At 43.2% G+C, this 72,089-nt stretch overlaps 1 protein-coding gene across 1 annotated transcript; it reads right to left on the bottom strand.

Moving 5' to 3' along the window:
* Positions 1 to 29,725: 29,725 nt before the first annotated feature.
* On the bottom strand, positions 29,726 to 45,773 carry LOC116407652 (guanylate-binding protein 4-like). The gene is made up of 6 exons (XM_031893386.1): positions 45,500 to 45,773; positions 32,016 to 32,296; positions 31,700 to 31,912; positions 31,482 to 31,584; positions 30,550 to 30,743; positions 29,726 to 30,013 (listed from the first exon to the last, which is right to left on the bottom strand). The coding sequence occupies exons 1-6, from the start codon at positions 45,771 to 45,773 to the stop codon at positions 29,726 to 29,728; spliced, it is 1,353 nt and encodes a 450-aa protein (XP_031749246.1).
* Positions 45,774 to 72,089: the final 26,316 nt, after the last annotated feature.

Below are 72,089 nucleotides of genomic sequence, written 5' to 3'. Positions count from 1 at the left end.
GGTAAGTGAATAATCCCCACCCCAGAGAGAACCCTCAATAATATAAAGAAGATGGAGGAGGTGTTGGTAAGTGAATATCGCCCACCCCAGAGAGAACTCTCAATAATATAAAGAAGATGGAGGAGGTGTTGGTAAGTGAATATCCCCCACCCCAGAGGGGACCCTCAATAATATAATGAAGATGGAGGAGGTGTTGGTAAGTGAAAATCCCCCACCCCAGAGAGGACCCTCAATAATATAAAGAAGATGGAGGAAGTGTTCGTAAGTGAATTTCCCCCACCCCAGAGAGAACTCTCAATAATATAAAGAAGATGGAGGAGGTGTTGGTAAGTGAATTTCCCTCACCCCAGAGGGGACCCTCAATAATATAAAGAAGATGGAGGAGGTGTTGGTAAGTGAATTTCCCTCACCCCAGAGGGGACCCTCAATATTATAAAGAAGATGGAGGAGGTGTTGGTAAGTGAATATCCCTCACCCCAGAGAGAACCCTCAATAATATAAAGAAGATGGAGGAAGTGTTCGTAAGTGAATATCCCCCACCCCAGAGAGGTCCCTCAATAATATAAAGAAGATGGAGGAAGTGTTCGTAAGTGAATTTCCCCCACCCCAGAGAGAACTCTCAATAATATAAAGAATATAGAAATGGAAAAAGCTAGCACCGTCCTCACTAACTATGCACTTTCAACTTGTAGCTGTCTACACTCCTATCTGGAGATTGTATGAAATGGAGGAAGAACACTGAGGTAACGTGCAACTGAAGTAAAATTGTACAAAAAAAAAGGGGAAGAAATACAAGGAGACACCCAAACAGGTGGTCCCTGTCTAGACTTCAGAATTGCTGCACCGTTAACCCCAAAAAAGAAAGAGAAAAAAGGTGAAAATTATAATAGGCAATTCACTTGATCAAGTGTCATGGGACATTAAAACTTAACCTTTATTGGTAAAAATTAAAAAAGTAAAGTATATCTAGAAATAATCCCCATTAAAAATCGCCTGGGGTGATATTCAATTAAAGTACAAACTATGAGCTATTACAAGGCTGCTCAGAGTTAACCTGCCTCATTCAATTCACTAAATGTATCAGCTTAAAAAATAACTATTGTATCAAACACTCTTCACAATTCAAAAGCCCCGTAGAGGCAGCCAAGGAGAGATTGCAAAAACACCTGCAACAATTGTTGCAAAATTGTTGCCAAATAAGGAGAGCTCGAGTCCCGTTTCCTTATGAGCTATGTTAACTGCTGGAACGGGGTAGGGGATTCAGACCTCGTGGTAGCTGTGTTAAAGTACAGAACTCTTTCAGCTACAGGCTGCAAATTCGGCCGTTTTCTGTGCCCCCCACCCCACCATGAAATGAGTGCAGGTAGCTCAAAATTGCAGCTTAACCTCCAGTTTTTTTATAACATTGAGGCACCCCTGCTTACTAAAATGCACATCAGTCGTGCAGACAAATCAGCCCACCCTTCCAAACCCAGAGCCCCGCATCAACACCCGCTCCACCCCCCTTCAAGCCCGACGCGCGTTTCGCCCCTTCACGAGGAGCTATGTCCTTGGAAAGTGAATATCCCCCACCCCAGAGAGGACCCTCCATAATATAAAGAAGATGGAGGTGGTGTTGGTAAGTGATATCCCCCACCCCATAGAGAACCCTCAATAATATAAAGAAGATGGAGGAGGTGTTGGTAAAAGAATAATCCCCACCCCACAGAGAACTCTAAATAATATAAGGAAGATGGAGGAGGTGTTGGTAAGTGAAGATCCCCCACCCCAGAGAGGACCCTCCATAATATAAAAAAGATGGAGGAGGTGTTGGTAAAAGAATAATCCCCACCCCACAGAGAACTCTAAATAATATAAGGAAGATGGAGGAGGTGTTGGTAAGTGAATATCCCACACCCCAGAGAGGACCCTCAATAATATAAAGAAGATGGAGGAAGTGTTCGTAAGTGAATTTCCCCCACCCCAGAGAGAACTCTCAATAATATAAAGAAGATGGAGGAGGTGTTGGTAAGTGAATATCCCCCACCCCAGAGAGAACCCTCAATAAAATAAAGAAGATGGAGGAGGTGTTGGTAAGTGAATATCGCCCACCCCAGAGAGGACCCTCCATAATATAAAGAAGATGGAGGAGGTGTTGGTAAGTGAATATCGCCCACCCCAGAGAGGACCCTCAATAATATAAAGAAGATGGAGGAGGTGTTGGTAAGTGAATATCGCCCACCCCAGAGAGGACCCTCAATAATATAAAGAAGATGGAGGAGGTGTTGGTAAGTGAATATCGCCCACCCCAGAGGGGACCCTCCATAATATAAAGAAGATGGAGGAGGTGTTGGTAAGTGAATATCGCCCACCCCAGAGAGGACCCTCAATAATATAAAGAAGATGGAGGAGGTGTTGGTAGGTGAATATCCCCCACCCCAGAGAGGACCCTCAGTAATATAAAAAAGATGGAGGAGGTGTTGGTAAGTGAATATCCCCCACCACAGAGGGGACCCTCAATAATATAAAGAAGATGGAGGAGATGTTGGTAAGTGAAAATTCCCCACCCCAGAGAGAACCTTCAATAATATAAAGAAGATGGAGGAGGTATTGGTAAGTGAATATCCCCCACCCCAGAGGGGACCCTTAATAATATAAAGAAGATGGAGGGGGTGTTGGTAAGTGAATATCCCCCACCCCAGAGAGAACCCTCAATCATATAAAGAAGATGGAGGAGGTATTGGTAAGTGAATATCCCCCATCCCAGAGGGGACCCTCAATAATATAAAGAAGATGGAGGAGGTGTTGGTAAGTGAATATCCCCCACCACAGAGAGAACCCTCAATCATATAAAGAAGATGGAGGAGGTATTGGTAATTGAATATCCCCCACCCCAGGGGACCCTCAATAATATAAAGAAGATGGAGGAGGTGTTGGTAAGTGAATATCCCCCACCACAGAGGGGACCCTGAATAATTTAAAGAAGATGGAGGAGGTGTTGGTAAGTGAATATCCCCCACCCCAGAGGGGACCCTCAATAATATAAAGAAGATGGAGGAGGTGTTGGTAAGTGAATATCCCCCACCCCAGAGAGGACCCTCAATAATATAAAGAAGATGGAGGAGGTGTTGGTAAGTGAATATTCCCCACCCCAGAGAGAACCCTCAATAATATAAAGAAGATGGAGGTGGTGTTGGTAAGTGAATATCCCCCACCCCAGAGAGGACCCTCCATAATATAAAGAAGATGGAGGAGGTATTGGTAAAAGAAAAATCCCCACCCCACAGAGAACTCTAAATAATATAAGGAAGATGGAGGAGGTTTTGGTAAGTGAATATCCCCCACCCCAGAGAGGACCCTCAATAATATAAAGAAGATGGAGGAGGTGTTGGTAAGTGAATATCGCCCACCCCAGAGAGGACCCTCAATAATTTAAAGAAGATGGAGGAGGTGTTGGTAAGTGAATATCGCCCACCCAAGAGAGGACCCTCAATAATATAAAGAAGATGGAGGAGGTGGTGGTAAGTGAATATCCCCCACCCCAGAGAGAATCCTCAATAATATAAAGAAGATGGAGGAGGTGTTGGTAAGTGAATATCCCCCACCCTAGAGAGGACCCTCAGTAATATAAAAAAGATGGAGGAGGTGTTTGTAAGTGAATATCCCCCACCCCAGAGGGGACCCTCAATAATATAAAGAAGATGGAGGAGGTGTTGGTAAGTGAATATTCCCCACCCCAGAGCGGACCCTCCATAATATAAAGAAGATGGAGGAGGTGTTTGTAACTGAATATCCCCCACACCAGAGAGGACCCTCAATAATATAAAGAAGATGGAGGAGGTGTTGGTAAGTGAATATCCCCCACCCCAGAGAGAATCCTCCATAATATAAAGAAGATGGAGGAGGTGTTGGTAAGTGAATATCCCCCACCCCAGAGAGTTCCCTCAATAATATAAAGAAGATGGAGGAGGTGTTGGTAAGTGAATATCCCCCAGCAAAGAGGGGACCCTCAATAATATAAAGAAGATGGAGGATGTGTTGGTAAGTGAATTTCCCCCATCCCAGAGAGAACCCTCAATATATAAAAGAAGATGGAGGAGGTGTGGTAAGCTGAATAATCCCCCACCCCGAAAGAGAAGGTCTAATTTAATAAAAAGGAAGAATGGAGGAGGTGTTGGTAGTTAATAATCCCCACCCCAGAGAGAACCCTAAAATATAAAGAAGATGGAGGAGGTGTTTGGGTAAGTGAATATCCCCCACCCCAAGAGAGAACCCTCATTAATATAAAGAGATGGAAGGAGGGTTGGTAAGTGAATAATCCCCACCCCAGAGAGAACCCTCAATATTATAAAAGAAGATGGGAGGAGGTGGTTGGAAGGGAATATTCCCACCACCCCCAGAGAGAACCCTCAATAATTAAAGAAGATGGAGGATGTGTGGGTAAGTGGAATTTCCCCCCATCCCAGAGAGAACCCTCAATAATATAAAGAAGAGTGGAGGAGGTGTTGGTAAGTGAATAATCCCCACCCCAGAGTGAATGCTCAATAATATAAAGAAGATGGAGAGGTATGGTAATGAATAATCCCCACCCCAGAGAGAACCCTCAATAATATAAAGAAGATGGAGGAGGTGTTGGTAAGTGAATAATCCCCACCCCAGAGTGAATGTCAATAATATAAAGAAGATGGAGGAGGTGTTGGTAAGTGAATATCCCCACCCCAGAGGGGACCCTCAATAATATAAAGAAGATGGAGGAGTGTTGGTAAGTGAATATCCCCCCACCCAGAGAAAATTCTAAATAATATAAAGAAGATGGAGGAGGTGTTGGTAAGTGAATAATCCCCACCCCAGAGTGAACGCTCAATAAATATAAAGAAGAGGGAGGAGGTGTGGTAAGTGAATAATCCCCACCCCAGAGAGAACCCTCAATAATATAAAGAAGATGGAGGAGGTGTTGGTAAGTGAATAATCCCCACCCCAGAGAGAACCCTCAATAATATAAAGAAGATGGAGGAGGTGTTGGTAAGTGAATATCCCCCACCCCAGAGAGAACTCTCAATAATATAAAGAAGATGGAGGAGGTGTTGGTAAGTGAATATCCCCCACCCCAGAGGGACCCTCAATAATATAAAGAAGATGGAGGAGGTGTTGGGTAAGTGAAAATCCCCCACCCCAGAGAGGACCCTAAATAATATAAGAAGATGGAGGAAGTGTTCGTAAGTGAATTTCCCCCACCCAGAGAGAACTCTCAATAATATAAAGGAAGATGGAGGAGGTGTTGGTAAGTGAATTTCCCTCACCCCAGAGGGGACCCTTCAATAATATAAAGAAGATGGAGGAGGTGTTGGTAAGTGAATATCCCCCACCCCAGAGAGGAACTCTCAATAATATTAAAGAAGATGGAGGAGGTGTTGGTAAGTGAATATCCCCCACCCCAGAGGGGACCCTCAATAATATAAAGAAGATGGAGGAGGTGTTGGTAAGTGAAAATCCCCCACCCCAGAGAGGACCCTCAATAATATAAAGAAGATGGAGGAAGTGTTCGTAAGTGAATTTCCCCCACCCCAGAGAGAACTCTCAATAATATAAAGAAGATGGAGGAGGTGTTGGTAAGTGAATTTCCCTCACCCCAGAGGGGACCCTCAATAATATAAAGAAGATGGAGGAGGTGTTGGTAAGTGAATATCCCCCACCCCAGAGAGAACCCTCAATAATATAAAGAAGATGGAGGAAGTGTTCGTAAGTGAATTTCCCCCACCCCAGAGAGAACTCTCAATAATATAAAGAATATAGAAATGGAAAAAGCTAGCACCGTCCTCACTAACTATGCACTTTCAACTTGTAGCTGTCTACACTCCTATCTGGAGATTGTATGAAATGGAGGAAGAACACTGAGGTAACGTGCAACTGAAGTAAAATTGTACAAAAAAAAAGGGGAAGAAATACAAGGAGACACCCCAAACAGGTGGTCCCTGTCTAGACTTCAGAATTGCTGCACCGTTAACCCCCAAAAAGAAAGAGAAAAAAGGTGAAAATTATAATAGGCAATTCACTTGATCAAGTGTCATGGGACATTAAAACTTAACCTTATTGGTAAAATTAAAAAAGTAAAGTATATCTAGAAATAATCCCATTAAAAATCGCCTGGGGTGATATTCAATTAAGTACAAACTATGAGGTATTACAAGGCTGCTCCAGAGTTAACCTGCCTCATCAATTCACTAAATGTATCAGCTTAAAAAATAACTATTGTATCAAACACTCTCCACAATTCAAAAGCCCCGTAGAGGCAGCCAAGGAGAGATTGCAAAAACACCTGCAACAATTGTTGCCAAATAAGGAGAGCTCGAGTCCCGTTTCCTTATGAGCTATGTTAACTGCTGGAACGGGGTAGGGGATTCAGACCTCGTGGTAGCTGTGTTAAAGTACAGAACTCTTTCAGCTACAGGCTGCAAATTCGGCCATTTTCTGTGCCCCCCACCCCACCATGAAATTAGTGCAGGTAGCTCAAAATTGCAGCTTAACCTCCTTTTTTTTTATAACATTGAGGCACCCCTGCTTACTAAAATGCACATCAGTCGTGCAGACAAATCAGCCCACCCTTCCAAACCCAGAGCCCCGCATCAAAACCCGCTCAACCCCCCTTCAAGCCCGACGCGCGTTTCGCCCCTTCACGAGGAGTTTTGTCCTTGGTAAGTGAATATCCCCCACCCCAGAGAGGACCCTCCATAATATAAAGAAGATGGAGGAGGTGTTGGTAAGTGAATATCGCCCACCCCAGAGAGGACCCTCAATAATATAAAGAAGATGGAGGAGGTGTTGGTAAGTGAATATCGCCCACCCCAGAGAGGACCCTCAATAATATAAAGAAGATGGAGGAGGTGTTGGTAAGTGAATATCGCCCACCCCAGAGAGGACCCTCAATAATATAAAGAAGATGGAGGAGGTGTTGGTAAGTGAATATCGCCCACCCCAGAGGGACCCTCAATAATATAAAGAAGATGGAGGAGGTGTTGGGTAAGGTTAAATCCCCCACCCCAGAGAGGACCCTCAATAATATAAAGAAGATGGAGGAGGTGTTGGTAAAAGAATAATCCCCACCCCACAGAGAACTCTAAATAATATAAGGAATATGGAGGAGGTGTTGGTAAGTGAATATCCCCCACCCCAGAGAGGACCCTCAATAATATAAAGAAGATGGAGGAGGTGTTGGTAAGTGAATATCCCCCACCCCAGAGAGAATCCTCAATAATATAAAGAAGATGCAGGAGGTGTTGGTAAGTGAATATCCCCCACCCCAGAGAAGACCCTCAGTAATATAAAAAAGATGGAGGAGGTGTTGATAAGTAAATATCTCCCACCACAGAGGGGACCCTCAATAATATAAAGAAGATGGAGGAGATGTTGGTAAGTGAATATTCCCCACCCCAGAGAGAACCCTCAATAATATAAAGAAGATGGAGGAGGTGTTGGTAAGTGAATATCCCCCACCCCAGAGAGAACTCTCAATAATATAAAGAAGATGGAGGAGGTGTTGGTAAGTGAATATCCCCCACCCCAGAGGGGACCCTCAATAATATAAAGAAGATGGAGGAGATGTTGGTAAGTGAATTTCCCCCACCCCAGAGAGAACTCTCAATAATATAAAGAAGATGGAGGAGGTGTTGGTAAGTGAATTTCCCTCACCCCAGAGGGGACCCTCAATAATATAAAGAAGATGGAGGAGGTGTTGGTAAGTGAATTTCCCTCACCCCAGAGGGGACCCTCAATAATATAAAGAAGATGGAGGAGGTGTTGGTAAGTGAATATCCCCACCCCAGAGAGAACTCTCAATAATATAAAGAAGATGGAGGAGGTGTTGGTAAGTGAATATCCCCCACCCCAGAGAGAACTCTCAATAATATAAAGAAGATGGAGGAGGTGTTGGTAAGTGAATATCCCCCACCCCAGAGGGGACCCTCAATAATATAAAGAAGATGGAGGAGGTGTTGGTAAGTGAATTTCCCCCACCCCAGAGAGAACTCTCAATAATATAAAGAAGATGGAGGAGGTGTTGGTAAGTGAATTTCCCTCACCCCAGAGGGGACCCTCAATAATATAAAGAAGATGGAGGAGGTGTTGGTAAGTGAATTTCCCTCACCCCAGAGGGGACCCTCAATAATATAAAGAAGATGGAGGAGGTGTTGGTAAGTGAATATCCCTCACCCCAGAGAGAACCCTCAATAATATAAAGAAGATGGAGGAAGTGTTCGTAAGTTAATTTCCCCCACCCCAGAGAGGACCCTCAATAATATAAAGAAGATGGAGGAAGTGTTCGTAAGTGAATTTCCCCCACCACAGAGAGAACTCTCAATAATATAAAGAATATAGAAATGGAAAAAGCTAGCACCGTCCTCACTAACTATGCACTTTCAACTTGTAGCTGTCTACACTCCTATCTGGAGATTGTATGAAATGGAGGAAGAACACTGAGGTAACGTGCAACTGAAGTAAAATTGTACAAAAAAAAAGGGGATGAAATACAAGGAGACACCCAAACAGGTGGTCCCTGTCTAGACTTCAGAATTGCTGCACCGTTAACCCCAAAAAAGAAAGAGAAAAAAGGTGAAAATTATAATAGGCAATTCACTTGATCAAGTGTCATGGGACATTAAAACTTAACCTTTATTGGTAAAAATTAAAAAAGTAAAGTATATCTAGAAATAATCCCCATTAAAAATCGCTTGGGGTGATATTCAATTAAAGTACAAACTATGAGGTATTACAAGGCTGCTCAGAGTTAACCTGCCTCATTCAATTCACTAAATGTATCAGCTTAAAAAATAACTATTGTATCAAACACTCTCCACAATTCAAAAGCCCCGTAGAGGCAGCCAAGGAGAGATTGCAAAAACACCTGCAAGAATTGTTGCCAAATAAGGAGAGCTCGAGTCCCGTTTCCTTATGAGCTATGTTAACTGCTGGAACGGGGTAGGGGATTCAGACCTCGTGGTAGCTGTGTTAAAGTACAGAACTCTTTCAGCTACAGGCTGCAAATTTGGCCGTTTTCTGTGCCCCCCACCCCACCATGAAATGAGTGCAGGTAGCTCAAAATTGCAGCTTAACCTCCTGTTTTTTTATAACATTGAGGCACCCCTGCTTACTAAAATGCACATCAGTCGTGCAGACAAATCAGCCCACCCTTCCAAACCCAGAGCCCCGCATCAAAACCCGCTCAACCCCCCTTCAAGCCCGACGCGCGTTTCGCCCCTTCACGAGGAGTTTTGTCCTTGGTAAGTGAATATCCCCCACCCCAGAGAGGACCCTCCATAATATAAAGAAGATGGAGGAGGTGTTGGTAAGTGAATATCCCCCACCCCAGAGAGAACCCTCAATAATATAAAGAAGATGGAGGAGGTATTGGTAAGTGAATATCCCCCACCCCAGAGGGGACCCTCAATAATATAAAAAAGATGGGGGGGTGTTGGTAAGTGAATATCCCCCACCCCAGAGAGAACCCTCAATCATATAAAGAAGATGGAGGAGGTATTAGTAAGTGAATATCCCCCATCCCAGAGGGGACCCTCAATAATATAAAGAAGATGGAGGAGGTGTTGGTAAGTGAATATCCCCCACCCCAGAGAGAACCCTCAATCATATAAAGAAGATGGAGGAGGTATTGGTAAGTGAATATCCCCCACCACAGAGGGGACCCTCAATAATATAAAGAAGATGGAGGTGGTGTTGGTAAGTGAATATCCCCCACCCCATAGAGAACCCTCAATAATATAAAGAAGATGGAGGAGGTGTTGGTAAGTGAATATCCCCCACCACAGAGAGAACCCTCAATAATATAAAGAAGATGGAGGTGGTGTTGGTAAGTGAATATCCCCCACCCCAGAGAGGACCCTCCATAATATAAAGAAGATGGAGGAGGTGTTGGTAAAAGAATAATCCCCACCCCACAGAGAACTCTAAATAATATAAGGAAGATGGAGGATGTGTTGGTAAGTGAAAATCCCCCACCTCAGAGGGGACCCTCAATAATATAAAAAAGATGGAGGAGGTGTTGGTAAGTGAATATCCCCCACCCCAGAGAGAACCCTCAATCATATAAAGAAGATGGAGGAGGTATTAGTAAGTGAATATCCCCCGTCCCAGAGGGGACCCTCAATAATATAAAGAAGATGGAGGAGGTGTTGGTAAGTGAATATCCCCCACCCCAGAGAGAACCCTCAATCATATAAAGAAGATGGAGGAGGTATTGGTAAGTGAATATCCCCCACCACAGAGGGGACCCTCAATAATATAAAGAAGATGGAGGTGGTGTTGGTAAGTGAATATCCCCCACCCCATAGAGAACCCTCAATAATATAAAGAAGATGGAGGAGGTGTTGGTAAGTGAATATCCCCCACCACAGAGAGAACCCTCAATAATATAAAGAAGATGGAGGTGGTGTTGGTAAGTGAATATCCCCCACCCCAGAGAGGACCCTCCATAATATAAAGAAGATGGAGGAGGTGTTGGTAAAAGAATAATCCCCACCCCACAGAGAACTCTAAATAATATAAGGAAGATGGAGGATGTGTTGGTAAGTGAAAATCCCCCACCCCAGAGAGGACCCTCCATAATATAAAAAAGATGGAGGAGGTGTTGGTAAAAGAATAATCCCCACCCCACAGAGAACTCTAAATAATATAAGGAAGATGGAGGAGGTGTTGGTAAGTGAATATCCCCCACCCCAGAGAGGACCCTCAATAATATAAAGAAGATAGAGGAAGTGCTCGTAAGTGAATTTCCCCCACCCCAGAGAGAACTCTCAAAAATATAAAGAAGATGGAGGAGGTGTTGGTAAGTGAATATCCCCCACCCCAGAGAGAACCCTCAATCATATAAAGAAGATGGAGGAGGTATTGGTAAGTGAATATCCCCCACCACAGAGGGGACCCTCAATAATATAAAGAAGATGGAGGTGGTGTTGGTAAGTGAATATCCCCCACCCCATAGAGAACCCTCAATAATATAAAGAAGATGGAGGAGGTGTTGGTAAGTGAATATCCCCCACCCCAGAGAGAACCCTCAATAATATAAAGAAGATGGAGGTGGTGTTGGTAAGTGAATATCCCCCACCCCAGAGAGGACCCTCCATAATATAAAGAAGATGGAGGAGGTGTTGGTAAAAGAATAATCCCCACCCCACAAAGAACTCTAAATAATATAAGGAAGATGGAGGAGGTGTTGGTAAGTGAAAATCCCCCACCCCAGAGAGGACCCTCCATAATATAAAAAAGATGGAGGAGGTGTTGGTAAAAGAATAATCCCCACCCCACAGAGAACTCTAAATAATATAAGGAAGATGGAGGAGGTGTTGGTAAGTGAATATCCCCCACCCCAGAGAGGACCCTCAATAATATAAAGAAGATGGAGGAAGTGTTCGTAAGTGAATTTCCCCCACCCCAGAGAGAACTCTCAATAATATAAAGAAGATGGAGGAGGTATTGGTAAGTGAATATCCCCCACCACAGAGAGAACCCTCAATCATATAAAGAAGATGGAGTAGGTATTGGTAATTGAAAATCCCCCACCCCAGAGGGGACCCTCAATAATATAAAGAAGATGGAGGAGGTGTTGGTAAGTGAATATCCCCCACCACAGAGGGGACCCTCAATAATATAAAGAAGATGGAGGAGGTGTTGGTAAGTGAATATCCCCCACCCCAGAGTGGACCCTCAATAATATAAAGAAGATGGAGGAGGTGTTGGTAAGTGAATATCCCCCACCCCAGAGAGGACCCTCAATAATATAAAGAAGATGGAGGAGGTGTTGGTAAGTGAATATTCCCCACCCCAGAGAGAACCCTCAATAATATAAAGAAGATGGAGGTGGTGTTGGTAAGTGAATATCCCCCACCCCAGAGAGGACCCTGCAGAATATAAAGAAGATGGAGGAGGTGTTTGTAAAAGAATAATCCCCACCCCACAGAGAACTCTAAATAATATAAGGAAGATGGAGGAGGTGCTGGTAAGTGAATATCCCCCACCCCAGAGAGGACCCTCCATAATATAAAGAAGATGGAGGAGGTATTGGTAAAAGAAAAATCCCCACCCCACAGAGAACTCTAAATAATATAAGGAAGATGGAGGAGGTGTTGGTAAGTGAATATCCCCCACCCCAGAGAGGACCCCCAATAATATAAAGAAGATGGAGGAAGTGTTCGTAAGTGAATATCCCCCACCCCAGAGAGAACTCTCAATAATATAAAGAAGATGGAGGAGGTGTTGGTAAGTGAATATCGCCCACCCCAGAGAGAATCCTCAATAATATAAAGAAGATGGAGGAGGTGTTGGTAAGTGAATATCCCCCACCAGAGAGGGGACCCTCAATAATATAAAGAAGATGGAGGAGATATTGGTAAGTGAATATCCCCCACCCCAGAGGGGACCCTCAATAATAAAAAGAAGATGGAGGGGGTATTGGTAAGTGAATATCCCCCACCCCAGAGAGAACCCTCAATCATATAAAGAAGATGGAGGAGGTGTTGGTAAGTGAATATTCCCCACCCCAGAGAGAACCCTCAATAATATAAAGAAGATGGAGGTGGTGTTGGTAAGTGAATATCCCCCACCCCAGAGAGGACCCTGCAGAATATAAAGAAGATGGAGGAGGTGTTGGTAAAAGAATAATCCCCACCCACAGAGAACTCTAAAATAATATAAGGAAGATGGAGGAGGTGCTGGTAGGTGAATATCCCCCACCCCAGAGAGGACCCTCCATAATATAAAGAAGATGGAGGAGGTATTGGTAAAAGAAAAAATCCCCACCCCACAGAGAACTCTAAATAATATAAGGAAGATGGAGGAGGTGTTGGTAAGTGAATATCCCCCACCCCAGAGAGGACCCCAATAATATAAAGAAGATGGAGGAAGTGTTCGTAAGTGAATATCCCCCACCCCAGAGAGAACTCTCAATAATATAAAGAAGATGGAGGAGGTGTTGGTAAGTGAATATCGCCCACCCCAGAGAGGACCCTCAATAATATAAAGAAGATGGAGGAGGTGTTGGTAAGTGAATATCGCCCACCCCAGAGAGGACCCTGAATAATATAAAGAAGATGGAGGAGGTGTTGGTAAGTGAATATCCCCCACCCCAGAGAAGACCCTCCATAATATAAAGAAGATGGAGGAGGTGTTGGTAAAAGAATAATCCCCACCCCACAGAGAACTCTAAATAATATAAGGAAGATGGAGGAGGTGTTGGTAAGTGAATATCCCCCACCCCAGAGAGGACCCTCAATAATATAAAGAAGATGGAGGAGTTGTTGGAAAGTGAATATCCCCCACCCCAGAGAGAATCCTCAATAATATAAAGAAGATGGAGGAGGTGTTGGTAAGTGAATATCCCCCACCCCAGAGAGGACCCTCAGTAATATAAAAAAGATGGAGGAGGTGTTGGTAAGTGAATATCCCCCACCAGAGAGGGGACCCTCAATAATATAAAGAAGATGGAGGAGGTATTGGTAAGTGAATATCCCCCACCCCAGAGGGGACCCTCAATAATATAAAGAAGATGGAGGGTGTATTGGTAAGTGAATATCCCCCACCCCAGAGAGAACCCTCAATCATATAAAGAAGATGGAGGAGGTGTTGGTAAGTGAATATCGCCCACCCCAGAGAGGACCCTCCATAATATAAAGAAGATGGAGGAGGTGTTGGTAAAAGAATAATCCCCACCCCACAGAGAACTCTAAATATATAAGGAAGATGGAGGAGGTGTTGGTAAGTGAATATCCCCCACCCCAGAGAGGACCCTCAATAATATAAAGAAGATGGAGGAGTTGTTGGTAAGTGAATATCCCCCACCCCAGAGAGAATCCTCAATAATATAAAGAAGATGGAGGAGGTGTTGGTAAGTGAATATCCCCCACCCCAGAGAGGACCCTCAGTAATATAAAAAAGATGGAGGAGGTGTTGGTAAGTGAATATCCCCCACCAGAGAGGGGACCCTCAATAATATAAAGAAGATGGAGGAGGTATTGGTAAGTGAATATCCCCCACCCCAGAGGGGACCCTCAATAATATAAAGAAGATGGAGGGGGTATTGGTAAGTGAATATCCCCCACCCCAGAGAGAACCCTCAATCATATAAAGAAGATGGAGGAGGTGTTGGTAAGTGAATATCGCCCACCCCAGAGAGGACCCTCAATAATATAAAGAAGATGGAGGAGGTGTTGGTAAGTGAATATCGCCCACCCCAGAGAGGACCCTCAATTATATAAAGAAGATGGAGGAGGTGTTGGTAAGTGAATATCCCCCACCCCAGAGAGGACCCTCAATAATATAAAGAAGATGGAGGAGGTGTTGGTAAAAGAATAATCCCCACCCCACAGAGAACTCTAAATAATATAAGGAAGATGGAGGAGGTGTTGGTTAATGAATATCCCCCACCCCAGAGAGAATCCTCAATAATATAAAGAAGATGGAGGAGGTGTTGGTAAGTGAATATCCCCCACCAGAGAGGGGACCCTCAATAATATAAAGAAGATGGAGGGGGTATTGGTAAGTGAATATCCCCCACCCCAGAGAGAACCCTCAATCATATAAAGAAGATGGAGGAGGTGTTGGTAAGTGAATATCGCCCACCCCAGAGAGGACCCTCAATAATATAAAGAAGATGGAGGAGGTGTTGGTAAGTGAATATCGCCCACCCCAGAGACGACCCTCAATTATATAAAGAAGATGGAGGAGGTGTTGGTAAGTGAATATCCCCCACCCCAGAGAGGACCCTCAATAATATAAAGAAGATGGAGGAGGTGTTGGTAAAAGAATAATCCCCACCCCACAGAGAACTCTAAATAATATAAGGAAGATGGAGGAGGTGTTGGTAAGTGAATATCCCCCACCCCAGAGAGAATCCTCAATAATATAAAGAAGATGGAGGAGGTGTTGGTAAGTGAATATCCCCCACCCCAGAGAGGACCCTCAGTAATATAAAAAAGATAGAGGAGGTGTTGGTAAGTGAATATCTTTCACCACAGAGGGGACCTTCAATAATATAAAGAAGATGGAGGAGGTGTTGGTAAGTGAATATCCCCCACCCCAGAGGGGACCCTCAATAATATAAAGAAGATGGAGGGGGTGTTGGTAAGTGAATATCCCCCACCCCAGAGGGGACCCTCAATAATATAAAGACGATTGAGGGGGTGTTGGTAAGTGAATATCCCCCACCCCAGAGAGAACCCTCAATCATATAAAGAAGATGGAGAAGGTATTGGTAAGTGAATATCCCCCACCCCAGAGAGAACCCTCAATAATATAAAGAAGATGGAGGGGGTGTTGGTAAGTGAATATCGCCCACCCCAGAGAGGACCCTCAATAATATAAAGAAGATGGAGGAGGTGTTGGTAAGTGAATATCCCCCACCCCAGAGAGGACCCTCCATAATATAAAGAAGATGGAGGAGGTGTTGGTAAAAGAATAATCCCCACCCCACAGAGAACTCTAAATAATATAAGGAAGATGGAGGAGGTGTTGGTAAGTGAATATCCCCCACCCCAGAGAGGACCCTCAATAATATAAAGAAGATGGAGGAGGTGTTGGTAAGTGAATATCCCCCACCCCAGAGAGAATCCTCAATAATATAAAGAAGATGGAGGAGGTGTTGGTAAGTGAATATCCCCCACCCCAGAGAGGACCCTCAGTAATATAAAAAGATGGAGGAGGTGTTGGTAAGTGAATATCCCCCACCAGACAGGGGACCCTCAATAATATAAAGAAGATGGAGGAGGTATTGGTAAGTGAATATCCCCCACCCCAGAGGTGACCCTCAATAATATAAAGAAGATGGAGGGGGTATTGGTTAGTGAATATCCCCCACCCCAGAGAGAACCCTCAATCATATAAAGAAGATGGAGGAGGTGTTGGTAAGTGAATATCGCCCACCCCAGAGAGGACCCTCAATAATATAAAGAAGATGGAGGAGGTGTTGGTAAGTGAATATCGCCCACCCCAGAGAGGACCCTCAATTATATAAGAAGATGGAGGAGGTGTTGGTAAGTGAATATCCCCCACCCCAGAGAGGACCCTCAATAATATAAAGAAGATGGAGGAGGTGTTGGTAAAGAATAATCCCCACCCCACAGAGAACTCTAAATAATATAAGGAAGATGGAGGAGGTGTTGGTAAGTGAATATCCCCCACCCCAGAGAGAATCCTCAATAATATAAAGAAGATGGAGGAGGTGTTGGTAAGTGAATATCCCCCACCCCAGAGAGGACCCTCAGTAATATAAAAAAGATAGAGGAGGTGTTGGTAAGTGAATATCTTTCACCACAGAGGGGACCTTCAATAATATAAAGAAGATGGAGGAGGTGTTGGTAAGTTAATATCCCCCACCCCAGAGGGGACCCTCAATAATATAAAGAAGATGGAGGGGGTGTTGGTAAAAGAATAATCCCCACCCCACAGAGAACTCTAAATAATATAAGGAAGATGGAGGAGGTGTTGGTAAGTGAATATCCCCACCCCAGAGAGAATCCTCAATAATATAAAGAAGATGGAGGAGGTGTTGGTAAGTGAATATCCCCCACCCCAGAGAGGACCCTCAGTAATATAAAAAAGATAGAGGAGGTGTTGGTAAGTGAATATCCCCCACCCCAGAGAGAACCCTCAATCATATAAAGAAGATGGAGAAGGTATTGGTAAGTGAATATCCCCCACCCCAGAGAGAACCCTCAATAATATAAAGAAGATGGAGGGGGTGTTGGTAAGTGAATATCGCCCACCCCAGAGAGGACCCTCAATAATATAAAGAAGATGGAGGAGGTGTTGGTAAGTGAATATCCCCCACCCCAGAGAGGACCCTCCATAATATAAAGAAGATGGAGGAGGTGTTGGTAAAAGAATAATCCCCACCCCACAGAGAACTCTAAATAATATAAGGAAGATGGAGGAGGTGTTGGTAAGTGAATATCCCCCACCCCAGAGAGGACCCTCAATAATATAAAGAAGATGGAGGAGGTGTTGGTAAGTGAATATCCCCCACCCCAGAGAGAATCCTCAATAATATAAAGAAGATGGAGGAGGTGTTGGTAAGTGAATATCCCCCACCCCAGAGAGGACCCTCAGTAATATAAAAAGATGGAGGAGGTGTTGGTAAGTGAATATCCCCCACCAGACAGGGGACCCTCAATAATATAAAGAAGATGGAGGAGGTATTGGTAAGTGAATATCCCCCACCCCAGAGGGGACCCTCAATAATATAAAGAAGATGGAGGGGGTATTGGTAAGTGAATATCCCCCACCCCAGAGAGAACCCTCAATCATATAAAGAAGATGGAGGAGGTGTTGGTAAGTGAATATCGCCCACCCCAGAGAGGACCCTCAATAATATAAAGAAGATGGAGGAGGTGTTGGTAAGTGAATATCGCCCACCCCAGAGAGGACCCTCAATTATATAAAGAAGATGGAGGAGGTGTTGGTAAGTGAATATCCCCCACCCCAGAGAGGACCCTCAATAATATAAAGAAGATGGAGGAGGTGTTGGTAAAAGAATAATCCCCACCCCACAGAGAACTCTAAATAATATAAGGAAGATGGAGGAGGTGTTGGTAAGTGAATATCCCCCACCCCAGAGAGAATCCTCAATAATATAAAGAAGATGGAGGAGGTGTTGGTAAGTGAATATCCCCCACCAGAGAGGGGACCCTCAATAATATAAAGAAGATGGAGGAGGTGTTGGTAAAAGAATAATCCCCACCCCACAGAGAACTCTAAATAATATAAAGAAGATTGAGGAGGTGTTGGTAAAAGAATAATCCCCACCCCACAGAGAACTCTAAATAATATAAAGAAGATGGAGGAGGTGTTTGTAAGTGAATATCCCCCACCCCAGAGGGGACCCTCAATAATATAAAGAAGATGGAGGGGGTGTTGGTAAGTGAATATCCCCCACCCCAGAGGGGACCCTCAATAATATAAAGACGATTGAGGGGGTGTTGGTAAGTGAATATCCCCCACCCCAGAGAGAACCCTCAATCATATAAAGAAGATGGAGGAGGTATTGGTAAGTGAATATCCCCCACCCCAGAGAGAACCCTCAATAATATAAAGAAGATGGAGGGGGTGTTGGTAAGTGAATATCCCCCACCCCAGAGGGGACCCTCAATAATATAAAGAAGATGGAGGAGGTATTGGTAAGTGAATATCCCCCACCCCAGAGGGGACCCTCAATAATATAAAGAAGATGGAGGAGGTGTTGGTAAGTGAATATCCCCCATCCCAGAGGGGACCCTCAATAATATAAAGAAGATGGAGGAGGTATTGGTAAGTGAATATCCCCCATCCCAGATGGGACCCTCAATAATATAAAGAAGATGGAGGAGGTATTGGTAAGTGAATATCCCCCATCCCAGAGGGGACCGTCAATAATATAAAGAAGATGGAGGAGGTATTGGTAAGTGAATATCCCCCACCCCAGAGGGGACCCTCAATAATATAAAGAAGATGGAGGAGGTGTTGGTAAGTGAATATCCCCCACCCCAGAGGGGACCCTCAATAATATAAAGAAGATGGAGGAGGTGTTGGTAAGTGAATATCCCCCACCCCAGAGGGGACCCTCAATAATATAAAGAAGATGGAGGAGGTGTTGGTAAATGAATATCCCCCACCCCAGAGAGGACCCTTAATAATATAAAGAAGATGGAGGAGGTGTTGGTAAGTGAATATCCCCCACCACAGAGGGGACCCTCAATAATATAAAGAAGATGGAGGAGGTGTTGGTAAGTGAATATTCCCCACCCCAGAGAGAACCCTCAATAATATAAAGAAGATGGAGGAGGTGTTGGTAAGTGAATATCCCCCACCCCAGAGGGGACCCTCAATAATATAAAGAAGATGGAGGGGGTGTTGGTAAGTGAATATCCCCCACCCCAGAGAGAACCCTCAATCATATAAAGAAGATGGAGGAGGTGTTGGTAAGTGAATATCCCCCACCCCAGAGAGGACCCTCAATAATATAAAGAAGATGGAGGAGGTGTTGGTAAGTGAATATTCCCCACCCCAGAGAGAACCCTCAATAATATAAAGAAGATGGAGGGGGTGTTGGTAAGTGAATATTCCCCACCCCAGAGAGAACCCTCAATAATATAAAGAAGATGGAGGAGGTGTTGGTAAGTGAATATCCCCCACCCCAGAGGGGACCCTCAATAATATAAAGAAGATGGAGGGGGTGTTGGTAAGTGAATATCCCCCACCCCAGAGAGAACCCTCAATCATATAAAGAAGATGGAGGAGGTGTTGGTAAGTGAATATCCCCCACCCCAGAGAGGACCCTCAATAATATAAAGAAGATGGAGGAGGTGTTGGTAAGTGAATATCCCCCACCCCAGAGAGGACCCTCAATAATATAAAGAAGATGGAGGAGGTGTTGGTAAGTGAATATTCCCCACCCCAGAGAGAACCCTCAATAATATAAAGAAGGTGGAGGAGGTGTTGGTAAGTGAATATCCCCCACCCCAGAGAGGACCCTCCATAATATAAAGAAGATGGAGGAGGTGTTGGTAAAAGAATAATCCCCACCCCACAGAGAACTCTAAATAATATATGGAAGATGGAGGAGGTGTTGGTAAATGAATATCCCCCACCCTAGAGGGGACCCAGCTCTCTGGCAATGACATATGGATGGAAAGCTTAGCATGCCGGTCATAAAGGACCTACCCCTGATATAGTTGCTTACTAGACAGAGAGGTCACATGCTCCCTATATATTTATTTAAAAGGTGTGGCCTTGCTAATTGTCAGGTGGTTCAGAGAGACATCGGGGGGGGGGGGGCTCACAATGTGCTGATTTCTTGTTCCTCTTGAAAATACTGAGTTTTAGTTACAATGCAGTTTCTAATAGGAAACTAAACACCACTTAAATGAAAGTGAAACACAAGGGAGGCCGTAGGAGCGGCTGTGAGGGGTTAAAAAAAGAGATGAAAGGTTAGAAGAGAAATGCAATAAAGGGTTGTGTCTACCAAGCTGGAGAGAGCAAGGGATTGTGGGTAGAGCATGTGGGGGTGGCAGTGGAGTTTCTGGGCGCTTCTCTGCTTACAGAAATAAAGTTGCCCCAAGTACCTGTAGGGACCCATAGGGTTAAGCTCCCTATGGCTTTACTTCCCTACTTTTCCTTATCTGTACTGTTATAGGGCAGAGCCCTCTATACTCAGGTTACAGTTGTATAGCTATCCCTTACAGGTTTAGCCCATTTAACCACTCCCCTTGGCAGACTATATAGTGCCTTGCACAAGGAAGTGTTTTCCTCTTTGGCTGCCAGGCTGCTACCTGAAGCAGAGCTCCATCGAGCCTGGGTACAGATCCGGCCCAGTAGCCACCTATCCATCCAATTTAAGTCGGGGACAGGGCCCCGTGAATGAGGAGAAGACAGTATAGCAGCATATTTCATAGCACCCTCTAGGAGTGGTGAGTTCAGACAGAATTATATAGAAAGAGCAGCCATTTGCTCCATCAAGGATAATAGCAAAGGAGTAGTCTTCCTACTAGGCCTTTATTGCCTTATTGTAGGGACACAGAAGTGCTAGGGAAATAGGTTAGCAAATATGCCTTGCCCTAACCTCCAAAAGAGCATGGGACTATGCCGGTGAGCTTTCCTACCTATCACTCTGTTGTTGTTCTACCTGCCCAACCTCTTGATGAGAAGGGATACACAGGGGAGCATCATATTCTGCTATTAATCCGTTTTACATCAATTGTATAACTGCATACTGAGTAACATCTATTAAGTGAGTATTGAAACCCCTGCATACCATTGTCTTGGACAAATAAAGTATTATCTAGTTAATCCATAAGAATCCTCTGGCGTCCATTTCTACCTATTGCACCACACTACTTCAGCTAGTTGTAGTTCAACAACACCCTCAGCTCCATTAATACCTCCCATATAGCGGAGGCCCACTCCTGTGCATTAAGGTCACATGTAACACATGCTCTACAGCACGCTACTAGCCTGGGTTGGCCATATTATAGCCAAATAGGTGTTACATACCATTTGCCCAGATCATGTACAGTAAAACAATGAGCAGAGGTCATTATTATGCTTTATTGATATTAGCGCCAACATATATCAGTCCCTGCCCCAGTGAGCTTACAATCTAAGGTCCCTATCACATTCCCATCAGTCCCTGCCCCAGTGAGCTTACAATCTAAGGTCCCTATCACATTCCCATCAGTCCCTGCCCCAGTGAGCTTACAATCTAAGGTCCCTATCACATTCCCATCAGTCCCTGCCCCAGTGAGCTTACAATCTAAGGTCCCTATCACATTCCCATCAGTCCCTGCCCCAGTGAGCTTACAATCTAAGGTCCCTATCACATTCCATCAGTCCCTGCCCCAGTGAGCTTACAATCTAAGGTCCCTATCACATTCCCATCAGTCCCTGCCCCAGTGAGCTTACAATCTAAGGTCCCTATCACATTCCCATCAGTCCCTGCCCCAGTGAGCTTACAATCTAAGGTCCCTATCACATTCCCATCAGTCCCTGCCCCAGTGAGCTTACAATCTAAGGTCCCTATCACATTCCCATCAGTCCCTGCCCCAGTGAGCTTACAATCTAAGGTCCCTATCCCATTCCCATCAGTCCCTGCCCCAGTGAGCTTATAATCTAAGGTCCCTCCCATTCCCATCAGTCCCTGCCCCAGTGAGCTTACAATCTAAGGTCCCTATCACATTCCCATCAGTCCCTGCCCAGTGAGATTACAATTTAAGGTCCCTATCACATTCCCATCAGCCCCTGCCCCAGTGAGCTTACAATCTAAGGTCCCTATCACATTCCCATCAGTCCCTGCCCCAGTGAGCTTACAATCTAAGGTCCCTATCACATTCCCATCAGTCCCTGCCCCAGTGATCTTACAATCTAAGGTCCCTATCACATTCCCATCAGTCCCTGCCCCAGTGAGCTTACAATCTAAGGTCCCTATCACATTCCCATCAGTCCCTGCCCAGTGAGCTTACAATCTAAGGTCCCTATCACATTCCCATCAGTCCCTGCCCCAGTGAGCTTACAATCTAAGGTCCTATCACATTCCCATCAGTCCCTGCCCCAGTGAGCTTACAATCTAAGGTCCCTATCCCATTCCCATCAGTCCCTGCCCCAGTGAGCTTACAATCTTAGGTCCCTATCCCATTCCCTCAGCCCCTGCCCCAGTGAGCTTACAATCTAAGGTCCCTATCACATTCCCATCAGTCCTGCCCCAGTGAGCTTACAATCTAAGGTCCCTATCACATTCCCATCAGTCCCTGCCCCAGTGAGCTTACAATCTAAGGTCCCTATCACATTCCCATCAGTCCCTGCCCAGTGAGCTTACAATCTAAGGTCCCTATCACATTCCCATCAGTCCCTGCCCCAGTGAGCTTACAATCTAAGGTCCCTATCACATTCCCATCAGTCCCTGCCCCAGTGAGCTTACAATCTAAGGTCCCTATCACATTCCCATCAGTCCCTGCCCTAGTGAGCTTACAATCTAAGGTCCCTATCACATTCCCATCAGTCCCTGCCCCAGTGAGCTTACAATCTAAGGTCTCTATCACATTCCCATCAGTCCCTGCCCCAGTGGAGCTTACAATCTAAGGTCCCTATCACATTCCCATCAGTCCCTGCCCCAGTGAGCTTACAATCTAAGGTCCCTATCATATTTCCATCAGTCCCTGCCCCAGTGAGCTTACAATCTAAGGTCCCTATCACATTCCCATCAGCCCCTGCCCCAGTGAGTTTACAATCTAAGGCCCCTATCCGATTCCCATCAGTCCCTGCCCCAGTGAGCCTACAATCTAAGCTCCCTATCCCATTCCCATCAGCCCCCTGCCCCAGTGAGCTTACAATCTAAGGTCCCTATCACATTCCCATCAGTCCCTGCCCCAGTGAGCTTACAATCTAAGGTCCCTATCACATTCCTATCAGTCCCTTCCCAAGTGAGCTTACAATCTAAGGTCCCTATCCCATTCCCTTCAGTCCCTGCCCCAGTGAGCTTACACTCTAAGGTCCCTATCACATTCCAATCAGTCCCTGACCCAGTGAGCTTACAATCTAAGGTCCCTATCACATTCCAATCAGCCCCTGCCCCAGTGAGCTTACAATCTAAGGTCCCTATCACATTCCCATCAGTCCCTGCCCCAGTGAGCTTACAATCTAAGGTCCCTATCACATTCCCATCAGTCCCTGCCCCAGTGAGCTTACAATCTAAGGTCCCTATCACATTCCCATCAGTCCCTGCCCCAGTGAGCTTACAATCTAAGGTCCCTATCACATTCCCATCAGTCCCTTCCCCAGTGAGCTTACAATCTAAGGTCCCTATCACATTCCCATCAGTCCCTGCCCTAGTGAGCTTACAATCTAAGGTCTCTATCACATTCCCATCAGTCCCTGCCCCAGTGAGCTTACAATCTAAGGTCCCTATCACATTCCCATCAGTCCCTGCCCCAGTGAGCTTACAATCTAAGGTCCCTTTCACATTCCCATCAGTCCCTGCCCTAGTGAGCTTACAATCTAAGGTCCCTATCACATTCCCATCAGTCCCTGCCCCAGTGAGCTTACAATCTAAGGTCTCTATCACATTCCCATCAGTCCCTGCCCCAGTGGAGCTTACAATCTAAGGTCCCTATCACATTCCCATCAGTCCCTGCCCCAGTGAGCTTACAATCTAAGGTCCCTATCACATTCCAATCAGCCCCTGCCCCAGTGAGCTTACAATCTAAGGTCCCTATCACATTCCCATCAGTCCCTGCCCCAGTGGAGCTTACAATCTAAGGTCCCTATCACATTCCCATCAGTCCCTGCCCCAGTGAGCTTACACTCTAAGGTCCCTATCACATTCCAATCAGTCCCTTCCCCAGTGAGCTTACAATCTAAGGTCCCTATCACATTTCCATCAGTCCCTGCCCCAGTGAGCTTACACTCTAAGGTCCCTATCACATTTTGATCAGTCCCTGCCCCAGTGAGCTTACAATCTAAGGTCCCTATCCCATTCCCATCAGTCCCTGCCCCAGTGAGCTTACAATCTAAGGTCCCTATCCCATTCCCATCAGCCCCTGCCCCAGTGAGCTTACACTCAAAGGTCCCTATCACATTCCCATCAGTCCCTGCCCCAGTGAGCTTACAATCTAAGGTCCCTATCCCATTCCCATCAGTCCCTGCCCCAGTGAACTTACAATCTAAGGTCCCTATCCCAATCCCATCAGCCCCTGCCCCAGTGAGCTTACACTCTAAGGTCCCTATCACATTCCCATCAGTCCCTGCCCCAGTGAGCTTACAATCTAAGGTCTAAGCATCAGAGGAAGAAGTAGTAATCTCCGCTGCATGCTGGCTAATGCGCGTAGCTTGTCGGGTAAATTAGGGGAGCTGCAGGCTATTGCATGTATTGAAAATTATGATTTAATTGGTATCACTGAGACCTGGTGGGATGAAAAATGCGACTGGGCTGTGAATTTAAATGGGTATATGCTTTTTAGGAGGGACAGAGGGATTAAAAAGGGTGGAGGGGTTTGTCTTTATGTAAAGTCAGATATAAAGCCATGTAATAAAGACATTACCAATGAAAACGTTGAATCTCTTTGGGTAGAAATTTCAGTAGGGCTGAAGGTCACAAAGAAAATGATCATTGGTGTATGCTATAAACCACCCCGTATAGATGAGGGTTATGAGTCCCAGCTACTTTTGCAAATGGAGGAGGCTTCAAAATTGGGTCAAGTTGTTATTATGGGGTACTTTAATTATCCGGACATTGACTGGAGTAATGGGGTGGCTAAGTCAGAAAAAGCTAGTAGGTTTGTAAATATGCTAAATGACAACTTTTTATTTCAGGTGGTTCAAGAACCTACTCGGAATGATTCTATTTTGGACCTGGTAATATCTAATAACACTGAACTTATCTCTAACATTTGTGTGGGTGAGCATTTGGGGAACAGTGATCACAACATGGTCTCCTTTGAGATAATGCTGCAGAGACAGCGCTATAAGGGAGTAACTAAAACACTCAATTTTAGACGTGCAGACTTTGCCAGTATAAGGGCATCTCTGCAATGTGTCAACTGGGAAAGGCTTTTCATGGGGTTAGACACAGAAGGGAAATGGAACATATTTAAAACATTGCTTTGCAGGTATACACAACAGTATATCCCCCTTGTAAGCAAGGAGAGGCATCGCAAAGCAAAACCTTTATGGCTGAATAAAAGAGTTAGGGTCGAGGTTGGTAATAAAAAACGTGCTTTTAAAGCATTCAAGTTAGCTGGGACAGCGGAAACTTTCATCAGGTACAAGGGGGCAAATAAAGCAGCAAAAAAGCTATCAGGCAAGCTAAAATAGAGATGGAAAGGGATATTGCAGCTAGGAGTAAAAAGAATCCAAAATTATTTTTTAATTATGTGAATAGTAAAAAAATGAAGCAAGAAGGGGTGGGAACTTTATTATCACGGGGGGTAAGTTGGTTGATGAGAACGGGGAAAAAGCAGAAATTTTGAACTCTTATTTTTCATCTGTCTATACATCTGAGGAGCCAGATAATGAAGGCTTCCCTTTTAATATGCCCAGTGCTAGTAATTTAGCTACTGACGCATGGGTCACTCAGGAGGAAATTCAAAAGAGACTTGAACAGGTAAAGGTAAACAAAGGTCCAGGACCTGATGGGATTCATCCCAGGGTATTAAATGAGCTGAGCGCTGTGATTGCCAAGCCTCTTCACATAATTTTTCAGGATTCGTTGAGGTTTGGCATGGTGCCGAGAGACTGGCGGATTGCTAATGTGGTGCCATTATTTAAAAAGGGATCTCGTTCTCAGCCTGAAAACTATAGGCCTGTTAGTCTGACATCAGTAGTAGGAAAGCTTCTGGAAGGGGTAATAAGGGATAGGATAGTTGAATACATTGCAGTTCACAATACTATTAGTTTGTGCCAGCATGGTTTTATGCGTAACAGATCTTGCCAGACTAATTTAGTTGCCTTTTATGAGGAGGTGAGTAGGAACCTTGATGCTGGAATGGCAGTTGATGTCATCTACTTAGATTTTGCTAAAGCGTTTGATACAGTACCTCACAGAAGGTTAATGATCAAATTGAGGAATATTGGCCTAGAACATAATATTTGTAATTGGATAGAGAACTGGCTGAAGGATAGAGTACAAAGAGTGGTGGTAAATGGAACATTTTCTAATTGGGCCAGTGTGGTTAGTGGAGTACCGCAGGGGTCAGTCCTTGGGCCTTTGCTTTTTAACTTGTTTATTAATGACCTGGAGGTGGGCATAGAGAGTACTGTGTCTATTTTTGCTGATGACACTAAATTGTGCAAAACTATAAGTTCCATGCAGGATGCTGCCGCTTTGCAGAGCGATTTGACAAAATTAGATAACTGGGCCGCAAACTGGAAAATGAGGTTCAATGTTGACAAGTGCAAAGTTATGCACTTTGGTAGAAATAATATAAACGCAAACTATCTACTGAATGGTAGTGTGTTGGGGGTATCCTTAATGGAGAAGGATCTAGGGGTTTTTGTTGATAACAAGTTGTCTAATGCCAGGCAGTGTCATTCTGTGGCTACTACAGCAAATAAAGTGCTGTCTTGTATAAAAAAGGGCATTGACTTAAGGGATGAGAACATATTTTTGCCTCTTTATAGGTCCCTGGTAAGGCCTCACCTTGAGTATGCAGTGCAGTTTTGAGCTCCAGTCCTTAAGAAGGATATTAATGAGCTGGAGAGAGTGCAGAGACTGCAACTAAACTGGTAAAGGGGATGGAAGATTTAAGCTATGAGGTTAGACTGTCGAGGTTGGGGTTGTTTTCTCTGGAAAAGAGGCGCTTGTGAAGGGACATGATTACTCTGTACAAGTACATTAGAGGGGATTATAGGCAGTTGGGGGATGTTCTTTTTTCCCATAAAAACAATCAGCGCACCAGAGGTCACCCCTTTAGATTAGAGGAACAGAGCTTCCATTTGAAGCAGCGTAGGTGGTTTTTCACGGTAAGGGCAGTGAGGCTGTGGAATGCCCTTCCTAGTGATGTGGTAATGGCAGACTCTGTTAATGCCTTTAAGAGGGGCCTGGATGAGTTCTTGAACAAGCAGAATATCCAAGGCTATTGTGATACTAATACCTACAGTTAGTATTACTGGTTGTATATATATAGTTTATGTATGTGAGTGTATAGATTGGTTAGTATAGGTTGTGTGCTGGGTTTACTCGGATGGGTTGAACTTGATGGACATTGGTCTTTTTTCAACCCTATGTAACTATGTAACTATGTAACTATCACATTCCCATCAGTCCCTGCTCCAGTGAGGTTACAATCTAATGTTCCTGTCACACATAGCTTCATCCTCTTCCTCCACACTCATCCTAGATCATAATTCCTTCTCCCCTGGCTAATATAAACTCAGGGCAGGTACAGTTCCACGTACTGAGAACAGTTCTAAAGCCCTTAGGGACTATTTAAAGGAGAACTAATACCTGCAAAAAAAAAAAAACATGGCTCTGAAAGCTGTATTTTATAAACTGGGCTTTCTCCACCAGCCCAGATCTTCTGCTTTCATATTAAAGTAATGATCCGGGCCTTCAAAGTTGTCCACAGCAGTTCCCCATCTTCTGATGCTGGGAGGCCATATTTTGAGTGTCAGGGACTCTGCACATGCTCAGTGTGCTCTGGGTGACTCTAAGCTTAGTGGTCACCATAAACAATTGACAATAAGGTTGTATGCATCCTAGGATGATAATTACTTATTATGTACAAATTGGTATCCTACCATGTTGTGTTAAATCTGAATGTAATACCAATTAGTCTTCTGCTGTGGATTTGATATTACTGTATATACAGTATGTTGCATATTGTGAGTGGGTCCCTAAGCTCAGGTAAGTGACAGCAGCCCAGAGCTACTGGGGCATCTTCAGAGCCAAAGTTCTTGGTCTGTGGTGGCATTGGGCTGCAGAGAAACCCAAAGCATAAGGTATATCAATGCAAGGCTATTTTTTTGTTGAGGTTTAGTTTGCCTTTAGATATCAACTAAAGAAATAAAGAAAGCTTCCGTTTAGCTGCCTGTGCTCTCCCAGACTGTATTGCACAACTTCTAAGAAATCATTGCTGTTAAAACCAAAACTGAATGTGCAGAACACTAAGAACCGCAAGCTTTTTCACCCCCCCCGGGTCCCTTGATTGTGTGGGTGGCCCAGCTTATGCTTCCGTTTTGTGGGTGCATACACAGCAGTGCAGGTACAGCAGGGATGGACCACTAACGTCAGCTCCATGGGGGAATGCAAGTACAGTCCCGCCCATCTGTTCCACATCCTGCTGCTTCCTTTCCCAGGCTGTGCAGGGGGGCCGGCGGCACTGTAGGATAGGAACCAATCAGCAGCTAGGCTGACCTGATAGGGAACCAAAGCCTGTCTGTGCTTGTGTGACTGCAGGGCTGTGATTGGCTCTCCCCCTCCTACTGTGCTTCTGGCAGGGACACGCCCACCCCTCATTTGAAACACAGACAGGGACCTGAGAGGATCTATAGGGAGCTCCAATAAAGAGGCCATTGTTACAGATAGGATTAATGTTTAGCCCAAAGGGAAACCAGCACCGTATATTATTCATAACTGCCTACAGGGTTAGAGGTTGTTTTGTTTATCTTATATGTCTCCTTTCATGTCCCAGCTGAAAGCATTGTGAGGGTTGTAGTTTAACAACAACATCAGCTTGGTCATCCCAATTTTATGGGAAGAATGATGGAATCAAAGGATATATTAAGCATCGGATGTTTGGCAAAAAATGTATAAAATTTCCAGATGAGAAGAGACATGACCCAGACCATGTTTGTTACAGAAATACAACACTGGTGGCAGGTCTTGCACTGCTACACTCTAATTTACTAATCAGAACACTATTGTAGCAACATAGACTCCCCCCAAGTCCCAATCCCAATCAAGAGTGTTGCGGCGTGGCCCTGGAAAGTTAAGCAACAACCATTAAGTTCCTTTCCCTTGTTGTCACATTATGTCTCTTAACTCAGGGGAAAAAAAATCCAAAATTTGCCACCAGGTGGTGATGGTTTATGGAATTGTGTTTTGCTGGCAAGTCTTTGCACTCTGGCACCATCTAGAGGCAAATGGTGTCTGGACATGTTGAGACAAAATGTGAACACTTGCTGGCTGCATCTGTATATAGACTAGGAACATATTTCATTCAAGCCAATATTTTCCACTTGAATTTTTTTCATATATACTATTCGACAACAAGTAAATTTGCACAGATTTTCACTTTATTTATTGCAGACAGGGACAAAAGTGCTACTATATTAATATCAAGAAGTAAGTAAGCAAAGTTTCTAATTTTCACTTACTTTTCAATGACCTGTTTAGGGTTTTTTGAACAAAATAAAGAGCATTTTTCTCGGTGAAATAAGCTGAAACCAAGGGAAAGTAAAGTAAAGCGGGGTAAAAAGCACTTAGGGTGAAAACACACGGAGCTACTCAGTAGCAGCTACTCGTCATGGCTACTAAATGCTAAAAAATACCCTGCCATAGACAATACTGAGAATTGCCTCTGCTAGAACACACGTAGAGACAATTAGACAGTAAATGATCAGCATTGTCTGTTTTAGTTGCTGTGACAAGTAGCTGCTACTAGTAGCTCTGTGTGTCTTCACCCTAAGCTGACTACACTTGGCTATTATTGGCTGCTTACAAAGCTTAGTCTCCATGACCAATAGATAGGTAGGGAATAATGATTGGTTCAGCCAGTTTCAGCCAACTTTACTTGGTGGTCTTGTTTGGTTTGGGCGGGCCCTTCTCTTTGTTATTCTTCTTTTCTTCTTTCTCCTTGTTTTGGAAACTAGAAATCGCCTTTTTCACCATCTCTGCACCAAAGTTGAAAAGGGAAGGTGTAACATCTACTACTACACTTTTCAAGCTCTCCCATATGGGCGTATACCACGCAGTCTCCTGATCCACTTGCTCCTTCTCCTTCTCAAGATCACTGATCTGTGCCGCGTAGAGTTTGGCTTGCCGGGCACATCCTTGGCGTGTCAGGAGTTCTTCTTCCTATGTACACAAGAGATTCATTGATCATTTCTCTGCCCGGATTGCCACCATCTTCCTTATCTCAAAGGCCTTTTTGTTGTGTTATAAGAAGAAGCCATAAAGGGGGTAATCATTGCAAATTCATTATCTATGACCTTATTAGGGAAAGTTTGTTTTTGTGAGATATAGTAAGACTACACCATATCTAAATACTGGGGCAATATTTATGTGGAAATGTGGAAATATGGAAATACCCTCACTGCTCTATAAATAAGTCAACTGTACCCTCAACATTGTCCATTACATTTGCCCCTTGGAAAGTCCCCATAAGTTGATGGGGGCTGAGGAACACATTAGTGGGGCTGTCCATCCACAAGATGAGGATTCTCTGGCACCCTACAACACAAACTACTGATTTCCTTCGACTTTTCCCAACAGCCCCTTGGTAAGTAGAGGTAGTGCTGCAACATTTTGCTTCGAAGCCGAGAAAGTAGCCAGCAGAAGTAGAATAGCCGGTGGTGCTAATAAGGTAAAGGTAACTTGGTCACGGCACTTACCCTCCTCTTCTCAGACACTAGCCGTTCAATTTGCTCCCTCATCATCATTTTTTCAGCTTTAAGTTTCTCCAACAGTCGCTGGAAGTTCATCTCAAAGGATTTCATTTGGTTGTCGACCTTCTGCTCTTCCTGAGATGCCTTCACTTGAGATACTTTTTGCTCCATCATTAAGCTTTCAGCCTTTGCCTTTTCAGCTGTCGATTGGTAAAAAAATGCTGTTAAAATGGGGTTCAACCTCCCACCAACCTCCCAAGCAAAGAAAACAACTGCCTGTTCTTGCTCTACAGTAGGGACAATCCTAGATACAGTGCAAACCTCCCTAAAATCAGACCTCTTTAGGCCATGCCCCTGATCCTGGCCAGTCCCTTCTAATTAATTCAGACACATCATGATGTTCCCTAAATATTAACCACTTCCAGGGTCTTCTCCTTCTCCCAGTCCTGAAACTGACTGTCCTATCTGCCCTAGATATACTCTCTGGATGAGAGCCAGTACAGCATCAATTACCCTTTGTTTGAATAATTTGTTGGACTCCTGATTGGAGACAATTTAATAATGGAAAACCATGTGTGCTAATTATCTGTTTAGCTGGAGTCACATGGTGGGACATGGTAAGCCATCTTGGCCAAATGTCTAGACATCAGTATGAAAGCTTAGCAGGGGTCAATAGACGCAATGAACTTCTTCCCTATACAAATATATGAATAAAGAACATGAAGCCAGGTTTACACAGATCAGCTGGGGTTCTTATTGGAGGATTGTTTCACATATTAATGCAGCCACTGGTTTTTGAGAGCGGGGGAAGGTTTATTGCTTTAAGAATACAACCCTGAATTTGCTGGACTACAGCTCCCAGCATGCCTTAACCTTGATGCTATTTTAAAGTAACTATTGAGTGCAGTAGTAATTATATCTCCTTTAGAGACAGATACCTTCTTTAATCCTCTCATTTTCATCAAGGGCCTTGTCACTTTTCAAAATCGTGTCTCCAGTCACCTCGTTATTCTTCAGAAACCGCTGAAGAACCTCATCGCCCTGCAAGAAAAAAAAATGAAAGAGGGGCAAAAGTAGCGTTAGCAGAAAGATTTGGGATCTCAGGGGATTGATCGAGATTTGACTATCAATCCAACCCCCTCTCCATAAGTGTTACCTTAATGCCTTTCTTTGTATCCTCGTTGTATTTTCCAACAATCTTATCCATCTCCTGCTTAAATAGTTGATAGCCGCTGGGAACAACGTACGACCCAGCAGTGAGAGCTTTGTCTAGGTCTTCTGATAACTTTGCAAGCAGATCATCACAATGAGCAACAGAAGCATCTTCATTTTTCTTCAGAAATTCATTCTTTTTCTTCTGTATCCTCCCCTGTTGAATAAAAGTATTATTATTATCAGCCAATATCCTATTTGATATCCAGGTTTCATTGGCCAAACCATTGGCAGCCATTGCTTATTTTGCTCTGTGTTACCATTAGCTCTTTCTGGAAGTGATGGTCTTTGTCTTTGAAAGATCTTGTTATGAAGATATCAACTGCCTTTTCCTCACATTCTTTGTTAAGATCCATGAACTGGTCCATCGTCTCTGTAGGAAACACCACTCTCTTGGCCATCTCAGTTTCATAGTATTCCGAGGCCTTCTCAACTGCAGCCTTGTTTTCATTCTCAGAAAGGTAAAGGACTGCATTCTCCATACAAGGGACTTGCCCATTGTTAATAGCTTCAGTATATTTTTCGGCCAGATTTCCAAACACTAAAAATAAGCATAGATTGGCTAAAAATCCACAAAACATACAGCAACACGATTTCCCAAATTGTTCATTAGTCATTTGGGTAAGGAATTTTTGGGGGTGATTTTTAAAAAGTGCCATACCCCGGCTTGCCCAAAGTGAAGGAAATTATTTAACAATTGAGACCCAGTGAGTATCATGGGAAGAAACATCTGCTTACAACTGGGACATGTGGCTGAGGTTGATCTTTTACAGATATTTGGAAAAGAAACAACCTTATCCTAGCCAAGATGACTTTGTTTCAAAGACACAGGTCTATGAAGATTCTCATTCATCCAGGTCATGATATACAGTATCTAGTAGAATTAAGTCTAGAACAACTGGACTTTTCTGGGTTTTCTTGAAAACATTTCACCACTCATCCGAGTGGCTTCTTCAGTTCAAATGAGTGGTAGGACATTTAAACCCTTGAGGGTAGTCCATGACTGTACTAACCATGAAACATTCTCAAGAAAACTCAGAAAAGTCCAGTTATTTTAGACTTAATTCTACTAGATACTGTACAGGTATAGGACCCATTATCCAGAATGCTCGGGACCAAGGGTATTCCGGATAAGGGGTCTTTCCGTAATTTGGATCTCAATACCTTAAGTCTACTAAAAAATCAATAAAACATTAATTAAACCCAATAGGATTATTTTGCATCCAATAAGGATTAATTATATCTTAGTTGGAATCAGTTACAAGGTTCTGTTTTATTTCTACATAGAAAAAGGAAATCAGTTTTAAAATTCTGAAATATTTGATTAAAATGGAGTCTATGGGAGACGGGCATTCCGTAATTCAGAGCTTTCTGGATAACGGGTTTCCGGATAAGGGGTCCGATACCTGTATATCATGACCTGGATGAATGAGGGCCTTCATAGACTGACTGATACATAATGTATAAGACTTAATTCTACTAGATACTGTGTATCATGACCTGGATGAATGAGGACCTTCATAGACTGATTGATACATAATGTATAAGACTTAATTCTACTAGATACTGTGTATCATGACCTGGATGAATGAGGGCCTTCATAGACTGACTGATACATAATGTATAAGACTTAATTCTACTAGATACTGTGTATCATGACCTGGATGAATGAGGGCCTTCATAGACTGATTGATACATAATGTATAAGACTTAATTCAACTAGATACTGTGTATCATGACCTGGATGAATGAGAATCTTCATAGACATGATACTGTGTATTCATGAAGATTGATAAATAGAACCTTCATTCTGAACTGAAGAAGCCACTCGGATGAGTGGTGAAATGTTTTGAAGAAAAAACTCAGAAAAGTCCAGTTATTTTAGACTTAATTCTACTAGATACTGTTCAAAGACACACCTTACCCAACAGTGTAAGAAATTGCTCATCTTGGGTGCCTTTATTTGTATTATATAAATAAGTGTTTCTGTCTCTATACATATTTATGTGTTATACACTGAGTATTTGGGAGTTGTATTGATTACTAAAAAAAACAGTTGTGCAAGTCACATCTCCATATCAAAGGGTTTTTCTGTGGATGGTGGGACAGTACGTCTGTACAGGAGCCATAAAAAACAACTCATTACTGTATGCGAGAAGCCTTCTCAACAGTTACTAAACAAAGGCTAGGTGTGGTTCTTATCAACCCCATCTGATCAGTTGGTATGTGGGGGCAGTGGCTGAAAGGTGCATAAATGTGGACTGGACAGAGCAACTGGGGGGGAGAAACCTGGGAAAAGAACCTGGGAGGATCACCTGGGAACTGCATCAGAAGTGACCGGGCAGGATGTGAGACAGACCAGAGAGGCCATGGCTAAAGGGAAGGAACAAGACTACCATGTTCTTTGTATATTGGTAGCTATAATAATGTAGATTTTGTCATTAATCTGTAAATGTAAATAATGTATATAAATTGTTTGGTTAATTAATCTTTTAATTGTAACAATCCATTGATTTGCTACTCAATATATTCATTTTAATATACACTTATGGGTATAGGTTATTTGTCTGCTTCTCAAAAGAACCAGAACCCTAGTAAGAGGGGTGATTAATAATATTATTATATTATTATTATATCTAGTTCAAATCTTACAGATGGTGAGCCAGGTAGGAGAGCAATGCATGGCATTTAATTCATATTTATAAGTGTATAGTATTGTGTAGCAAACCAATCGTGTGTTTTGTGTTGTTTTAATCTTTGTTTTAAGTTTAAAAAAAAATGGATATCTTAGCTAAAAAGATTGCCACGGTCACATGCTCAGGGGAGATTGCTAAGTGTATGCAGGGATCTCCAGATCCATGGGCTAAGGCTCAGGTTTATGTGACCAGGGCAATTCAGGAAAAATGTATGTCGAAGTCAAAAGGGAAAAGTGCATTGGTTTTTGCTGCCTGCTGGATAGCAGAACAGTATAAAACTCTAGCGGTGCAGAAAGAGAATCTGGAGGGAAAGATTCTTTATTTGAATGATACAATTGATTCTCTAAAATTTTCTGTTGAAAATGCTGCTGTTATTTCCATTAGCAACCAGCAAACAATGGCAGAAAACCAGAAGGAGATTGAGTAGCTCAAACAGAGGCTGAGAGATGCAGAGGGCACCATTAAAGGTTTGGTTGCAACCTCAACCAGCAATGTAGGAGCTGATCATTCAAAATATATATCGGAGATTAAAGGGTTAAAAACTCAGTTAGGAGCAAGAAGTCCTGTATCAGTGGTTAATGGGCAAAATAATACTAAAAAGGGTAGAGATCTGTCTGTTAATGAAAGCAGTAGGAAATGTGAAACTGCAAGTGAAGGTAATGTGGCTAGTTTAGAATGCACTAGTCATGCCAGGCCTTCTAAATTGATTTCTAATTGTGCCGTGTACAGGACTGATAAACAGAAAGACAACAGTCCAGAAAAACAGGTTTCTAACCCCCTGCAATCTAGAAAACAGCATCACAATGAAAGGGTGTCTGCAATACAGGCTTCTCTCCCTGCAAAACAGAATTGTAACAATTCAGTTAAAAAACATACAGAAAAGAAAGTGTTTAGGTGCTGTGTGTGTTCCAAAGTTGGGCACAGAGCCGGGTATTGTACCATGAAAAACTATTATTGGAATGATAATAATTGGTACAATGAAAGAGAGAATTGGAATTCCTCTAGGTGGGGATTTCAAAAGAAAAGTAGGAATGGGAATACATGGATCCCATATCAGGTTCTTACAACTCAGAGAGAAAGGCTGAGTGCAGAGAACTCCAATCTCCAAAAGGCATGGGGAACATTTAAAAAAGAGTTGGAAAGTATCAAATTAGAACTTTCTCAAATTAATGGAAGAAGGGCTAATGAGAATAGAGGAAAACAAAATGTGAATATGCCCTAACGTTTCCCTTTACCAGGTTTATATTTTACAGGATAAACAAGGATTCAAGATTATGTAAAGGAGAAATCCGTGCCTTACCCTGTCCTGTGGGGAAAAAAAATTATAGAGGACCTTATTTATTTGTTTGTTTTTTCCTTTTTACACAGAAGGAGAAGCCTCTAAATTGGTTTGGTACAGTCAGGTTAAACAAATTCAAAAACATTTTTGGGTTTTAATAGTTAGAATGAGCTGCACTGTGAGGGAGTAAAATGGTTGCTGCTTTAGTTAAGGATGTAGCGAACTGTTCGCCGGCGAACTAATTCGCGCGAACATCGGGTGTTCGCGAACGCGGAAGTTCGCGAACTTTCGGCGTATGTTCGCCATTTGGGTTCGCCTTAGCTGCCGTGAAATTTTGACCTCTCACCCCAAACCAGCAGATACATGGCAGCCAATCAGGCAGCTCTCCCTCCTGGGCCACCCCCCCCCCTTGGACCACTCCCTTCCATATATAAACCGAAGCCCAGCAGCCATTTTACATTCTGCCTGTGTGTGCTTGAAGAGATAGTGTAGGGAGAGAGCTGTGATTGATTTGAGGGAGAGTTTAAGTAGGTTTTCTGGCTAGTAATCTACTACTGCTCTGTATTTGTGTGGGGAGAGGAGCTGTGTATTCATTTGAGGGAGAGTTTAAGTAGTTTTTCTGGCTAGTAATCTACTTTCTACTGCTCTGTATTTGTGTGGGGAGAGGACTGAGGAGCTGTGTATTCATTTGATGGAGAGTAGGTTTTCTGGCTAGTAATCTACTTTCTACTGCTCTGTATTTGTCTGTGGAGACAGCTGTGTATTGATTTGATGGAGAGTTTAAGTAGGTTTTCTGGCTAGTAATCTACTTTCTACTGCTCTGTATATTTTGTCTAAATAACAATTTGTTAATTGTTGTTTGTTTGTTATTTGTTAATAATTCTGTGTCCAGAAACACAACCTGAGTGACGGTTTTCCACCAGCAATAATATATTCCGTATCCACTACTGTATACGTTGCCCTTGCAGGCCTTGTTGCCCGGTGTCTGCAACCAAGTGCCACCTAGCTGTGTGAGCTTTTTCACAATCTGTCTAAATAACAATAATAATTCTGTGTCCAGAAGCACAACCTGAGTGACGGTTTTCCACCAGCAATAATATATTCCGTATCCACTACTGTATACGTTGCCCTTGCAGGCCTTGTTGCCCGGTGTCTGCAACCAAATGCCACCTAGCTGTGTGAGCTTTTTCACAATTTGTCTAAATAACAATAATAATTCCGTGTCCAGAAAAATCACCCAAGTTGTTGTTGTTTTGTAAAAATAAAAAAAATGCCAGGCAAAGGCAGGCCGCCACGCAGAGGCACTAGGGGCCATGCTGCTATGATATCCTGTGGCCCTAGGAAATTGCCCAGTTTTCCGAAGGCACTTACCCTGAACTCCCAAAATGCTGAAGAGGTAGTTGACTGGCTTACACAACACCCCATCCTCTACTGTTTCTAACTTTGCCACAACATCCTCCTCTGCTATGGGCACCCCACCTACCACTTCCTCCACCACCGCCGCCCCTTCTTCACTGGAGTCAGAGGAGTTATTTACTCATGAGTTTGTTGAAATGAGTGATGCGCAACCATTATTGCCAGAAGAAGATGAAGGAGATGAGGACGTTACACCAGATATAACTCAGGCAGGCAACACAACAGAGATGGACATAAGGTGTGATGAGGTCCCCGCTGCTGCTGCTTCTGTGAGCTGTCAGAAGAAATTGATGCATCTGAGGAGAATGATGATGAGGAGATTGATGTTTTGTGGGTGCCCACAAGAAGAGAGCAAGAGGAGGATAGTTCAGATGGAGAGACGGAGAGTCAGAGAGGCAGGAGGAGAATAAGACTTAGAAGAAGCAGGGACAGCTCGCAGGGAACAGTAGGGCAACAACATGAATTGGCACCTGTGGTCAGCCAGCCAACGCACCCGCCAACTTCTACTGTTACCGCTAGAAAGCCCACATCAAAAGGCTCAGCAGTGTGGCATTTTTTTAATGTTTGTGCCTCTGACAAAAGCGCTGTAATTTGCAATGAGTGCAGTCAGAAACTGAGTCTTGGGAAGCCCAACACCCACATAGGTACAACTGCTATGCGAAGGCACATGAACGCCAAACACAAAGCACTATGGGAGCCACCCTCCTTCTGGTCCAGCATCTTACTGCTCTACCTCTGCTGTCCTTGACCCGTCTCAACCACCCTCCACTCCGCCTTCCACCTTGACCACCAGTTCCTGCTCATCTGCCCCCAGCCAAGAAGCCAATGCCTCCGAGTCACCCCCTTGCCTTGTCTGTGCTCTTAGCCCGCCAGCTTTTACCATACCAGCTGGTGGACTCTGAGGCTTTCCACAAATTTGTAGCAATTGGGACACCGCAGTGGAAGGTACCCAGCCGCAATTTTTTTTCCCAGAAGGGAATACCACACCTGTACCAGCATGTGCAGAGCCAAGTCACCGAATCTCTGTCATTTAGTGTTGGGGCAAAGGTCCATATGACTACTGACACATGGTCCTCCAAGCATGGTCAGGGCAGGTATGTCACCTACACTGCCCACTGGGTGAATCTGGTTATGGCTGGGAATCAGGGAATGCGTGGTTCAACAACAGTGGAGTTGGTGTCACTGCCACGGGTTGCATGCGGGTCTGCCACCACCTCTACTCCTCCTTTGCTCTCTAACTCATCTTCTAAGTCATCTTCTAACTCGTCTTCTAACTTGGCTTCTTCCTCGGCTTCTTCCTCCTCTGCTGCTGTGTCCTCCTCCACACCTGTGCACCCCCAGCTTCCCATAGGCTATTCGACGTGCCAGGTACGCCGTTGTCATGCTGTCTTGGGCATGACGTGCCTGGAAAGCAAAAACCATACTGGATCTGCACTCCTGTCATCTCTGCACTCACAGGCCGATCGGTGGCTGACCCCACACCAACTGAAAATTGGAAAAGTGGTGTGTGACAACGGAAGCAATCTGTTGGCAGCACTTAGACTGGGCAATTTAACACATGTGCCCTGCATGGCACATGTTCTAAATTTAATAGTCCAACGGTTTGTCTCAAAGTACCAAGGATTGCAGGACATTCTCAGGCAGTCCAGGAAGGTGCCTGGCCATTTCAGACGTTCCTACATAGCCATGGCACGCCTTGCTGACATTCAGTGGCGGCACAACTTGCCAGTCAGGCGTTTAATTTGTGACAGCCAGACTCGCTGGAATTCAATGCTCCTCATGTTTGAACGTCTGCTGCAACAACAAAGAGCCATTAACGAATATCTATTTGAACTGGGTGGTAGGACTGGATCTGCAGAGCTGGGGATTTTTTTCCCCCATTACTGGGTGCTTATGCGTGATGCCTGCAGGCTCATGCGCCCTTTTGACGAGGTCACAAATATGGTTAGTCGCACTGAAGGCACCATCTGCGACCTAGTACCCTTTGTGTTCTTCCTGGAGCGTGCCGTGCGACGAGTGACAGATGAGGCCGTAGACCAGCGTGACCAGGAGCAGGAAGAGCATGATTTCTGGGCGGAATCACCAGAACGTTCCCAGGCACCTGCTGCAACGCAGGGAGAGCTGTCAGAAGTGGAGTCAGAGGAGGAAGGTGGCTTTGTGGAGGCGGAAGACCAACAGGAGCAGGCTTCCCGGGGGGCTTGTGGTCACCTTTTGGGGAGCCCTGGTCTTGTACGTGGCTGGGGGGAGGAGACGATGGTGGATGAGGACGTAGTCCTTGATAATGAGGAAGGGGAGATGGATACCTCTGCATCCAACCTTATGAGAATGGGGTCTTTCATGCTGTCATGCCTGTTGAAGGACCCCCGTATCAAGAGGCTTAAGGAGAAGGACCTGTACTGGGTGGCAACGCTACTAGACCCTCGTTACAAGCATAAAGTGGCAGAAATGGTACCAACGTACCACAAGTCCGAAAGGATGCTGCATTTCCAAACCAGCCTGCAAAACATGTTGTACAATGCTTTTAAGGGTGATGTCACTCCACATTCCAGGGGCAGAGGTGCCGGTAATCCTCCCACGAGCACACCTGCAAGGACAATGCACTTTGGCCACTCTGTAACATCAGACATGCAAAGTTTTTTCAGTCCAAGGCAGCGCCAGAACCCTTCTGGATCCACCCTCAGAGAATGCCTCGAACCGGCAGGTAGCGGACTACCTGGCATTAACTGCAGATATCGACACTCTGAGGAGCGATGAACCCCTGGACTACTGGGTGCGCAGGCTTGATCTGTGGCCAGAGCTGTCACAATTTGCCATAAACCTCTTGTCTTGCCCCGCCTCAAGTGTCCTCTCAGAAAGGACCTTCAGTGCAGCAGGAGGGATTGTAACTGAGAAGAGAACTCGCCTAGGTCACAAAAGTGTGGATTACCTGACCTTTATTAAAATGAATGAGGCATGGATCTCGGAGGGTTACTGCACGCCGGAAGACTTGTTCTGACTGCCCATGCAGCTGTCCTTCTCTGCAAGTCGCTTGACACCACTCACAGCTGTCCTTTAGCGTCCTCCTCCTCCACCGTACAAACTAGGGTGCAAATCCTACTGGTTTGAGGCATGGATCTCAGAGGGTTACTGCACGCTGGAAGACTTGTTCTGACTGCCCATGCAGCTGTCCTTCTCTGCAAGTCCCTTGACACCACTCACAGCTGTCCTTTAGCGTCCTCCTTTTTGAACAGGTAAATCCTGAGTTTTTCTGGCCTCTGTGCTTCAGTGGCTGCGACAACAAAAAAACAAATATTTTCAACATTTATCTAACATATATTTGTCCAAGCTTTTACATTCCCTATCTGATCCCCCATGTCCCTCTATGAGGGGGTGGCCATATTTGTGCAGTAGATGTCTGTTAGCATTAGAAGCTGTAACTGACAGGCTGAGAAGGGACAGTCAGGCTGGCGTTGGAGTTTTCCAATGTGCAGCTATCGAAATTCGAGTCGCTGTTAAAACATGGTTGATCAGTGCTTGGTACGCTATCTTAGTATATTTTAAAGGTTCTGCCTGCGGTATGGTTGTGATACCATGTATCTAACATATTTTTTCTGTCCTCTGTGCTTCAGTGCCTGCGACAAAAAAACGATTATTTTCAGCATTTATATGCCATATTTTTTCTGGCCTCTGTGCTTCAGTGGCTGCGACAAAAAAAACATAATTTTTCAGGAATGTACACATGCCTGATTTTTCAGGGTTCTGCAACAGCGGCAAAATTGTATCTTTTATGGTCACCACAGGTGATCAATAAAGTAGTCCAAAACTGGGCCCGCACTGCAGAATCAGTGTTTTTTGGTTCACTTCACTGACATTGAATTGCCTCTGCCTGACCGTGCACGTGCGCACAAGCACGGTGACTGCTAAACACACCACTACAGAAATATTCCCACCGACAGGACGAACATCCTGGAGGTGACAAGCAACTAGTAAAAACTATTATTCGCTCACTTGGCGGTATCATTAAAGCTTTTTGCGTTTTTTTCGTTGCAGTAAACGCGGCGTTTTGTCTTTGCGTGTGAACCGGCCCTAACCTTTACACGACTTGATTGGCATGTAGACGCCGGACGTTTTAAAGCAGTTTATTACACAAGTTTAGGAATGTAGTGTGATTTGTGCCCTTTACAGCACAAAACGCAACGCTGTGTCAAAAACGTATTTTTCAGAGACATTTTTGCCCTTGATCCCCCTCCTGCATGCCCCTGTCCAGGTCGTGGCACGCTTTAAACAACTTTAAAATCAGTTTTCTGGCCAGAAATGGCTTTTCTAGGTTTTAAAGTTCGCCTTCCCATTGAAGTCTATGGGGTTCGCAAAGTTCGCGAACGTTCGCACTTTTTTGCGGAAGTTCGCGAACGGGTTCGCGAACTTTTTTTGCGAGGTTCGCTACATCTCTACCTATCGTAACATGGTGGCAGCAGGGAACAGAACCTTAGAGGGAAAAGTTGACTGGAATCAGATCTGCAGAGCCTCTGAGCTGGAAAAAGATAATGAAAATGATTGAGGGCCCATCTGAGAGTATGGTACATGCAGTAACTGGCAAAGGCAAAATAACATCTGTTAGGGGGATTCACAAAGACTAAAGGGTAGGCTTAGGCCCAGTGATATATAAGGACATATATAATACTTAAAGGAGAAGGAAAGGCTAATAAAGAGTTAATCCCAAGCTGCAGGCATACCTTCAGTTCTCTCAATAGTGCCCTTAAGTCTCCCCATATTTCTCCCGTTCAGATGATCAGAAGCCAAACAGGAAGAGAAAACGCTGAGCTCTGTAAAGAAAGTTCCCATAATGCCTCACTCCTGCACCGACACCCAGACCAGTGTACATGCTCAGTTAGATAGTCTATGAGTCAGCTTCCTGCTGATTGGCTCCGATCCACATTCCTAAGGGGGGGGAGTGAGTTCTTAGCATTCTTGAAGGAGGGGGGAGCAGGAGAGAGGAGAGAGCTGTGTTTCTCTTGGTGAGGAAAACAGACACAAGAAATCTTTTTTCAGAGAAGTCAGTGCAGCGTTTCTGTGAGTGCTTATGGCTGTATTAACATAGACCTTTCTGATAAAGCTTACTGAGTTTTTACCTTTCCTTCTCCTTTGAACAGATGAAATTCCTGAAGGTTTAAAGAATGTTTGAGACCTTGTAAAATTAAAGTATATTAAAATTGTTACATCTTGTTTATTAATTGCAGGGGCACCCTAGGCAACCCAGTCGGGCTACCTCGCCCCTGCACCGCTACATCGCACCCCTAACCCCCACCAATCTGGCCTGAAGCACCGAGACGCCAACTGTACTAGGGGTAGGCAGGAGAGGGTCCAGCCTGGCGCCCCCCAATCGTTGCACCCTAGGCAGCTGCCTCTTCTGCCTACCCCTAGTTCCGGCCCTGACTAATTGTGAAATTTGCTCCAAGTTTTTGTGATTTTTTTCAGGTGGGTTTCTTCCTCTAGTGAACACACCAAGGATAATAAAGGGAATGTGTTGTCTTCTTGCAGCCCATGGACAGACAGTGCATGCAGTGTAGATTTATGTGACGATTGTTCAAGGAATATTTTTTAGTTTACATATATTTTAGTTATATGTTTGTTTGTATTGACAGGCGCGTGATTGCACGGTTCCCATACAGGGAAATCCTAATTCACATTGATTAATCTGCTCTCTGGTAACTACACTGTACTGGATCTAAGCAATTATTATGTGTTTAAAGTTAAAATGTAAAGGTGCACGTATTGAATTCCTGCCCAGGTTAATAAATTGGTTTTCAATATAAATTATTTATAGGATATAAAGTGTATGTGTTAGGATTTTGATCTCATCCCTCCTGATTCTGTCTGTGTCTGGTTCAATCTCTAACAGACTGTTGTTTCTAAGATCCTGCTAAAGACTGTGTTATTACTGCTTGTTCAAGTCCCACCTTCCTTTCATTGGGTACGGCCTAAGTTATGGCTGTTCTACAGCCAAAGATGCCAGGAACCCCAGAGGGGCATTGGTGATGCCTGTAGTGGTACAACTCCCTGATTCTATACAGGTGCTTAGTGGCTGATATACTATATGAGTCAAAGCTTAAATCCGTTGGGCCCTACAGGACTGAAGGGTGCGGGAAGCCTGGGATGTACCCAAGTTACAGGGAGCCCATCTGGATTCATTCACAGGAGAAATGTTTGGTGAATATGGAGTAACGGAATGTAACAAGGAATGCCAGAGACTGTAACTTGGTATAACTTACCCCTATAATTGAGTACCAAACTTTTATTTGCCACTTTTGATGTTTGCTGACACTTTAATGCAAGACCATGAAAGGTGAGGTAAGAAATTCACCGGCAATTGCAGTGAAACACAGGGCTATGAGCCAAGACTGTAATGAAAGATTTTTAACATCAAACCAGGAGGCAGTGAATCATATTTAATTCTCTTAAATGATCACTGTTTACCATCTCACTATATGATATTACATCAGTAGTCATTTGTGCAACGGACATTTGGCGCATTGCAAAGAATTCCTGGAAATTTGTAGACTGGGTTTTACAAGTCTCTCTCTCTCTCATTTTCTAGTTTGCGTACAAATATTACGTTCTTGTCAAGTCAGGGGGAAATGTTAAATATTACGTATTGGAAAATAAGTTGTATCCCAGGCCTGAATGGGTTAATATGTTACAAATGTGCAACTGACTTGCCATTCACACTATCCCTCACATACCCCATTGTTCCCTAAGTCTGGAGTGTGATTATGTTATAGGAAACATATAGAACGTCTTAGGGATAATACAGTGGGGGAGGGGGTTTCCAACAGGGATATATATCAGTAACAAAAGGCTGGTCTCACACTTACACACTTACACACTTACACACTCACACACAGCCCTGACACACACCTATACATTTTTAATACTTTAAATAAATACATACAAACATATACTTTGTATTGTATTGGGAAGCTGTCAATCATGTTTTTTGACTGACTTAACCATCGGTAATTTGTATGTAACTTCTGTAACTCTTTTCCACACATTGAATATGTATGTATGTATGTATAACTTTATTTATAAAGTGCCACAAGGGTACGCAGAGCTGTACAATCTTACAGAATACAAAATTACACACAGGGAGGACAAGTGATATAATAAATAAATACAATAAATACATATATGTATACATATATATATATATATATATAAAAGTGCCATGTGGTATGAGACACAGTAGGAAGGAGGTCCCTGCCCCGTATACTTTAAATATCACCTTGGTGAGTGGTGTTTGTTGACCATAGTACTTACACAAATATATTAGAGAAAGGATATTTATAACAGTGGGGGATATCCACTTATTAACACCTCCTCCATCTTCTTTATGTTATTTAGGGTCCTTTCAAGGGTCCTTTTTATCTACTTACCAACACTTCCTCCATCTTCTTTATGATAAGGAATGTCCCTACTGGACTTGGCAAAAAAGTAAAACTTACACCCAATATGTGGGTTCTCGTTTGCTGATTAAATGCTAGGAATGAAGGTAATAAGTTTTCTTGTGCCCCTTTTTAAAAGCAGAGATCCCGTTGGTATTGACTCCAGGTGATCAAATATGATATGAAATATGGAAAGTTGTCATAATGGATGTCCAAGAATCTCTGAAGTTAACCACACAATGACTGAACCCGTTGCACTATTTCCTTAAGGAAAAACTGTTTGTCTATCTTATTTAAGGGCATATTATACTACATAAGGCCAATGTATAGCTTACAGCTTCCCTTGCCCTGGGAGTACCATTGGTACATTGTGACATATTAGGAGAAAAGACTCTTGATGGAAAAGCAAAAATAAAAATGTATAGGATTGACCTTTTGGACCACCATGAGAATTTCCTGAAGACCACAGAGTAAGAACATGACTGTCTTCAATTGGCTGTGATATCCAATATTCCCAATTAAACAAAAGGGAGAGTTTTAGCCTACTTCTAGCCCCACTTTGTAGGACCCCTCACCCCCATGTATGTGAGATATGGAGATACCACAACCAGCCAGTTATACCATTGCTACACAAACTCCATTCTGTGGCTCATTTGCAACTCTTAACAGAAAACACACATGAGAGTCTACTGGGATTTTCCGTTTTTTATTCAAGCTAAGAATCGATGCTACAGGAGAGACCTAATGAAAATGCAGTAGGTTACACCACCCTAAATACTACAGTAACCTGTAAGAATATCAGCAAATTATTTCTTCTACTGAAACAACTTTATTAAGCGTTACATAAAGTTTTCAGGCACAAATTTTCTGCCTTTCTAGCTCATTCAGGGGGGCCTGGAAAGCAACACTTCATCAGGTTTATGATACAGTACATCGTTCCTTATCTTTCTGCAGCTTCTTTTCTAGCATTTGCTGCATTTCCAGCTCCCGATCTTTCATCTTCATGTCCCTGTCATAAATGAACTTGAGCACCTTTTTCTTCCTTTCTTGTCTCTTTTTCTCTGGATCCCCCATTCTCTCCAAGCGAAATTCTATATCTTTGATAATTTCACAGAAAAAATTCAGCACCTCCTCATGCCTCCCTCTGGTTTTGATGTGATCTTCTGGGGTTAAATTATCAAGGGCAAAGATTCGCTCCACTCCCATGTTTTCAAACTTATCCTTCATTTCTCTCAGATTCCCACTGGTCTTATAGGTTAGAACCACAGTAGGAAAGATTTCTGCGAAGAGCAAATGATTGTTATGTAGCAACACCTAGGGCACATAGGGTTTATTTACTAACATAGCTGCTAACTTGCACAAGTACGGTGCTGATTACTCTTTAGCTCCTATGTCTGTACAGTAGGCCAAGTCAGGTTTATAGGACAATGAAAGGCATTTTGGCATTTTATTGCTGATAGATTAGTGCAAGCCATTACCATACCTGAGTAAGCAGCCCTAGAAGCTCCATCTGTTAGTTTAAGATAGTAGCTGCCATTTAAACTTGGTCTCAGTAGTTTCCATGCTGCAGCTCTAGCTGGTACTAAATTCTGATGGGAGGGGGAGTGAATTATGATGGGAGGAGGAAAAGGGGGGAGATGAGAGGGAGAGAGGAGCAAACAGAGCAGATTCGTGCTGTACTATAAAATAATTTTTTTGACAGCAGAAAGTCTGACATGTTTACAAAAAAGGAGACAAAATATCCTGTGTTTCTTTTGATAGAGGACTCAGTTTCTGTGAACACTTATGGCTGTATTGACATAGACCTTTCTGATAAAGTATTTACCTTTCCTTCTCCTTTAAAAGAATCAAGTTCAAAAGAGCAGCACAACACCAGGGGACGCTTCTCTGCGCAAAAGTCACTTAGCTAAACCAAACAGCAGGAGGCACTGTTGTATCAAACTTATTATATCAATAGTATAGTATTTGGTTATGTCTTAAAAACTAGGGCAAAACATTAAAGTGCTCAGAAGTGTTTAGTTCTAATTTTGTGCCGTTGGTTCTACTCACACTATACTGTACCTGTAAGGTTTCTGGCCGTTTCAAGCAGCTCTTGTATCATTGGCATCTCCCAATTGGTCAGTCCGTTCTTTACACTAGAGACACCAAGGGAAGAGACATTAGTGAGGAAAAGGTCAAGTGAAGTTACTCCACCCCCATTTGCTTGGATAATACTAATTATTTTAACAACCAATAGCGGCAAGAAAGATTATTTTTTGCAGATTTACAGTGAGAGATCTTAGGATAAAAAAAACTTAATTATAAATGCAAAAGAACTGACCAATGAGAATGCTGATTCCCAGCACTGTGTCAGGCCCCTTGCTGGTACCTTACATATAGAGATAATGATGTCATTTTCCCGTCATTATATGGCACAGGAATCAGACATGGGGATAAAGGGACAGACTTGTTCAGTGCTGGGAAACTGTGCTTAATGCTCCCAACTCCAATTGCAGGAACAGAGAACAGGGAGCCAGATTTATACAGGGAGCCAGATTTATACAGATTTTCATTGGAGGATTCTTTTGCATTTCAATGCTGCCAATGCGGGCCCTAGAGAGCTGGGAAAGTTTTTTTGTGCAATATTGCTTTAAGAATACAACCCTGATGTTGCTGGACTACAGCTCCCAGCATGCCTCACCCTTCATTATATGTTACATTATTCTGGGATTTGTAGTCCAGCAACAGCTGAGTAAAGTTGGGTTGAGCCGCGCTGTGCAGCAGGGTTTACATCCCCTTTAATGGCAGAACATGCAAAGCACTGTGGGAATTGGCATCTTGGCTGGAGTATTGTTTCCAGGGTTCGATGTAGTCAGCTGGTCGCTAACAGGTTAAGTCACTGAGGAAGGCGGTGTCTCCAGATGTTTCCCTGCTCTGGGTTTTCCCCTCACTTGTTTAAATGTAAAGGCTGAGAGTTCTTTAAGGAGGAGCCGCGGTGTTGGTGATTTTACCCCCTGCAACAATACTGTAGCGAACTGTTCGCCGGCGAACTAATTTGCACGAAAATCGGGTGTTCGCAAGTTCGCGAACTTTTAGCGATGTTCGCAATTTTGGGTTCGCCTTAGCTGGAGCCAAATTTTGACCGCTCACCCCAGAGCCAGCAGATACATGGCAGCCAATCAGGCAGCTCTCCCTCCTGGACCACCCCCGGACCACTCCCTTCCATATATAAACCGAAGCCCAGCAGCCATTTTACATTCTGCCTGTGTGTGCTTGATGAGTTAGCATAGGGAGAGAGCTGTGCAGGGATTTGAGGGAGAGTTTAGGAAGCTTTGCTGACTAGTGATCTACTTTCTACTGCTCTGTATTAGCACATAGGGAGAGAGCTGTGCAGGGATTTGAGGGAGAGTTTAGGTAACTTTGCTGAGTCTGACTAGTGATCTACTTTCTACTGCTCTGTATTAGCACATAGGGAGAGAGTTGTGCAGGGATTTGAGGAAGAGTTTAGGTAGCTTTGCTGACTAGTAATCTACTTTCTACTGCTCTGTATTAGCACATAGGGAGAGAGTTGTGCAGGGATTTGAGGGAGAGTTTAGGTAGCTTTGCTGACTAGTAATCTACTTTCTACTGCTCTGTATTAGCACATAGGGAGAGAGTTGTGCAGGGATTTGAGGGAGAGTTTAGGTAGCTTTGCTGACTAGTAATCTACTTTCTACTGCTCTGTATTAGCACATAGGGAGAGAGCTGTGCAGGGATTTGAGGGAGAGTTTAGGTAGCTTTGCTGACTAGTAATCTACTTTCTACTGCTCTGTATTAGCACATAGGGAGAGAGTTGTGCAGGGATTTGAGGGAGAGTTTAGGTAGCTTTGCTGACTAGTAATCTACTTTCTACTGCTCTGTATTAGCACATAGGGAGAGAGTTGTGCAGGGATTTGAGGGAGAGTTTAGGTAGCTTTGCTGACTAGTAATCTACTTTCTAATGCTCTGTATTAGCACATAGGGAGAGAGTTGTGCAGGGATTTGAGGGGGAGTTTAGGTAGCTTTGCTGACTAGTAATCTACTTTCTACTGCTCTGTATTAGCCCATAGGGAGAGAGCTGTGCAGGGATTTGAGGGAGAGTTTAGGTAGCTTTGCTGACTAGTAATCTACTTTCTACTGCTCTGTATTAGCACATAGGGAGAGAGTTGTGCAGGGATTTGAGGGACAGATTAGGTAGCTTTGCTGACTAGTAATCTACTTTCTACTGCTCTGTATTAGCACATAGGGAGAGAGTTGTGCAGGGATTTGAGGGAGAGTTTAGGTAACTTTGCTGACTAGTAATCTACTTTCTACTGCTCTGTATGTAGCTGCTGTGGGCAGCTGTCCTGCTGATCATCTGCTGTAACCCAATAGTCCTTGTAAAAGCAGTTTATTACACAAGTTTAGAAATGTAGTGTGATTTCTGCCCTTTACAGCACAAAACGCAACTCTGTGTCAACAACGTATTTTTCAGAGAAATTTTTGCCCTTGATCCCCCTCCTGCATGTCACTGTCCAGGTCGTGGCACCCTTTAAACAACTTTAAAATCAGTTTTCTGGCCAGAAATGGCTTTTCTAGGTTTTAAAGTTCGCCTTCTCATTGAAGTCTATGGGGTTCGCAAAGTTCTCAAAAGTTTGCACTTTTTGGCAGAAGTTCGCGAACGGGTTCGCGAACTTTTTTTGTGAGGTTCGCTACATCTCTATACTTACAGCATAGAAACTGCTCAAAATAGCAATTAATAATTTACATTTATTAAGTGTTTAGTTCTTCTCTAACATGAGTTCGCCTAAAGGGTCCAGAACAGAATGGCACCGTAATCCTTATAATAGAAAGGCTGCTTACCTGAACACAAAGATGGGGTAGATAAAGTCAGATGATTTCACAACTGCCTCAGCCTCTACAATTCCTTCTGTGAGCCCAAATCCTCTGCTCCACTCCCTTATCCAGGGGCAACAAGTTGGCTGGAAACATAACACATCAAAGAAAATAGTTATTTAGTTTTGAGCTGTATCATATTCAGCATATTACCCAACATATGTTATTTAACCTTTTTACTGCCAACAACGTATGGGATACGTAGTGGGAGAAAAAGGGCTTAACTGCCAATGACGTGTCCCATACGTCATCAGCATTTGAAGGTTTCTCTCTGCAGTGGCGGCATGTGCCGCCACTGCAGAGAGTTTCTAGTGATGACAGCCCCCCTGGGCAACGAGCCGGGGAGGCTGTCATGTGGGTCCTGCGATGCGATCGTCGCAGGACCATCCAAGAAGCAGCAGACACGATCGCATCGCGTCTGCTGCTTCCCCCAATGCCGCCGCCCACTGCAACCTGGAGGACAGAGGCAACTTTTACACATGTACACACATGTATACACAAACTGTTTATTTTGACAGCGTGACTATTGGATCAGATATTCTGACAACTAATTACACTGTCATGTGACTTATTTGTTGTTTCACTGATTTGCACAATTTTTGTGGTTTTATTGCATTTTTATCCCTGTATAAGTGTTCCTGATCTGTATTTAGCATAGCTTTGCCAGGTGTAACTTTGGTGTACAAAAATAACTTTACCTATTTTGAATTCATCAGAATGTGTACTTTCCAAAAATATATGGTTTTCTGGGGGTCTGTGTATAGTTAGGGGGAGGGGTTACTGCACATAATACGCTGACAGGGGGCTCTGTGTGCAAAAGCTGAGTTGGCAGACGAGAAATCCATATGCGCTATTTTCATTTTGGGGTCAGTACATACCGCAGACTTTGGTATATCTATGCATATTGGGCATCAAACTGTTCAGTAGGCCTCTGGTGTTCCTATTTGGGGTGATTTGTCTTTGTACGCAAGAAATTGTGTGAGATAAATGCGGCAAATTGCAACATTTTTAGGAGATTTTCTGAAATGTGATAAAAGCCAGTAACTTTAAGAAAGCTTTGCAGATTGGTACTTTGGTGTAGAAAGGACTTTTTACCCTTGTTGGATTTGTCAGAATGTGTACTTTCCAAAAATATATGGTTTTCTGGGGGTCTCTGTATAGTTAGGGGGGTTACGGCACATAATACACTGACAGGGGGCTCTGTGTGCAAAAGCTGAGTTGGCAGGCGAGAAATCCATATGCGCTATTTTCATTTTGGGTTCAGTACATACCGCAGACTTGGGTATATTTATGCATATTGGGCATCAAACTGTTCAGTAGACCTTAGGTGTTCCTATTTGGGGTGACTTGCCTTTATCTGATCTTTATCAAGAAATTGTGAGAGATAAATGCGGCAAATTGCAACATTTTTATGCGATTTTCTAAATGTCATATAAATCTGCAAACGTAGGAAAGCTTTACAGCTTGGTACTTTGGAATAGAAAGAAATGTTTACCCATTATAGATTCGGGGGGATGTGTACTTTCCAAAAATATATGGCTTTCTGGGGTGAGCGTACTTTTTTTGTAGCATTATCCCACATAAAGGATGTAAATGTGTTGATTTTGCTGGAGCTGAAATAACAGAAATGACAGATCATATGGGGGTATGTTCCCATTGGGGCCCCTACATGCCACATACTTAGGTAAACCTATACATATTGGGCATCAAACTATTCAGTGGACCCCTGGTGTTCAAATTCAGGGTGTTTTATCTTGGTACCTAGCACTATGTGGGAGATAAGATGCTGCAAAGTGGAAGCTTTGAGGGGATTTTTGGAAATGTCATCAAAATTGCTATCTTTAGAAAAGCTGTGTGGCTTGGTACTTTGGAGTAGAATGACATGGGTACCCATTTTAGATTCGGGGGAATGTGTACTTTCCAAAAATATATGACTTTCTGGGGTGAGCGTACTTTTTAGTAGATTTATCCCACATAAATGATGTAAATGTGTTGATTTTGCTGGAGCTGAAATAACAGAAATGATTGATCATATGGGGGTATGTTCACATTGAGGCCCCTACATGCCACATACTTAGGTAAACCTATACATATTGGGCATCAAACTGTTCAGTGGGCCCCTGGCATTCATATTTAGGGTGTTTTATTTGGTTACTGTAAGACCTGTAGGAGATAAGATACTATAGACTGGAAGCTTTGAAGCGATTTTTTTAAAAATTTCACACATTTTGATAAAAACCAATAACTTTAGGAAAGCATTGCGACTTGGTAGTTTGGAGTAGACAGACAGTTGTGCCTATTCTGTATTCCCCAGAATCTGTTATTTCCAAAAATGTACAATTTTCTGGGATAAACCTTTTGTTAGTGGAATTTTTGCCCTTGAAATCTAAAGTATGCAGCTTTCTAGAGCAGTGCTTTGGGAATTTGGTAGTGTACTGCTGGGAGTTTGTGACCTATACAAATGAGAAATCTCCATAAAACTATATATATTTGGTATTGGCACGTTCAAGAGACATGGAACTTTCCAAATCAGTTGTATATTCATGCATAAAATAATTTTTGTTTCTAGTATGTGTGTTTATATTATGGAAATTATTTTTTTTTTTTTCATTTTTAGACTTTTAGAAGCCTATATCTTGTTACAGAATTGGAATTACACAAAAATTCTACCATATTTTGAAAGCTTAGGTTGTCCTAAAAAAAACGATATATTGTTTTCCAGGGTAAACTAAAAGTCCCCCCCGAGGAAAAGCCCCTAAAATGAAATGTTCAAAAACTGTCTGGCAATACAAGTTCCGCTTTGACCAAAATGGCTGGCAGTAAAAGGGTTAATAAGCATTTTAATTACATTTATCATAAAGATAAGCAAGACCAAAATATCAATGATAAACAGCTTAGCTTAGATTCTTATAGGTCTGCTGTCTCCCATTATAACTCATATAATTAGTGATACTCAGTGACTTAATAATATCCTTATCATTTACAGTAGGGGGTACATTATCCCTTATAATACATGAGTGATACTCAGAGTTCCCTGTATAACTCAGCCTGCAGCCTTGTGCCTTTATATGGGCACAGAACCCCTCAGTGACTGCTAATATCCTTATCATTTACAGTAGGGGGTACATTATCCCTTATAATACATGAGTGATACTCAGAGTTCCCTGTATAACTCAGCCTGCAGCCTTGTGCCTTTATATGGGCACAGAACCCCTCAGTGACTGCTAATATCCTTATCATTTACAGTAGGGGGTACATTATCCCTTATAATACATGAGTGATACTCAGAGTTCCCTGTATAACTCAGCCTGCAGCCTTGTGCCTTTATATGGGCACAGAACCCCTCAGTGACTGCTAATATCCTTATCATTTACAGTAGGGGGTACATTATCCCTTATAATACATGAGTGATACTCAGAGTTCCCTGTATAACTCAGCCTGCAGCCTTGTGCCTTTATATGGGCACAGAACCCCTCAGTGACTGCTAATATCCTTATCATTTACAGTAGGGGGTACATTATCCCTTATAATACATGAGTGATACTCAGAGTTCCCTGTATAATTCAGGCTACTAGAGCAAAGCCACACACTGGAGGAAATGTATGAAGCTTTAATAAAAGCAATAGAAATGGGTGAATATGTTGGTAACTGCCCAAGAACCTCATTATGGTATTGAGTGGATCACTGGATTACAGGGCAGAGGATCAAACTATCCATTACTTGTGGGGGGGATGTAGGAGAATGAAGAATTGGTTGGACAAGATGAGTATGGAACCAGTCACATATGGACCCATTGGCCAGTCAGTATATATATATATGTGCCTATTGCCTGTGTATAATGTATAGATTCAGCCATGGACTTACCAAGCTGAGCAAATATTTCTGCCGTCTCATAATCGTTCATCACTGAGCAGCCGCGGTTGTCCACCAGCGTCAGGGTGTCGGTCAGCGGATACGTTATTCTGTCTTTAGTGTCACCGCCTTCTGATTTTTTTGATTTTGTATAGTTCTGGTACTCGCCATCTTCCAAGACGTACTTGCAGGTGTTGATGAAGGAGGATTTGCCGTGTCCCAAAAACCCAAAGAGCTGGAGGAGGACCCGGTCGTAGCCCAGATTCCCTGCAGCGCAGTCAGTAAAGCTGAAGTTTTTAATCAAATCTGTCGAGTGATTTCATCCATTTTCCTTCCCAGTAACCGGACTCTGTGCCCCGAGGTGAATAGACGCAGAACTGAGAGAGACGGTGCCTTTATATATAGGGAATGTGAAAGTAAAAGTAACACAAACCCATGAAACCCCCACACAGCCCCAACTTACAGAGCAGGAAAATTCAAGTAAAATAACTTGGTGCTGTGACTTGGATATGTGTGAATATATATATGTACTGTGTGAGTATGTGATGGTATCTAAATAAAGCATTAAATTATATATATAGTGAATAATGTTCCCCTTTTTGTAAAACATAAGGATATTAATAGTCTCCGAGGCGTTCCATGACCGTATGCTTTTATACAGGTCATGGAACTCCAAGGTGACTTCTAATATCCTCATATTTTTCAACAGGGGGTACTTTATTGATTATAATATATAAGTTTTAGTGAGTCATGTGACAGAAATGACATCCCTAAACTCCAATTATAACAAATGACATCACTAAACCCCATTTTAAAGGATACAATTTACAAAATATTCTTTGCTCTTGTGCATTATATATACATACAGTCATGGCCCAAATTGTTGGCACCCCAGAAATTTTTTACTGAAAATCAAGTATTTCTCACAGAAAAGTATTGCAGTAACACATGTTTTGCTATACACATGTTTATTCCCTTTGTGTGTATTGGTACAGAACAAAAAAAAAGGGAGGGAAAAAGCAAATTGGACATAATGTCACACAAAACTCCAAAAATGGGCTGGACAAAATTATTGGCACCCTTTCAAAATTGTGGATAAATAAGATTGTTTCAAACATGTGATGCTCCTTTAAACTCACCAGGGGCAAGTAACAGGTATGGGCAATATAAAAATCACACCTGAAAGCAGATAAGGAGAGAAGTTCACTTAGTCTTTCCATTGTCTGTCTGTGTGTGCCACACTAAGCATGGACAGCAGAAAGAGGAGAAGGGAACTGTCTGAGGACTTAAGAACCAAAATTGTGGAAAAATATCACCAATCTCAAGGTTACAAGTCCATCTCCAGAGATCTAGATTTGCCTTTGTCCACAGTGCGCAACATTATCAAGAAGTTTGCAACCCATGGCACTGTAGCTAATCTTCCTGGGCGTGGGTGGAAGAGAAAAATTGATGAAAGGTTGCAACGCAGGATAGTCCAGATGGTGGATAAGCAGCCCCAAACAAGTTCCAAAGAAATTCAAGCTGTCCTGTAGGCTCAGGGAGCATCAGTGTCAGCGCCAACTATCCATCGACATTTACATGAAATGAAACTCTATGGCAGGAGACCTAGGAGGACCCCACCGCTGACACAGAGACATAAAAAAAAGACTACAGTTTGCCCAAATGCACTTGAGTAAGCCACAATCCTTCTGGGAAACCGTCTTGTGGACAGATGAGACCAAGATAGAGCTTTTTAGTAAAGCACATCATTCTACTGTTTACCGAAAACTGAATGAGGCCTACAAAGAAAAGAACACAGTACCTACAGTGAAATATGGTGGAGGTTCAATGATGTTTTGGGGTTGTTTTGCTGCCTCTGGCACTGGGTTGAATGTGTGCAAGGCATCATGAAATCTGAGGATTACCAAAGGATTTTGGGTCGCACTGTAGAGCCCAGTGTCAGAAAGCTTAGTTTGCGTCCGAGATCTTGGCTCTTCCAGCAGGACAATGACCCCAAACATATGTCAAAAAGCACCCAGAAATGGATGGCAACAAAGCGCTGGAGAGTTCTGAAGTGGCCAGCAATGAGTCCAGATCTAAATCCCATTGAACATCTGTGGAGAGATCTTACAATTGCTGTTGGGAAAAGGAAAGGAAGAGTTGTCCAAAATTCCAGGTGAGTTTGGTTATTTTTTCCAAAGGGTGTGCAAACAAATATTAAGTTAAGGGTGCCAATAATTTTGTCCAGCCCACTTTTGGAGTTTTGTGTGACATTATGTCCAATTTGCTTTTTTTCCTCCCTTTTTTGTTCTGTTCCAATACACACAAAGGGAATAAACATGTCTATAGCAAAACATGTGTTACTGCAATACTATTCTGTGAGAAATACTTGATTTTCTGGAAAAATTTCTGGGGTGCCAACAAATTGGGCCATGAATGTATACTGTATGTAGGGACCCATAGGGTTAAATGGCCTCTATGGCTTTAAAACCCTACAAGTTACGTTCCCTTAGTTGCTGGGCAGAAGAGATTGTATCTAAATGAGTTCATTAACATATGTGTGCTATTGGTTAGAAGGTATAGTGATCACTTCCTGCCTTACTTTGGTATAGTGCTGGGAAAGGAGTGGCACCTTCCTGTTTGCTGGTGCAAAATGAACCTTCACCCGCACTCCCTCCACTCTCCAAAATCCACCGCTCGGTGCACAGTGCTCAGAGGGATCGGCACCCTCCCCACAAATTCCAAATAGATAGATAGCAACGGCACTCAGGAGCTTAATACGGGACTATGCCCTTCAAATATTTTATTGCGGAAAATGCAACGTTTCGAGGCAAAGACAGCCCCTTTGTCAAGCATAAACATACGTACAAGTGACGGCAATAAATAACCATTAGTTAACGATGATTGACACCAATCAATTTAAACAGTTAGTGCAAAAATATATCCATAAAAATTAATACAATAGTACATAAAGTCGTCACTAAGGCAGATAAAGGTGGAGGTACCGTGGTTTTGAATAAATGTGACTATGAGCAAGAGGCTGGTCGTCAGCTAGGAAATATATTACACTATAAAAAGTTAGATGGGGACCCCACCTTTAAATTAAAAAATGAGTTAAATATTTTTTTGAACTCTGCAGTAATGGAGGGGGTGATCACTGATGAAATTTATCAGTTGATTTTTACACAGTATCCCAAAACACCTAAGATCTACTTTTTACCAAAGATCCATAAAAGTTTAGAATGTCCACCAGGGAGACCTATAGTCTCTAATGTAGGATCATTGTGGCAATCACCAGCTATCTATGTAGATATACATTTGCAGGGGATATTACCATCATTGAAACCCTCTCTGACAGACACCACGGAATTTTTAAATAGGTTAAATGAGGTTGTTGTGCCAACGGGTGAATTTCTTCTCTGTATGTGAAGGATCTTTTTACCTCTATTCCACACAATGAAGGCATTGAATGTGCACGTCAATATTTAACAGAGACGAAAATGCAGAATTACCAAATTAATTACATTTGTGATTTGTTAGAGATGGTTTTATCCCGTAATTATTTCAAATTTAATGATGAATATTACATACAGTTGCAAGGCTGTGCCATGGGTGCCAATATGGCACCGGCTTATGCCAATGTGTTTATGGATCATTTTGAAAGGACATATATTTTTTCCAATTCTAAGTACCATCCGTTTATTCAACAGTACATGCGCTATGTCGATGACACTTTTTTTCTTTGGACAGGCACTCAAGATTTACTAAATGAGTTTTTTTAAATAGTAGCCATCCCACTATAAAATTTACCTTAGAGTTTGATCAAACTCAAATGCCTTTTTTGGATGTTTTGGTAACAGTGATTGATTCCAAACTTGTTACTTCAGTGTATAGTAAGCCCACTGATAAAAAATAATTTATTACGACCAACTAGCTTTCATCCTCAGGGTTTATTTAAGGGTCTCCCTAGAAGTCAATTGTTACGTATCAAACGGATTGCATCAACCCCTGAATTGTATGAGGAAGAATCCTTAAAGACAGTTCAAAAATTTGTAGAGAAAGGATACTCCCATGCTAAATTAATGGAGACACGAAATGAGGTAAAATTAATTTCCAGAAATGAAGAAAAATAAAACAACTAATAAAGTAAAACGTATTCCGTTTATTACATCTTATGATATACATGCCAAAAAGCGAAGAAATATCATTCTAAAACATTGGGGTATACTGGCTACGGATTCGAAGTATGGCCATTTATTTAAATTACCACCAGTGTTCTCCTACAGAAGGGGGAAAAATATCGGTGAATGTATAAAACAGAGACCAAATTTGAGGCAGAAATTGTTGCCCGATAGGGTTAAAGGTACATATCCATGTAGGAATTGTAGTCACTGCAATGGTATTATTTCTGGTGCCTATGTTACACATCCATTGCAGGGCACACGTCACGAAGTAGGTGGCTTCTTTACCTGTGATACTAAGGATGCTATTTATTGTATAAAATGTCCATGTAGTTTAGCTTATGTTGGACAGACTACTAGATCCATGAAAGTGAGACTTAAGGTGGCCATACACCAGCAGATCCGCTCGCTTGGCGATGTCGCCAAGCGAGCGGATCTTCCCCCGATATCCCCACCTACGGGTGGGCGATATCGGGGACCATTTAGGTAAAAAAAAATAATAATCCGATCGTTTGGCCCTGGGGCCAGACGATCGGATTATGTGGGCGGCAATGGGGCAGTCAGATCGGGGACCGCATCAACGAGCCGATGCGGTCCCCGATCCGACCAGATTTTCTAACCTGGCCGATCGAGATCTGGCCAATTTCAGGCCAGATATCGGTCGGCCAGGCCGATCTGCTCTCCCCATACACGGGCCGATTAGCTGCCGAATCGGTCCAAGGGACCCATATCGGCAGCTATAGTCGGCCCGTGTATGGCCACCTTTAATGAACATAAATCTGTCATCCGTAATTATCAGCCTCAATCCCCCCAGAAAAGTATGAAAGGAAAAGAGAGTGAGAAAAAGAGGGAGACTTTGTTAGCTAAACATTTTTTCACACAGGGACATCAGGTGTCACAAGTACAGTGGCAATTTTTAGAAAAAATTGTAGCTACTCAGGGACAGGAGAAAAAAGAAAGTGTTGTCACAAAGAGAATGTTACTGGATCTGGCTTTTGCAATCTCGTCACCCTAAAGGGTTAAATGAGGAATTTAATATGTCCTGTTTTCTATAGGACATCAATAATCACTTGTTTGTGTGCTTTATTTCAGATAAAATATGCTTCTGTGATAGCCTGCAGGGATAGATATTTTCTTTCATCTGTGAATAGGGTAAGAAATTATTCTTTCTTTTCTGTAACTTTGTAATTGAAGTACGAATGGTTTTAATTTTGTAACTTTTTTTTTAACTTTGTAACATTGTTTTTATTTTTAGTATCTGTCAGGATCTGCTTTTTCTACACCACAGAGTCACTTTTGGAATTGGACTGTTATTTGCATTCATGAGTAAATATTGTGATAGTTTGGAGACTATATACTTCTGATAGTTTTTAAGTAAGCACTAAATCACTTTAGGATTTGTAATTAATATTTGTATTTGCACAAATATTGTAAAATTAGTAACATGTTGTTGTTCACATGTACATGCTTATATGAAATTTTTTTTAAGTAGGTTTAGGCACTTTATGTACTATTGTATTCATTTTTATGGATATATTTTTGCACTAACTGTTTAAATTGATTGGTGTCAATCATCGTTAACTAATGGTTATTTATTGCCGTCACTTGTATGTATGTTTATGCTTGACAAAGGGGCTGTCTTTAGGGTTGGGCCCCCATACCAGTACCACTCTAGGGGTGTAAGGCAGTTAGGGTTGGGCCCCCAGTCCACTCTAGGGTGTAAGGCGTTAGGGTTGGCCCCGTACCAGTACCACTCTAGGGGTGTAAGGCAGTTAGGGTTGGGCCCCCGTACCAATACCACTCTAGGGGTGTAAGGCAGTTAGGGTTGGGCCCCGTACCAGTTCTAGGGGTGTAAGGCAGTTAGGGTTGGGCCCCGTACCAGTACCACTCTAGGGGTGTAAGGCAGTTAGGGTTGGGCCCCCGTACCAGTACCACTCTAGGGGTAAGGCAGTTAGGGTTGGGCCCCGTACCAGTACCACTCTAGGGGTGTAAGGCAGTTAGGGTTGGGCCCCCGTACCAGTACCACTCTAGGGGTGTAAGGCAGTTAGGGTTGGGCCCCCTAGGGGTAGGGCCCCCGTACCAGTACCACTCTAGGGGTGTAAGGTAGTTAGGGTTGGGCCCCGTACCAGTACCACTCTAGGGGTGTAAGGCAGTTAGGGTTGGGCCCCGTACCAGTACCGCTCTAGGGGTCAGTACCGCTCTAGGGGTGTAAGGCAGTTAGGGTTGGGCCCCCGTACCAGTACCACTCTAGGGGTGTAAGGTAGTTAGGGTTGGGCCCCCATACCAGTACTGCTCTAGGGGTGTAAGGCAGTTAGGGTTGGGGCCCAGTACCAGTACCACTCTAGGGGTGTAAGGCAGTTAGGGTTGGGCCCCGTACCAGTACCGCTCTAGGGGTGTAAGGGCAGTTAGGGTTGGGCCCCCGTACCAGTACCACTCTAGGGGTGTAAAGGCAGTTAGGGTTGGGCCCCAGTACCAGAACCACTCTAGGGGTGTAAGCAGTTAGGGTTGGGCCCCCATACCAGTACCGCACTAGGGGTGTAAGGCAGTTAGGGTTGGGCCCCCATACCAGTACCGCTCTAGGGGTGTAAGGCAGTTAGGGTTGGGCCCCATACCAGTACCGCTCTAGGGGTGTAAGGCAGTTAGGGTTGGGCCCCCATACCAGTACCGCTCTAGGGGTGTAAGGCAGTTAGGGTTGGGCCCCCATACCCAGTACCACTCTAGAGGTGTAAGGCAGTTAGGGTTGGGCCCCCATACCAGTACCGCTCTAGGGGTGTAAGGCAGTTAGGGTTGGGCCCCTGTACCAGTACAAATCTAGGAGTATAAGGCAGTTAGGGTTGGCCCCCGTACTAGTACCACTCTAGGGGTGTAAGGTAGTTAAGGTTGGGCCTCTGTATCAGTACCGCTCTAGGGGTGTAAGGGAGAGCTATTCTGATACCCTACTGGGAGCTGCTATCTTGCTCCCTTCCCATTTGTTCTGCTGATCGGCTGCTGGGGAGGGGGGGGGGATATCACTCCAACTTGCAGCGCCCAAAGTATAGTGAGAAGTTTATCAGAGCACAGGTCACATGGCTGTGGCACCCTGGGAAATGAAGAATTTGTCCACAGTCCACAGTTTGAGCAGATTTAGGCACTTCTGGGCAGATATCAGTGTCACAAGAAAAAATAGCATTATTCTAAGCAGAAACTATTCCCCAGCCTTTCTTTATCTGCCTGTAACAAGACCAGATGGGGGTGTCCATTATACATCTCTCTTGCCTTTGTGCCTGCTCATAATTCTCTATAACGATGAAACACAATGACCTTAACTCCACTCCCTTGCAGATGACCCCCCCCACAAGTGACTGTATCGTGTAACAGTCTATGGGAAGGGGGAAGTGGGGTGACCACACACAGCAAAAGGAAGTGATTGCTGGATACCTGAAATCCATTGCTGAGAAGCTGCTGAGGCCACCGAGCTGCACGTAGAAGCTGCCTATACATACGTGTAAGCACTGGGTGACCCAAAAACTAAGGGAAATACCTTCTAAATAAAGCTGGGTGCCACCAATAAGGTTCAATACAATTCATTTGCAACATTTTTCTGCCCCTTTACCCTGCCAAGTGCTATTAAATGGTAGCTAGGACTCATCTGCAAGGACTCAATGTAAAAATGTTTCCTTCTGGTAGGGCTAGAACTCATAGGTATCAGTATATTCTATATCAGTATCTACCACCCACTCCTAACCCAACCAAGACTATTTATACACCTGTGCCCGACCCACTCACCAGAGGGGGCAAAGGTTCAAATATAAAACTGTAGAGACTTTCAGCTATTGATAAAGTGGGATAGGATAGGGCGGTGGAAGACAGAGGAACTGGGTGGGGCTTGTGGAGAAGGATAAACTTGTGGGTTCCGCAGTTTCACGTCGGCCCACACACCACTAGACACCAGGGCAAAGTGAGGACATAAAGGTCATACAGTGAAGCTCAGACTAAGGCCAGCAGATGGCAGTAGTGCCCCCTGAAGGGTTTATATGGGGAATTAATATGCCTGTATGGCTCATTGTTTAGCTGGAGATTTCTCAGTCAATATCCCGTGAAGAAAGCTGCCAACTTGACTACTCCATGATAAGTCAACAACTTGCCTGTGTACAGTGCCCAAACTATGGCCTGCCTGACCAATATCTGCCCATGGATTGGCCAAATATCTGTTGTGATGAGGACCTCATTAGTGGGTCTGCAGAGTCCACCTTTGCAGATAAGACCTAACCCAAACCCACCCAACACAAGCCCACATGTTAAGATAGGTTGCCAAATCAAGGTGACACAATCTCAGGATCAAACTTTATTAGATGATTCTAACAGAAGCCATTACTGCTGAACACACTCTCTGCAGCTACCAACAAGTCTCTGTTGGCTAACTTGTACCCAGGTCTAAAAGGAGTGAGACCTCTAGTGGCTAAATCTAACACATATTGCTACATCCTTTCTCTTTTAAAGAAAACAAAAATGTATAACTGCAAACATTGTTTACATATTTCAGTTGCTTCCTGCCTTGTCTGGCCTTGAAGATCTGCTGTTGGAGTTTTTGGTGAAGGCCAATTTTGATCATCATCAAATGGTCTGTGTGGCTTCCAGTCATCAGGTTCTCCAGTCTTCTTTAAATGTCTACGATTTCTTCTCAATACCTTTCCTTCCTCTGTTCTGACTAGGTACGACCGATGTCCTAGGGTTTTTATGACTTTTGCTTTCTGCCGGTGCTTGCTATATTTATCAAGTGGTTGAACCCAAACATTTATCTGAAGAGTTGGTAGATCTCTTGCTGATTTTTTGTAGTACTGTGCCTGGCGATTTTGAGTGAGTTTCAGCTTGGATTTTATGCAACAGCAAGTTCTGGGTTCAGAAGTTGTTTTGTTATTGGTCTTTGTGTGTCTGCTCATTGGTCTCTGAACTGGACTACTGCCCAAGCCTTGTGTGGGTGTATTTCTTAACTCCAATAACATAAGATAGATATCTGTACCTGCTTGTTTTGCTTTTCGCATCAGTTTCTTGGCCATTTTTACTGCAGATTCAGCTTTGCCGTTGCTCTGAGGGTATCCTGGAGAGGAGGTATTGTGCTCAAATTCCCACTTCTTACTAAATTGTTTGAACTCCTCTGAAGTAAACTGGGCAGCATTATCAGAAAACAGTATATCTGGAATGCCATGTCTTGAAAAGTGGGCTTTTAGCTTTTTTATTACTGTTTTTGATCTGGTGTCTTGGGGGTAGTCTACTTCCCAGAAATTGGAATAGTAATCAACTGTTATCAGAAAGTCTTTTTCATTCCAAGTGAATAAATCAGTACCAACTTTTGACCATGGTCTGTCAGGGATTTCATGGGGTTGCAGTGTTTCCTTCAGCTGCTTGTCTCCACAAGATGCACATATTTCCAGGCCCGGATTTGTGGAAAGGCCACAAAGGCCCAGGCCTAGGGCGGCACAAATTGGGGGGCGGCATGCTGCCCCGCCGCACCAAAATCTTAAAGTTTTTTGTCATATATGGAGCAATGGGGACCTCTCCCCCACTGCTCCGTATGCGACTGATTGCATGCGTGATTGCGAGGGTGTGCATGCGTGATTGCGAGTGTGCGCATGCGCGGGGGGGTGTGCGTGTGCCGGTTGCGCATGTGCACGCGCGGGGGGGCGGGGACGCCGACGGACAGGGGGCGGCTTATAAATCCGGCCCTGCATATTTCACATTGCGTTATGAACTTAATTTGATCATTCATACCAGGCCAATACACACATTCCCATGCACGGCGTAGACACTCTTCTATACCTATATGTGAGGAGTGTAGTCTTTCCATAATGTCTTTTCTGAGACTCCCTGGTATGACAACTCTTTCTCCCTTGAATATGATACCCTGATGTATTGACAGTTCATCTCTGATGTGAAAAAAGGGAGAAATTTCAACCGGGGTATAATGTTTATATTTTGGCCAACCTTGTAAAATTATAGTCTTTAGAATTTGCATTGTGGAATCATGTTCTGTGCATGTTTGTATCTCTTTAAGCCTATCTTTACGCAAATATTCACACATATTGATGGTTTCAATATCCTTGTCACCTCCATGTGAGTTGGAAGGCAGGCCCTGCTCAGTGTATCTGCAATTAGTAAATCTTTTCCTGGACAGTAGGAAATGTCACAATCATAGTTTTGCAATCTAAGAAGCATGCGCTGCAGTCTTTTTGGAGCATTTATTAGAGGCTTCTTTGTAATGGTCTCCAGAGGCTTATGATCTGAATGCACTGTTACGTGTCTTCCATATGTGTACTGATGGAACTTCTCCATACCAAAAACAACAGCAGAGTTCTTTCTCAATCTGAGCATAACCATGTTCTGTAGTTGTTAGAGCTCTGCTTGCAAATGCTACAGGTTCTTTCTCCTGCATCAGTGCGGCTCCCAGGCCATTTTCTGAGGCATCACATTGTATTACCACTGCTTGCAAAGGGTTATAGTATTTGAGAGTGGCTGCATCTGCAATACTCTGTTTTACCGAGTCAAAAGCTGTTTGCTGTATTTCTGTCCACTCCCAGAGTGAATCTTTATGTGTTAACTGTCTCAGTGGTTCACACATATCTGGCAAATGGCCACAGAATTTGGAGAGATACATAACCATGCCTAGGAAGTGCTGGACATCTGTTGGGGCAGGCATTTCCTGAATTGCCCTGACCTTTTCTGGATCCACTTTTAAGCCACTTGGGGCCTGATTCACTAAAGGGCGATAAAAATGATCGCACGCTTTTTCGCGTTAAAAAACACAAAATAACTTGCGCGCGATTCACCATAGTATTATCGCGTGTGAAAAATCGCCATTTTCGCATGGGGTATTTCTCGCACTAGTTTTACCGTTTTGCGTTAATTTCCGCGCTGAAAAGAATACGATCACATGATTCACTATAACTTTTGCGCGCTAAATATCGCATTCGGCTATGCGAAAATTAACACCTACTACAGGCAGGCGAAAAATTATACAAAAGTACAGTAAATGATTTTTTGCAATAAAATATGGACTTACAGTGTTATTTATTCAAGTCTGTGTTTCCCCTAGAGTGACGCAGCCGCCAGTTTGCAGCGAAATGTTCATTTTTAATACAGTAATTTTCTGCAAGTATTGGCGTGTATGGCTAACATGGCGTGCGTTCATTTGCGCGACTATTTGTATTTGGCTACAAGTGATGAAATGTTTCGCCAGGCATGGATTCGCAGCGAATTTTTGGACGTGCGTTGAATTTTTTTCACGGCGGATTTTTTCATGCGTTTCTCAAAACAATCTGCCAATGGCAAAACTCATGAAAAAATTTGCCACGCAAAAATTCACCGCACATCCAAAAATTGATACAAGTGTCAAAAAATAATAGTCACAGCAACAATTTTTTTGCCCGCACAACATTTTTGCCGTTTCGTGGATCTTTCGAAAGATTTGCTAATTTTTCACTAAAGAAACCAGAACACATTTGCTCATCACTAGTGGCTACTATTTATATGCTACCATTTATATGTGGCTAAAATTTATATACACCATTTATATGCTTCGACAATTTTTATACACTATTTCTATGCTACCATTCATATGCGGCGATTATTCGCGTAATTTAGCGCATGTACCGGCAAATACCGCAATGAAATAGTCTTTCGCGAGATAAATAACAATTGCAATATCGCGCGTAAAAAAGCGCGAGTATGCTTATAGTGAATCGTGTGAAAAATCGGCAAAATTAAGCGGCGGTAAAAATTTTAGCACACAATAAGAATAGCGCGCGTTTTATCGCCCTTTAGTGAATCAGGCCCTTGATGTCAAAAGATGCCCTATATATGGCACGTCAGTCATTTTAAGCTTAATTTTTCCAGGTTGAGTTTAATGCCTTTTTGTCTACATGTCTATGAAGATTTTCATTCATCCAGGTCATGGTATATCTAGTATAAATAAATTTGAAGCAACTGGACTTGTTTAGTAATCATTGAAGACGTTTCACTACTCATCCGAGCAGCTTCTTCAGTTCAACTGACTGGTATGGGAAGTCCTCAGCATATATACTCTTCCACTAATCCAATCACAATGGCACTTTGTAACTCTTCAGAAAGGTGACAGCTGAAACTCACAGAGGTGTGAATGCTGTGGAGTTACTTTGAAAGGATTACCCAAGTATCATGCAACTCTTCAAACAGGTGTTACTTGTTAGAGTTGCATGAATGGATGTGTGAAGAGTTCTGAAACTGCCGGGGTACAGATGTTAGAACAGCATTGTATGTAGCAGACAGATGGTGTCGAAGTCCCCCGCCTCTGTTAAGGGATGGTTTCTCCACTTTGACATGAATGGCCTCTTTTACACCTCTTTCAAACCAGCGGTCTTCTTTGTCCAAAATTTGGACATTGCTATTTTCAAAGGAGTGTCCCTTGTCTTTTAGGTGTAGAAAGACAGCAGAGTCCTGGCCTGTAGTGTTCGCCCTCCTATGCTGAGCCATTCGCTTGGAGAGCAGTTGCTTTGTCTCCCCAATGTAAAGGTCTGTGCACTCCTCGCTACACTGGACTGCGTATACAACATTGCTTTGTTTTTCCTTTGGTGTTGGATCCTTTGGGTGTACAAGTTTTCGTCTCAGTGTGTTGCTAGGTTTGAAAAACACAGGGATGTGGTGTTTGTTGAAAATTCTCCTGAGTTTCTCCGACACTCCTGCTACATATGGGATGACTATATTGCGCCTTCTCTCTGCCTCAGGACGGTTATTCCTTTTGGTGTTCCTGTTGGGCTTAGTTGCTCTTGTTTTGACAAAGGCCCAGTCTGGGTAGCCACAAGCTTTCAGTGCTCCTCTGAGATGTTTACATTCCTTGTCCTTGGACTCTGTATCAGTTGTTACACTTTCCGCCCTGTGGTGTAGAGTTCTAATGACACCCAGTTTGTGTTCCAGCGGATGGTGGGAATCGAACAACAGATATTGATCCGTGTGAGTGGGTTTCCTGTATACTTCTGTTTTCAAGATACCCCCCTCTTGAATGGATATCAAACAGTCCAAAAAAGCAAGTTTGTTCTCATGGACATCCTCCCTTGTGAACTTGATGTTGTTGTCCACTGAGTTAATGTGTTCTGAAAAGGCCGCCACTTCGTTGGATCTGATTTTAACCCAAGTGCCATCTACATACCTGAACCAGTGACTTGGTGTAGTTCCATTGAATGTGAGTAGGGCCTTCCTTTCCATTTCCTCCATATACAAGTCTGCTACAATGGGAGAAACTGGTAAACCCATTGCACAGCCATGTTTTTGCCTGTAAAATTGGTCCTTGTATTTGAAGTATGTGGTGTTCAGGCACAAATCTAACAATAAACATACTTGGTTGGGACTGAGTTTCGTTCTGCTGCTGAGGGTGTTATCTTTCTGCAGTCGATTTCTTACAGTCTCAGTAGCCTCTGTGGTAGGTATACATGTGAACAGTGAAGTGACATCATATGATACCATAGTTTCTTCTGCCTCTAGTTTGACTCCTTGAATCTTGGTGACAAACTCTTTGGCATTTTGGATATGATGCACTGTTTTACCTACCAATGGGGCTAAGATGTTGGCCAAGTATTTTGCAATGCTGTAAGTCACTGAATTGATGCTGCTGACAATAGGCCTGAGTGGTGCTCCATCTTTATGTATCTTGGGGAGTCCATATAAGCATGGTGTAGCTTCTCTGGGGTACAGGCGGTGGTATAAAGCTCGATCAATGGCTTCCTCCTTTTCAAGTTGTTGTAGGCAATCTATCACCTTTTTCTTGTAACTGCTGCTTGGGTCTCTCCTTAAAGGTTCATATGTATTGCTATCACTGAGTAGCGAGGTCATTTTGCAGTGATAGTCAGTTGTGTTTAGCACAACTCTGCATCGCCCTTTATCTGCTGGCAGGATGGTGATGTTCGGGTCCTTACTGAGAGATGTGAGAGCTCTCCTCTCTTGTGTAGTAAGGTTAGAGGGGGTGCTCTGGCACTTGACAATGCAGCTGACACTTTTAGTCTGAGTTGTTCTGCTTCCTACTCTAACAAGTAACACCTGTTTAAAGAGTTGCATGATACTTTGGTAATCCTTTCAAAGTAACTCCACAGCATTCACACCTCTGTGAGTTTCAGATGTCACCTTTTTGAAGAGTTACATAGTGCCATTGTGATTGGATTAGTGGAAGAGTTACAAAGTGCCATTGTGATTGGATTAGTGGAAGAGTTACACAGTGCCAGTGTGATTGGATTAGTGGAAGAGTTACACAGTGCCAGTGTAATTGGATTAGTGGAAGAGTTACATAGTGCCAGTGTGATTGGATTAGTGCAAGAGTTACAAAGTGCCATTGTGATTGGATTAGTGGAAGAGTTACAAAGTGCCATTGTGATTGGATTAGTGGAAGAGTTACAAAGTGCCATTGTGATTGGATTAGTGGAAGAGTTACAAAGTGCCATTGTGATTGGATTAGTGGAAGAGTTACAAAGTGCCATTGTGATTGGATTAGTGGAAGAGTTACAAAGTGCCATTGTGATTGGATTAGTGGAAGAGTTACAAAGTGCCATTGTGATTGGATTAGTGGAAGAGTTACAAAGTGCCATTGTGATTGGATTAGTGGAAGAGTTACAAAGTGCCATTGTGATTGGATTAGTGGAAGAGTTACAAAGTGCCATTATGATTGGATTAGTGGAAGAGTACATATGCTGAGGACTTCCCATACCAGTCAGTTGAACTGAAGAAGCTGCTCGGATGAGTAGTGAAACGTCTTCAATGATTACTAAACAAGTCCAGTTGCTTCAAATTTATTTATACTAGATATTTTTGTCTACATCTTTCTAGAAGCTTGATCATTTTCAGATCATGATCCCCGGTGGCAGATTCTAGGCTGTCACCTTCACCAACAATAAGTATGTTATTCCCATTGGCATTCTGAGCCATCTACAGGTATATCTCCACAATGGGGTGGAAAAAGTTGTCCAGTAACTTGATTTCTCATCTAGCTCCACATGCCAGAATCCGTTTTTAACATCACATACTGAAAATATCTGGGTTTCTGATAAATCTGGCAGAATATCTTCTATTGTAGGCATTGGGTAATGATTCCTTCTTAGGGCTTAGTAAGTGGTTTAGGATCTATACATATCCTTAGTTTGCCTGATGGTTTCGTTACTATTACCAAGCTACTTATCCAGTCAGTGCTCTTCTGTACTGGTTCTATAATGTGCCTGCTGTCTAAATCCTGAAGTTCTTCTTTTAGTGGTTGCATCAAAGCTACAGGTACTCTCCTTGTGGGTAGCCTGGATGGTTCTATGGCAGTATTGACCTCCAGTTTATATTTGCCTTCCAGGCATCCATCCCCTTTAAATAGGTCAGCATAGTTTGCTTGTATTATCTGTAAATCTAAATCACAGTCCAGCTTTTCTGGAGAACTTTGGAGACTTGCAGAGCCCTGTAGAGCCATTATGTTGTGAAACTGCACTTTTATTAAGTCCATAGCCTGCACAGCTTTTACTCCCAGCAGTGGCACATGATTTTTTACAACAGTAAACTCCAGCCTGCAACTCTTTTTATTACACGGGTTATGAAGTTTTAGTCTGCATTTACCCATAGGTTTCAGAATACTTTTGTTGTACATCATAAGTACTTGGTCAGTGTGCTCTAGTTTAACTTCTTTTTTTAAGCATATGGCAAGGAATAACATTGCAGCTTGCCCCACAGTCCAGCTGAAACGTAATGGGCTTTTTATCTAGAAGAAAAGTGGCAAAAAAGTTGTGTGATGGTGGGCCCTGGGCAAATGCCCCTTTTGTCCATTTATTAAAATGACCCTGCCACCGGGACAATGTTTCACTGTCCCTCTGACTCTGATAGAAAGTTTTTGAAATTATTTTAATAGCCAATGGCCAGGTTAGAGATGTATGGGTCAGAAATTCTTGACCTGCACCTGGCCCAGACAAAAAAAATTAACCATTGGTGGGTTTACCACATTTACACTTTGCTGCTGATTGTAGTTGCAGCCACATTATGTCTCTGTGCTGTCAGTCTGTGCGACTTGCTGCTCTGCCTGCACTGGGCTGAGAAATGATTTTGTTTGCCACAGAGCCTGCAGGTCTGAGCATAAACAGGGCATTTCATTTTGTCTCTTTCATGCCTTTTACCACAGTATTTACACAGTATTGATACTCCCTGTATTTTATATCTTATCTTGCCTTTGCCTGTTACTGCATGTACCATACTCTCAGATGGGCCCCCAATCATTTTCAGACTATCTTTTGTCAGCTCAGAGGCTCTGCAGATCTGGAGACATTTTCCCAGGGCCAAATTCTCTTCCCTAAGCAGTCTCTCTCTCAGGTGTGTGTCTCTGATTCCACATACTATTCTGTCTCTGATGAGGGAATCTCGTATATCCCCCAAATTCACAAGTGGATGCTAGTATTTTCAGTTCTGTGACACACGTGTCAATATTTTCCCCAGGATCCTGATTCCTTGAGAAGAATGTATATCTGCCCACAGTTTCATTCTTTTTTGGATCACAGTACTTATCAAATGCCTGGATTATGTCTCTTAAAGTGGTATTATCATCTCTGCCACTTGTTTTGCTTTAAGTCTGTGAGATTTCTCTGCCCTTTTCCCCAATCAAATAATAAAAGAGCTTTATTTTGAGGTTCTCATCACTGGGTGCTACTGTGAGTGTGCACAACAGAGACCCTTTCCGCACACCCTAGCTCTCCAAATTTGAACGCCCGGTGCACACTGCTGGAGGGATCGGCACCCTCCCAAAACTACTAGAGCAACAAAAAGCAAAATGGCACTCAGGGCTGCAAGGGAATAAATTCTTTAAAAAATTTTATTGCAGAGGTACAACGTTTCGAGGCAAAGTAGCCCCTTTATCAAGCATGCTTCATAAAGGGGCTACTTTGCCTTGAAATGTTGCACCTCCGCAATAAACTTTTTTAAAGAATTTATTCCTTTGCAGCCCTGAGTGCCATTTTGCTTTTTGTTGCTCTGCTACTGTGAGTGCCACATACAGGCCGAACGCCTCTTTCCAGTGGTTCCAAGGTTGGGAGACGTTACATTTAATCTCTCAGGGGGTTTTAGTCCGCTCTCCATATTATGTGAATATTAGCAGTGAGTGTTACAGTTATAGCTGTACCCCAGTCACAACTGCAGGGTGCAGCTTTATTTTTTACTTTCATTCCAGTCAGCTTTTCACTCCAAGGTTCTGTTCCCTATTGCCACCATGTTAAGATAGGTTGCCAAATCAAGGTGACACAATCTCAGGATCAAACTTTATTAGATGATTCTAACAGAAGCCATTACTGCTGAACACACTCTCTGCAGCTACCAACAAGTCTCTGTTGGCTAACTTGTACCCAGGTCTAAAAGGAGTGAGACCTCTAGTGGCTAAATCTAACACATATTGCTACACCACATATACTGCCGGTTTTATGGCTGCCTAAGGACCGCTCTCCCAAATGCCTTATTAGTTCAACACTTGCAACTGAAATCATTTGAATTTCAGGCCACTATAAAGGGGCCACACAAACCAACAAAATGTGCCAGAGGGTTAAGAATTAACGTGAACTTGCTTATTTATAACAGAACAGGCACATCTATAAACAGCGATTGTGTATCCTCAGAGTTTGTTCTGTGTGGAACATGAACTTTTCTTCTGGAAAGTTCAGACTTTGAAATGCTCATCATTTTGTTGATAGAATATATTCTGTGCTACAGAATCGTCCTATCTGAACCCGTGGCAATATGGCTTTGCTGTGGCCTTGTTGTGTCACTAACATGCAAATGGTACTTAGTGCCCCAGTTTGCTCATTATGTGCCTCTTCCAAATGTAAAGACAATTGTCATTGTGCATAAGCCTTATCTGTTCAACACTTGCAACTGAAATCATTTGAATTTCTGGCAACTCTATAAACAGCGATTGTGTATCCTCTGGGTGTGTTCTGTGCATGCATTTGTATATTGCTCAATAAAGAACTCACACAGGAGTCGACTGTGATTTGTAGTTGCATTTTTATTCATGCCAAGAGCAGAAGCTAAAATAGAAGCTTAATGCGAATGCAATAGGTTGCAGCATCCATATAACATGTACTGTAAATGAACATGAACTCGCTTATTTACAAGAGAACAGGCACATCGATAAACAGCGATTGTGTATCCTCTGTCTGTGTTCTGTGTGTGCGTATGTATATTAAGAAGGAACATGAGCTCCCCCTGTTGGTCGGTGCTTGAGTTTCAAGGAGAAATTCTTCTGGCAAGTTCAGACTTTCAAGGGCTCATCATTCTGTGCTACAGAATCGTCCTATCTGAACCCGTGGAAATATGGCTTTGCTGTGGCCATGTTGTGTCACTAACATGCAAATGGTACTTAGTGCCCCAGTTTGCTCATTATGTGCCTGTGTGTGAGACCCAGCCCCCCAGGGCCAATTAATATGCAGAATAATCCTCCAATGAGAATCCCAGCTGATCAACTGATAGGCTCCCTTTGATTACACATGGAAAACAGTTCACCAATGTGAATTCTACTGACCAAAATCTTAATTACATACAGAGATTACTGGGATATGTTGGCTTCATTATATGGCACAGGAATCAGACATGGGGATAAAGGGACAGACTTGTTCAGTGCTGGGAAAACTGTGCT

The sequence above is a fragment of the Xenopus tropicalis genome, chromosome 9 (genome assembly GCF_000004195.4).
Source record: "Xenopus tropicalis strain Nigerian chromosome 9, UCB_Xtro_10.0, whole genome shotgun sequence".
In the NCBI taxonomy this organism is placed as follows: Eukaryota; Metazoa; Chordata; class Amphibia; order Anura; family Pipidae; genus Xenopus; species Xenopus tropicalis.
The sequence above is the reverse complement of the archived record's forward strand: the minus strand, read 5'-3'. Positions and strand labels throughout refer to the sequence as shown.

Excerpts from the sequence above, each read along its gene's own strand:
- LOC116407652 (XM_031893386.1), bottom strand. The coding sequence starts at position 45,773 with ATGGGAGTGGAGCGAATCTTTGCCCTTGATAATTTAACCCCAGAAGAT. Across the intron at positions 30,744-31,481 it reads AAATGAGAGGATTAAAGAAG|CTGAAAAGGCAAAGGCTGAA; the intron begins GTATCTGTCTCT and ends ACCAATCGACAG. Across the intron at positions 30,014-30,549 it reads TAGTGTCTGAGAAGAGGAGG|GAAGAAGAACTCCTGACACG; the intron begins GTAAGTGCCGTG and ends TTGTGTACATAG.